Source organism: Xenopus laevis, chromosome 9_10L (assembly GCF_017654675.1).
Source record: "Xenopus laevis strain J_2021 chromosome 9_10L, Xenopus_laevis_v10.1, whole genome shotgun sequence".
Taxonomy (NCBI): Eukaryota; Metazoa; Chordata; class Amphibia; order Anura; family Pipidae; genus Xenopus; species Xenopus laevis.
The window spans coordinates 26,456-87,403 of NC_054387.1; the positions used below are offsets into that span (position 1 = coordinate 26,456).

General features: G+C 41.5%; 2 protein-coding genes across 3 annotated transcripts; one reads left to right on the forward strand and one right to left on the reverse strand.

The window, feature by feature from the left end:
- Positions 1-25,735: 25,735 nt before the first annotated feature.
- Positions 25,736-52,364, reverse strand: mapre1.L (microtubule associated protein RP/EB family member 1 L homeolog; the record flags this gene model as incomplete). The annotated part of the gene is given in 8 exon segments (NM_001087427.1): positions 25,736-26,700; positions 27,378-27,530; positions 29,454-29,575; positions 29,733-29,813; positions 31,613-31,820; positions 35,679-35,824; positions 36,124-36,247; positions 52,271-52,364. Coding segments are annotated over 7 exon segments (888 nt in total). The 3' UTR covers positions 25,736-26,643.
- Positions 51,165-60,725, forward strand: nol4l.L (nucleolar protein 4-like L homeolog). Of its 2 annotated transcripts, none has more exons than XM_018234504.2 (8): positions 51,165-51,308; positions 52,574-52,681; positions 54,310-54,575; positions 55,118-55,297; positions 55,443-55,634; positions 56,108-56,230; positions 57,835-58,000; positions 58,401-60,725. In XM_018234504.2, the coding sequence occupies exons 2-8, from the start codon at positions 52,591-52,593 to the stop codon at positions 58,598-58,600; spliced, it is 1,218 nt and encodes a 405-aa protein (XP_018089993.1). In that variant the 5' UTR covers positions 51,165-51,308; positions 52,574-52,590; the 3' UTR covers positions 58,601-60,725.
- Positions 60,726-60,948: the final 223 nt, after the last annotated feature.

Here is a 60,948-nt window from a genome sequence, read left to right on the forward strand (position 1 = left end):
ACGTTCGCCATTTTGGGTTCGCCATTGTTGGCGCTTTTTTTTGCCCTCTCACCCCAGACCAGCAGGTACATGGCAGCCAATCAGGAAGCTCTCCCCTGGACCACTCCCCTTCCCTATAAAAACCGAAGCCCTGCAGCGTTTTTTCACTCTGCCTGTGTGTGCTGAAGAGATAGTGTAGGGAGAGAGCTGCTGCCTGTTAGTGATTTCAGGGACAGTTGAAAGTTTGCTGGCTAGTAATCGTTTTGATACTGCTCTGTTATTGGAGGGACAGAAGTCTGCAGGGGTTTGAGGGACATTTTAGCTTAGGTAGCTTTGCTGGCTAGTAATCTACCTTCTACTGCAGTGCTCTGTATGTAGCTGCAGTGGGCAGCTGTCCTGCTTCTGATCTCATCTGCTGACTGCTGCAATAACAGTAGTCCTTGTAAGGACTGCTTTTATTTATTTTTTTGTTGTTTTACTACTACTACTACTACTACTATAAGAGCCCAGTGCTATTAGTCTAGCAGTGTTGGGGAGTGGGACTGGTGTGCTAATCTGCTGCTCCTAGTAGTTCAGCAGCACCAACTTTAATTTTTTTTTTTTAATATTCATTTTTTTTTATTTTACTTTTTTTTATTTTACTACCGCTGTAGTAGTGTATAAGTTGACCTTTTAGGCATTATTTGCCCTGTAGGCATTATTTGCACAGTGTTTTCTTCAACCCGCCATCTAGCTGTGTGACCTTGTTCACATTCTGTCTAAATATCCATAATATTACCGTCTCCAGAAAAAACACCGGAGTGACTTTTTTCAAGCAGCCATAATATATTTTACGTAATCCGTATCCACCGCTGTAGTAGTGTATACGTTGACCTTGTAGGCATTATTTGCACAGTGTTTTCTTCAACCCGCCATCTAGCTGTGTGACCTTGTTCACATTCTGTCTAAATATCCATAATATTACCGTCTCCAGAAAAAACACCGGAGTGACTTTTTTCAAGCAGCCATAATATATTTTACGTAATCCGTATCCACCGCTGTAGTAGTGTATACGTTGACCTTGTAGGCATTGTTTGCCCAGTTTTTTTGGCCGCAGCCACTGAAGCACAGAGGCCAGAAAAAATATGCCATATAAATGCTGAAAATAGTCATTTTTTGCCATACGTTGACTCAACGTATATGGCAAAAAATGACTATTTTCAGCATTTATATGGCATATTTTTTCTGGCAACTGTGCTTCAGTGGCTGCGACCAAAAAAACTGGGCAAACAATGCCTACAAGGTCAACGTATGGCAAAAAATGACTATTTTCAGCATTTATATGGCATATTTTTTCTGGCAACTGTGCTTCAGTGGCTGCAACCAAAAAAACTGGGCAAACAATGTCTACAAGGTCAACGTATGGCGAAAAATGACTATTTTCAGCATTTATATGGCATATTTTTTCTGGCAACTGTGCTTCAGTGGCTGCGTCCAAAAAAACTGGGCAAACAATGCCTACAAGGTCAACGTATGGCAGTTGTTTAAAGAGAACAGTAGATTACTAGCCAGCAAAGCTACCTAAGCTAAAATGTCCCTCAAATCCCTGCAGACTTCTGTCCCTCCAATACAGAGCAGTATCAAGCAGATTACTAGCCAGCAAACTTACTATCATCTGTCCCTGAAATCACTAACAGCTCTCCCCCTACACTATCTCTTCCAAGCACACACAGGCAGATTTTTCAGATACATTTTTGCCCTTGATCCCCCTCTGGCATGCCACTGTCCAGGTCGTTGCACCCTTTAAACAACTTTAAAATCATTTTTCTGGCCAGAAATTTTTTTTTTAGATGTTAAAGTTCGCCTTCCCATTGAAGTCTATGGGGTTCGCGAACCGTTCGCGAACCGCTCGCGTTTTTGCGCAAGTTCGCGAATATGTTCGCAAACTTTTTTTCCGACGTTCGCTACATCCCTAATACTAAGGCTACTGTCACATGATGTGTAAAATGATGCTGGAGGAAATTAGGGTTGGTTCCTGATCCGTGTGTGTCCACTCAGATGTAGGTTTCCTATTTGAACAGTAGGTGGTTGGTTTTCATCTACCTTCCTGTGTGTTCTTTTTTCCGGTTTAGGTGCATGAGCAAGAGGTGTAGAGGGATTGCATTGTGCAAGTGAGTGCTCTTTCCATATATATTATAGACGAGTGTAGATTATAAACATATCCTTCCGAAAGTGTCTATAACCACATAGCATTTAATATACATATTTAGACTTATTTGTTATATTCCTTGCCCCCCTGAGGGTAATTACCTATACTGTACAGCACTGTGTACTCTAGTAGCACTATATACAGTTACATATATTTGTTCTATTGATTGTTCCCCCGTGGGTTTTTCTGTAGCATACACTTTGGTGTTTTGATTGCTTTTCTTTGTGTAAACTTCAAAGGGTATCAGAATTGAGATTAAATGGCCCCTGCATTGTTCACACCTCAGATTAAAGATGTAAAAACCCTGGATTGTTCACACTTGTAATCCAATGTATTGCTCAAACCTGTAAGGACCTGCATTGTTCACACCCGTAATACCCCTGTTGTTGTGCTATCCACTGGGGGGGAGGCTTATGAACTTAACATTTTAACTGGCAGCAAATTTGGCCAAGTTGGAACTTCTATTGCCAGACTGTTTTTGAACATTTTTTGCTCTTTCACTTTAGGGGACTTTTCCTGGGGGGGGGGGGGTCTTTTATTTTACCAATGAAAACAAGATATAGTTTTTTTCAGGACAACCTAAGATTTCAAAATATGCTAGAATTTAGTTGTCATTCCAGTCCTGTAAAAAGATATGGGCTTCTAAGTGTAAAAAAAAAAAAAAAAACAGTTTCACATGATACAAACGCATACCGTATATACTCATGTATAAGCCGAGTTTTTCAGCCTCCAAAATCTGCTGAAAAAGTGTACCTCGGCTTATACACGAGTCAATGTGCACAATCACCTGTAGCGCGCTCATGCAATGTCCTTCATGCGGCAGTGGCATACATCTTCCCATGCGCGCTCCTCCCATTGGCGTCTATACTACTCGCCTAGCTCATCGCAGGGCCTGCTGCCTGCTAAGCTGCACGGCGCCTGCCGAGGGGACCCGATCCGGTGACACAGTGGGGCCCATCAGACAGGACCCCACAGGGCAACTGCTCCCGCCCCTGCCCCCATCTCCCCGCCACCACCGGAACCCGCCAGGGAAACAACACAGACGACAGCAGCACGGAGAATGAGCAGCCGCATCGCAAAACACTGGTGAGACAGTGACTCATCCACGGCCCCAAACCCGGACCCGCGACAGCCGCCAACACGCCGACAGAGAATGTGGATGCCCCCAGCAAGCAGCCAACCAAGCCACTGGAGCCCATGTGAGTAGCTGCTCACCAGGCTGAGTTCTGTTCCTGCAGATCGGTGGCATTCTGTACCGTAATTACGGTACCTTTATTTGTTGTTCTGCTTTTTATTAGCACTGGTGCCTGCATAAAGAGGCATTGTATAGGATCCAATCACAGGCAGGATCCAACCTGTAGCTCAGCATATTATCCCAAGTGGGGAAACCACTGCTCTAGGGATGAGAAGGTATAGAAACTATAAACTGCATTTCCCAGCAGCCTTTGCCAGTCTGAGTCACTAAAGGATTCTGGGAGTTGTAGTTGCAATAGCTGCTGAGTTTCAGGTTTACATTGTCCTCTTAGTGACTTATAACCCTGTCTGGTCATTGTTCAACAGCATATACTCCCAATAAGAGTATGGAATGTCAAGTGCTTTTGTCTCTCTCTCTCTCTCTCTCGCATTGCATCTCATGTGTGTATGTACAGATATCACAACACAGTGTGTACTGGAATGCACCCTAGGCTTATACTCGAGTCAATAAGGTTTCCCAGTTTTTGTAGGTAAAATTAGGTACCTCGGCTTATACTCGGGTCGGCTTATATACGAGTATATACGGTATATCAGAAGCATAATTTATTTTATGCATCAGAACACGGGCGATTTGGAAAGTTCTGTTTCTCCTGAATGAGTCAATACCAAATATATATGGTTTTATGGAGATTTCTCACTTCTATAGATCAAAAACTCCGAAGCAGTAAACTACCAAATTTCCAAAGCACCACTCCACAAAACTGCATACATCTGATTTCAAGGCCAAACATTCCACTAACAGTAGGTTTACCCTAAAAAAACTACCCCTTATTGGAAAGAACAGATTCTAACGAGTTCAAAATGGGTAAATATATATTTGGTTTCCAAACTACCAAGTTGCAATTCTTTCCTAAAGGTTAGTAGTTTTTTATAAAAATGTGTTACATTTTAGAAAAATGACCTCAGTGTCCAGTCTATAGCATTGTATCTCCCACATATCATTATATACCAAGATAAAACATCTTCTGAACAGTTTGATGCCCAATATGCATAGGTGCACCTAACTATGTGGCGTATAGAGGCCCCAGAACAAAGACATGCATGTCTTTCTACTCAAAAGTACCAAGCTGCAAAGCTTTCCTACATTTCGCAATTTTTATGACATTACCGAAAATCACCTCAATATTGCAACTCGGAAGCATCGTATCTCCCACATATCATTATATGCCAAGATAAAACACCCCATATATGAAAGCCCAGGGTCCCCTGAACAGTTTGAGGCCCAATATGCATAGGTACACCCAAGTATGTGGTGTATAGGGGCCCCAGAACGAAGACACCCCATACGAGTTATCAGTTCTGGAATTCCAAATACTGCAAAAATCAGCATATTTCAAGGGGCAAAAGTAAAAAAATGTATGTTCACCCCAGAAAACCATATACTTTTGGAAAGTACACATTCTAGCAAATCTAATATGGGTATGCACGTCTTTCTACTCCAAAGTACCAAGCCACAAAGCTTTTCTACATTTGGCAATTTCTGACATTTCCCGAAATCAACTACATTTTGCAACTCTGAAGCATCGTATCTCCTACATATCATTATATACCAAGATAAAACACCCTAAACATGAAAGTCTGTGGTCCGCTGAACAGTTTGATACCTAATATGCATAGGTAAACCTAAGTATGTGGCGTATAGGGGCCCCAGAAAGCAGACACCCCATACGAGTTCTGTAATTCCAGATACTGCATAATCAGCACATATACAGCATTTTGCGACAGGCAAAGGTACAAAAAAAACTACGTTCACCCCAGGAAACCATATATTTTTGGAAAGTACATTCTGCCGAATAAAATATTGCTAAAGCAGTCTTTCTACTCCAAACTTATATACTGCAAAGCAATGCTAAAGGCAGCGGTTTTTATGATATTTCTGAAAATCTCCTAAAAATATTGCAGTTGGTCGCATTTATCCCACCCAATTTCTTACATACAAATGGAAAACACCCTAAATATTGACATCAAGTGTCTACTGAACAGTTTGATGCCCGATATGCATAGATATATCAAAGCAGGTGGGAATGTGCGGACCCCAAATGAAAATAGTGTTTAATAATTTTCTCAGCTGTCAATACGCCTTCTGTGAACATAGTGCCTTGACTGCATATAATGTGCTGTAAGACCCCCTAACAGTACAAAGACCCCCCCCAAAACTATATATTTTTGGAAAGTACACATTCAGCCAAATAAAAATATGCTACAACTGTCTTTCTACTCCAGACTTACATACTGCAAAGCTACGCTAAAGGCAGCGGTTTTTATGACATTTCGAAGAATCGCCTACAAATATTGCATACAATTAGAAAACACCATAAATATTGACGCCAAGGGTCTACTGAACAGTTTGATGCCCAATATGCATAGATATACCAAAGCAGGTGGGCACGTGCGGACCCCAAATGAAAATAGTGCATAAGAATTTTTTGGCTGTCAATTCGCCTGACTGCATAAAATGTGCCGTACAGTACAAAGACCCCCCCAAAACCATATATTTTTGGAAAAGTACACATTCTGACGAATTGCTAAAAATGTGTTTCTACCCCAAATGATCAAGTGTAAATCATGCTAAAAAATGACAAAACAAGAAAAACAATGCAAGCATAAAACTGCAATAAAAATAACAAAAAAAACAAATACAATTACGAAAATCAACAAAATAACTTATCTGAAAGCGTGGTTAGTGGTCATAATGCTTGATCCAGTAGTCACGCTGTGAAATCTAAAGTTTTTAGGGAAATAACATAAGGGAAACTATAGAACTAAAAAAAAAGTAAAACAAACCCTATAAGTGTGTTTGTGTATGCATGGATGTACAGCTCTAAAAAGTGTATAAATATGTGCATATGTGTGTGTAAATATGTGCAAAAGTGTGAAAAATAAAAAAAATCTGAAAAAAAAACCCTACTTTTACTAGTATGTGTACTGTGTATATGTAAATGCCTGTAAATGTATGTAAATAAGTAAAATAAAAAAAAGGGGCACTTACTGGCTCTAGATGAAGCGGGGTCCTTTTCAGTGCTGTAGGGTCCAGGATCGCTGAGTCACTGCAGCAGGAAGTGCATGGGCAGCGCTGGAACACGTGAGCTGCTGGTCCTGCGACAAGGAAGCTGTTGCTGCGTCTCTGTGCGACCGTGGAGTGGAGGATCGCCGATCTGCTGCAGGTATGCTCGTTGCCTAGGGGGTTCTGCTGCTGAACCACTCCTCTCTGCACGCTGATTTTGCTGTGCGTGCAGAGAGAGCGCTGTTTTAGTACAGAACGTAGCTCCTACGTTCTTTCACTTAAAGCCTTTTTTGTAAAATAACGTAGGAGCTACGTTCTTGGCAGGAAAAAAGTTAAGGGTATGTCTTAATATGACTTTTTCAGATGAGTGATGAGTGCTATCCCTGCAGTGAGCACCAACTATTTCGTTTTTTTGTGTGCTATCAGCATTAATGTGGGTATGGTCTTAACATTTTTGTGATAACATGGATGTGGTTTAAAGTGGGTGCAATTTAAAAAGGGGGAGCAGTAAACACTGTATTCCATTATCGGCCCTCCACCATGTAGACCAGAAATATTTCATCCCTCGGTACCACAGAAGTTGATAGCACTGCCCTAGACTAATAAGGTTATAGTTATTTAAACAAGATCCCTTTTATTAGTTAAATAGGGTATATGACAGAGATCTGAATGTAACCAACAATATAAGGTAAATGATAAGAAAGTAATATAAACCAGTAACATTAAGTCACTATTGATGCTGCCCCTAGTATTTTTCTGGGATATGTGTTGCAGTGTCAATAATAGAAGCCAGTTTTGACCATTCTCTGTTTTTAACCCTCTTCCAATTTAAACAGTGGTAGCAGACCGGAAACAAATTGTGTTCACTGCAGGGATATCACCCATCACTCATATGCAAAAATGTTTATTAAAGGGGTTGTCCACCATTTAGTATAATGTAGAGAGAGATATGAGACAATTGGTTTTCATTTTTTATTATTTGTTTTTGAGTTGGGATTTTTATTCAGCAGCTTTCCACTTAGCACTTTCTGCAATCTAGTTGCTAGGGTCCACATTTTCCTAGCAACCATACATTGATTTGGGTAAATGACTGGAATATGAAGTGGATATGAGTAATAAAAACTTGCAATAACAATACATTTTTTAGCCTTACAGAGCATATGTTTTTAGTGACAGACGTATTTGAAAGCTGGAAAGAGTAAGAAGAAGAAGGCAAATAATATAAAAACTGTAAAAAATAAATAATGACAATCAATTGAAAAGTTAATTAGAATTGGCCATACTATAACATATTAAAAGGTAACGTAACGCTCAGACAACCCTTGGGGGGCGTGGCCAGTGCGTGAACGTAAGCACGCGCGTTTTTGTACTGCTCCGTATCCGGTGCCACTCTACCCTGGAAAAACAGCAGTTCCAGGGCGCTTTAAAGCGCAAAACCCAGCCGATGTCAACTGCAGGCATGTCCCGACGCAGAACCGAACAAGTCCCTTTACAACTCACTGCGTTCTATGGGTCTCCGCCAAGGGCACCGCTCCGTGGAGAGAGTCAAGATGGCGCCTGATCCACCTCAGGCGCGTCTTCACCAGCGCGTATTGATGCTGAAACAACACAGCATACAGTTAAGTACACGGAGGTAACGCAGGGCATTACGGAGACAAACCTGAAAGCCATATTAATGCATGACACAGACACTAAGCGAGCAGTGCAGGAGTTAAAGACTGAGCTCCAAGTCAGAACTGAGCACACTGACCACCTTGAATCTAAGATGGCGGATTTGGTGGAAGTGCATAATACTATGGCAGACATGGTGAAAAATCACGACTCAGAGATTGACAAGCTGCAAGCTAAAATTGCAGATATGGAGGACCATTCTAGGAGGAACAATGTCAGGCTTAGGGGAATACCTGAGGAGCTTTTACAACCCCAGCTGTCCCAATAAGCTCAAGACCTTATATTAAAGGCTCTCCCAGAAACCCCTGCGGATCACCTCATTATAGACCGTATTCACAGAATTCTTAAGCCTAAAAATGCACCAACCGCTGCGCCCAGAGACGTTATCCTAAGAATCCACTTCTACCATATAAAAGAAGACCTGATGCGCTTCACCAGGCAGCATAACTTCATTCCACAGCTTTACGAAAAAGTACAGGTTTTTGCTGACCTATCGGCGGCAACTTTGGCTAAGAGACACAAGCTTGCAGTCATTACACAAGCGCTACGCCAAAAAGAAATACCGTACAAGTGGGGATATCCAACCAAATTAATCCACAACAATTATCACAAGTGCAACGGAGGGAAGTATTAACGCAGTGGAATATTCCAGTTGAAATAGAGCACAAACCTCACCTAGCGCAAAGTAATCTGCACATGGAAGGGGAGTAGAGCAAAGTCAAGACTTGAGTGTGCATTCCACAGTACTACAACAACCTTTAGCCCTGGGTCACATACACCCAGAATGACCTCCCAAGCACCGGAGTAAGGTTAACTGTGATCTTAACAACAGATCCCAATCACTCCCCCCCCCCCTTTCCTTTTCTCATATTGCTAGACTGTCTGCGGAGCTAGGCATGAACGCAAGGAGAGACCGGCCCACAAAGGTGGCCAAATTGTACATATGTTATGTTTTTGATACTTTGTTTCTTTTCACTCTAACCTTTCCTACCTTTCTTTCTATTTAAGAGACTGGCATGTTCTATGATGTTTTACTGATTATTGCTACTACAGGATCAGCCAAATGTTCGCATCATAGCAGAGCATAAAATCCAAAATGGGGTTAAAATGTTTTAGTGTTAATGCGATGGGCCTAAACAACCCCCGCAAGCGTTTATTAGCATTAGCAGAATGTAGAAAGAAAAATGCAGATCTCGTCTGGATCCAAGAAACGCATTTTCAGACAAAGGACCAAAGTTCAATTGAAAATTAAGCATTACAAAATGATAGCAGCAGCAACTTTAGCTAAAATGGCTACTCTTTTTTTTGTAGTTGGACAAGCTCTAGCCATAACGAGCGTAAAACATTTGGCTGACCCTAAAGGTAGATGTTTAATTGTTATTTGTATTATTAATCAACAACAATATACCCTGGTGAACCTGTATTCCCAGAATACGGATCAAAATGCTTTCTTAAAACAAGTACTGGTACAAGTGAGCAGCCTTGAGCAAGATACGGTCATTATAGGGGGAGACTTTAATAATATACTAGACTCAGAAATGGACAGAACCCCACAGGCAGAACTACTCCCCCCCCCCGCACTACCGTAGTATAGTCCTCAAGAAATCCCTGGGTTTCACTAAACTCTTGGCACAATACAATCTCTATTATATATGGAGAGTGCACAACCCTACAATGAAGGACTATACCCATTACTCAGCCCACCACAACTCTTACACTAGAATAGATCTATTTCTAACCCATCCTCACACGCTCCAGCGCACCTCTAAATGTGCCATACATAAAACAACATGGACAGATCACTCAATAGTTGCATTCACAATGCAGGAACAATATTAATTCACCACGAGACCACCATGGAGACTGAATGACTCTCTTCTCTCTGATAAGAATGTGGTCCATCAACTAGAGTCAAACATTACTGATTTTTTCACTATTAATGATAGCCCTGAGATCGCAGACCTTAATCTCTGGTGTGCCCACAAGGCAGTGATACAAGGTCAACGGATTAATATAGCCACACATAGAGCCAAATTAGCTAGATTGAAGCAAGAACAACTCCTAATAAAAATAAATGATCTGGAGAAATTAAAACGCATTACACCCTCTCCCGATATAATTGTCTAATTAAACAGACTTAAGGAGGAAGTAAACCTTCATATTTTGAGTAAATGTCAGAAACAACTTACAAAACAATTGCCCCCCTTGCACTTGTTGTTTTATAAGTGGTTAAACGCCCAATTTATGTTATAGTAATTGTCTCTAGTATATCATTAGTAAATGGCGCTACCATTTAGATAATATATATTTTTCACATTTGCGGAGGAGCCCAAACCCTATTTTAAACCTTCAGACAGGCAAAATTCACTTATGCCCCTGAAGAAGCCGGTTCTCCGGTGAAACGCGTTGGGTGGCATAGGTAGACGGTGGGTGACCAGCTCCCACACGCTCCCTATGTAGCTAGGCAGAAAAACTGGGAAATAAACGGAAGGGAAATCTGGGCGGCTGGTTGCAGCTAGACAAAGAGTATGGCAACAAACTTTGTAGTGTAGACTCTGAGCCGAATTAGCTTTTTGGTGGTCAAATGGAAAAATATACATTATCTAAATGGTAGCGCCATTTACTAATGACTAGAGACAATTACTTAAACATAAGTTGGGCATTTAACCACTTATAACGATAAGTGTAAGGGGGGCAATTGACCTATACCCTATTTAGATCACACTTGTGTGGATAGTGGCTGATTGGTTATCAGTTCACTGTTTCCCTACCTGTCCATCCTATGTGTTTTTAACTTTTTTGTATTTTTATGGACATGGTCCAGCATCATTGAGGTGTACCCCCAATGGTGTGTCTTGTGTATACGGCAGCGTGGTCTTTTTATGTGAGATAAATAAAAGCTAAGTTTTAATTGCCAAATTACTTCAGCACCTGAACTAGTTATCATCATCATCATTTATTTATATAGCGCTGTCAAGATACGCAGTGCTTTACTGCAGTTATAGCAAACAGGGAATAAATGGTGGATAACAGACAAGGATTACAGAGTTCAATAGTGTTTACAAACTAAAAGGTTAGGGTACAATTGAGACATTAGGATTGTATAAACACTTTGTCATTTTTGATACAGCAATGATTAATTAAGGTACATCGAATAGGCCTCTTTAAACAGATGGGTCTTTAAGGAGCGCTTGAAAGTTTGGAAAGAAGGAGAAAGTCTGACAGCTTGTGGCAGAGAGTTCCAGAGAAAAGCAGAAGCCCGAGAGAAGTCTTGTAGACGAGAATGGGCAGAAGTGACCAGAGGAAAAGTGAGGCGAAGATCAGAAGCAGAGCGTAGGTTTCGTGAAGGAGTGTATTTGGAGATTAGAGATGAAATATAGGGAGGGGTTTCATTATTAAGGGCCTTGAATGTGAGTGTAAGTAATTTGAATTTGATTCTAGAAGAGATTGGGAGCCAGTGAAGGGACATACATATGGGAGCAGCTGATGTTGAGCGGCGAGCTAGATGAATGAGTCTAACGGCCGCGTTTAAAAATAGATTGGAGTTGTGAAAGGTGACTTGTTGGAATACCTGTGAGGAGTAAGTTGCAGTAATCAAGGCGGGAGATGATGAGAGACTGAATCAGTGTTTTAGTTGATTCTGAACTGAGATATGGTCGTATTCGAGCAATGTTGCGCAGTTGAATACGGCAAGATTTTGCAAGTGTTTGAATGTGTGGTGAAAAAGACAGATGAGAGTCTAAGATGACTCCTAGGCAGCGTGCCTGTGTGGTGGAATGAAAGGTGGTGTTGTTTACGGTGAGTGATATCTGAGGGACAGGGGAAGATCTTGGAGGAAATATGATGAGTTCTGTTTTAGAAAGGTTCAGTTTCAGGTGGCGCTGTGACATCCAGGAGGAGACAGCAGAGAGACAGTCTGTGACTTGGGAAAGGACAGAATTAGAAAGATCAGGAGTAGACAAGTAGAGTTGGGTGTCATCAGCATAAAGGTGATACTGAAGTCCAAATGACTGAATGAGTTTTCCTAGTGAAGTTGTATAGAGCGAGAACAGCAGGGGGCCAAGAACAGAGCCTTTAGGAACTCCAACAGAGAGTGGGAAAGTAGTAGAAGTAGAGTTAGAGAAGGAAACTTTAAAGGAACGGTCAGACAGATAAGATGTAAACCATGAAAGAGCAGTGTCCCGAATGCCAGATGAGTGTATAATGTCAGGGAGGAGTGTGTGGTCAACTGTGTCAAAGGCTGCAGAGAGATCTAGAAGGATTAGAATGGAATAATGACCTTTAGACTTTGCCAATAGAAGATCATTGGTTATTTTGGTGAGTGTATTAGGGTTAGGGTTAGTGATCTGACTGACTTGTTATACATCAAATCACTCCAGCCTTTATACATCACATTTTTGGCTAACTAACTATATTAGAAACATTTTTTATTTTGCACAGCCTATTTATTTACCCAGTTTTTATTTTTACACTGAACAATTCCTTTAAACCCCAGACACGTGTATTTACCAAGCGTTTTGGGGGTGGTCGTGCTGTGGTGTTGACCGCCGCGTATACGCTAGCGATGTTGTGCCATAACCTAAGCTTAAAGGGAAACTAAAGTCTAAAATAGAATAATGTTAGTAATGCTGTATTATGTATACTAAATATAAACATGAACTTACAGCACCAGCAGCCTAATAAGACAAATGATTTATGCTTTCAAAGTTGGCGCAGGGGGCTGTCATCTTGTAACTTTGTTAGACATTTCTGCAATATCAAGACTCGCACATGCTCAGTGTGGTCTGGGCTTCAGTTGGGAGGTTAAGCTTAGGGATCGTCATAAATTATCAAAACAGCACAAGTCAAATAATATCTGCCATAGAAGCCAATACAGCAAGACTGATTAATAGTCATAATATAGAGACTGCACTGCGTCTCTGGATACAAATCTCTACAGGGAATCCAACAATGCTGCTCGAGTTCTGGGAAGTAAGGTGGGGGGGCTCCCCCTGCCAATTGAAAGTATGATCGTTTACCTGCACAGCAGTTGGGGACCATCTGACAATTCCTATCAACAGCAGTAAAAGAAGGGGGAATTGCACTGCATACAGTCAGGTTTATGATAAAAACTGTAGACATCTTTTAATTAAAGTATATTGGAGATAGATTTATTTTTCATTAAAGAAAGTAAAAATGGGATTTTATATTTTTGCCTTTACATGCCCTTTAAACTACTAGCCTATCTACTAGGCTTTTTTTTTTTAAAAAAAAAAAAAACTGCAGTGCGAACCATGTCAAAAATGCTCTGTAAATCCGCATGTGTGTCCGGGGCCTTGCAGTCTGAGTCTGAGGTGTTAACAATGCCAGGACCAATCTCTTTACTGATCCATTTACAGTGCACACAAGATAAGCAGTCATAGCAGTCAGAAATTACAGGGGGCTTTGGGTCGGATGCAGCTCACAGACAGTCAGTTGGACAGCACTGCTTTAAAGGGGTACTTCACCTTTAACTTAACTTTTAGTATGTTATAGAATTTCAAATTCTTAGTAACTTTTAAATTGGCCTTAATTTTTTCTGTTTATAATAATTATTTGCCTTCTTCTTCTGACTCTTTTCAGCTTTCAAATGGGGGTCACTGACCCCATCTAAAAAGAAAATGCTCGATAAGACTATAAATGTATATGTTTCTGTCACAACAACCCACGTGACCCTCTGGTCCACACACTCCACCAGTGTAGGGATAGTCACTGCAGCAGGTATAAGGACTTGAACACAGGCAGACATCCCAGAACTTTATAAGGTTTTATTGGGGTGCAGCTGTCTGGGAAGCTGTAAAGCAGTAAGGAGAACTCTGCCAGCACTTTCAGGTACATCACAGGCCTGCAGGCCACCTCTTGTGTGGAGCTAAAGCACTCAGTAACAGAACAGTGATGGTACAGTGGCTTTTACATAACAGAGAGCAGTTTATAACAGTAATCAGGTGACAGTGAGAGGATTACAGCAGGCAGACATTTTAGATGCCATGTGCTCGGCCTGTCTCCATTACACACTTTTTGGAATATGTTACACACTACTAAACTGTTAAAAGCATGAAGTTGCTATAGCTGGAGGTAAAACAAGTTGCTTCAGCAAAGAAATAACCCATAAAATCAACTGTAAAACGTTTGAGGTGATTAGAGCAGTAACAGACATCTTACCTCTTCTGTGGAGCTGAAGCACTGAGGAGGGGCCAGACCAAATGATGGGAAATACATGGGGGGTAAGGGAAAGTCCATTAATGATTATAGTCTGGTAAAGATTCTGCTCAGTGTGTGGCTATGATTTCTTTCCACAGAAGTTAGCTGCTCTATTAGAAACTATTCATTTCCTCATTAGAACCTAATAAACAGTGAAAAATTCAAACTTATATTCTGTTGTACTCCTGGTCAGTATTTTGGTGCAGTCCAAGTGATTGCACACTGTCAGGAATTTAACCTCTTGCAGATCTGAGATATTTGGTGAATATTAATAAATTTAAGTTAATTGTGTTACATTTAGTTATTGCTACTTTTTATTACTCATCTTTCAATTCAAGCCATCTCCTATTCACATTCTAGTCTCTTATTCATTTCTGTGCATGGTTGCTATGGAAAGTTGGAACCTAGCAACCGGATTTCTGTAATGACAAAGTAGAGAGCTACTGAATAAAAACACAATAAAACATGAAATTAATTACAAATTGTCTCAGAATATTAATTTCTACATCATACTAAAATTGAACTTAAAGGTTACATAGCTACATAGACAAAGTCCATCAAGTTCAACCCCTCCAAATGAAAACCCAGTAGTGAAAACCCAGTCGAGAATTTCTCAACCCGCACCCGACCCTACCCCGCCCCCCAGCCTGCTCCTGCCCTCTTTTTAGAGACCCGTGCCCGCTGTGCCCCACAGTGATGTCACAAAAGGGGTGGGCGGAGGCAGGCGGAAGTCTATAAATTCCTGCGCCGGAAGCCTGCAATACTAGGTCACGGGTGGGGAGAGCAGGAGAAGAACTCAACCCACACCCACCCCGAAGATTTTGTGCAGGAATCAGGGTTGGTCTGCACATCACTATAACCCAGCATCCATACACACACCCCTCCCTACTGTCACATAAATGATATATACCCATATCTATACTAACTATAGAGTTTAGTATCACAATAGCCTTTGTATTATGTCTGTCCAAGAAATCATCCAAGTCCCTCTTATAATCATTAACGGAATCATCACCCGGCAGTGCATTCCCCAACCTCACTGTCCTCACTGTGATGAACCCCCTACTCTGTTCCTTTAAATGAAACTTCTTTTCTTCTAGTCTGAAGGGGTGGCCTCTGGTACGTGATTCTCTTTATGGGTAAAAAGGTCCCCTGCTATTTGTCTATAATGTCCTCTAATGTACTTGTAAAGTCTAATCATGTCCCCTCACAAGCGCCTTTTTTCCAGAGAAAACAACCCCAACCTTGTCAGTCTCCCCTCATAATTTAACTCTTCCCTCCCTCTAACCAGTTTAGTTGCACTTAAGTCTCTGCACTCTCTCCAGCTCATTTATATCCCTCTTAAGGACTGGAGTCCAAAACTGCCCCCATACTCCAGATGAGGCCTCACCAGGGACCTATAAAGAGACACAATTATGTTTCATCCCTTGAGTTAATGCCCTTTTTTATGCAAGAACTTTATTTGCTTTAGTAGCCACAGAATGACACTGCCCAGAATTAGACAACTTGTTATCTACAAAGACCCCAAGATCTTTCTCATTTAAGGAAACTCCCAACACACTGCCATTTAATGTATAACTTGCATTTATATTATTTTTGCCAAAGTGCATAACCTGCATTTATCAACATTGAACCTCATTTTCCAGTTTGCTGCCCAGTTTCCCAACTTAGACAAATCACTGTGCAAAGTGGCAGCATCCTGCATGGAGCCTATAGTTCTGCACTATTTAGTATCATCTGCAAAAATAGAGGACTTTCAAAGCCCACCTCCAGGTCATTAATAAACAAAGCAAGGGACCTAGTACAGAGCCCTGTGGTACTCAACCAACAACACTGGTCCAATGAGAAAATGTTCTATTTACCACCACTCTTTGTAGTCTATCTTTTAGCCAGTTCTCTCTCCAGGTACAAATACTATGTTCCAGGTCAACATTCCTTCATTTAACCAGTAACCTTCTGTGTGACACTGTATCAAATGCTTTAGCAAAGTCTAAGTAAATCACATCCACTGCCATCCCAGAATCGAGGTCCCTACTCAACTTCTCATAAAAAGAAATTAAGTTAGTCTGGCAAGATCTATTACGCATAAAACCATGCTGGCAGAAACTAATAGTATTATGATTTGCTATGAAGTCCAGTATCTTATCCTTTATTAACCCTTCAAAATGCTTTGATGTCAGACTAACTGGCCTATAGTTTTAAAGCTGAGAACTGAATCCCTTTTTGAATAGCGGCACCACATTAGCAATTCGCTAGTCTCTCGGCACTATGCCAGACCTCAATGAATCCTGAAAAATTAAGTAAAGAGGTTTGGCAATCACAGAGCTAAGCTCGCTAAGTACCCTAGGATGAATACCATCTGGCCCCGGACCTTTGTTTATCTTAACATGTTCTAGTCTCTTTTGAATTTCCTCATGTGTGTGAACCATGCATCATTAGTTGTATTACTAGAATTGGGACTATTAAGAAGGAAACCTTCAATAACTGGTTCCTCGACAGAGGAAAAATATGAATTCAGAATCTGTGCTTTTATTTTGTTTTCATCAACCAACTGACCCCCCTCTGATATTAAAGGTCCCACCCCTTCCTGCTTCATTTTTTTTACTATTAACAATAAACCTCTATAATTCACCAATTAGCAATGGAGGCTAAGTAAGTTGTACTTCCTATGCAAAACACTATCCTTCCAGGTGAAGAATTACTTGAGGGCATATTTCAGCAACAATCAGATTAACTCCCTTGGGTTAATAAGTACACAGTTCCCCAATAGTGTAATATGTTGGCAAGATACTCACAGTCTGTGCTCCTGAGTCACTGGATCACTTTGAGTAGCAGATATGAGGTAAGATGATGCCGGGAGCTCTGTTCTAAGGCAGCTGTAATCACCTGGGCCTCTGCGTAGCCTTCCAATCTGGGACTTTCCTACTAAACAATCAGACTCCTGCTCCCTTTCAGGCTAGCACTGAGAACAGATCTTTTACAGGTGTCAGTCCAAAACTGGGATAGCAGGGTGAGCTTCTCTCCAGGCTCTCTCTCTCTGTAGCAGCTTCCCTTGGATCAGGATCTGTGCTGGTGGCTCCCTCTCTCACTGTTGCAGCTCTTTCTCCCAAAGCATGCACAGCAGGTACACAGTAGCCAGAATCTCCCTTGCGCCCCATAGCTCTCCTCTTTTATACAGTAGCCAGAGTGCAGTCCCTCCACAAACATTAGGTGCCCTTTTTATGAATGTAGTAAAAGGGTTCTGAGCTCTGCTGCATGATGGGAATTGTAGTCCTGTTAACTGTCCATAGAAAAGTTAGAAAAAATTCAAGTTCCTTGCTGTGGTGAATTTTTTGTATTTCTTCCTTAAATAAGGGGTGTTAGGGTTAGACTTCCCTATACTGTATCACTGTACAGCACTTTGTATCCCAGTAACACTATATATAGTTACACATGTATTTTTTTATATTGCTTGTCCCCATGTGGTTACTCACCTACCTTGTATCACTGTACAGCACTGTATATCCTTGTATCAGTAGTTCTTTTGTGGGTCGCTGCTCTCCCCAGCTGTGAACTTATACTGCTGGCTTCCTTATATTTTTATAGGTGCACACTTGTCACACCTGCCTCTTTTGTGACATCATCGGCAGGGCTACACAGCCCTATAAATACAGGAGAGGTGGTAGGTGCGGATGGGTTCAGGTTGTGTTGGATCCGGGTCAAGAAAAACCCGACCTGCGCATCACTAGTATCCTAGTAGCCAGGGGTGTATTTATATTAAGGCACTCAAGGGCCTGTGCCTAGGGAGGCAGGTGTTGGGGCAGCCCTCGGGTGCCTATAAATTTATTTTTTAAATAAAAAAAAATTATATAATCGCCCAGCCTCTTCCGTAGGAAATCTGGTGAAAGAGCTGGGGGGGGGGATGAGGGTATGGGGCTGGGCTGGTTGGCAGAAGTGACATCATGCGCTTCATGTAGGGGCATGTTTAAGTCTGGTGCCTAGGGCAGCATTGGACCTAAATACAGTCCTGCTAGTAGACCATATAAAGTTATACAGATTTGTTTTATTATTTGTCCCCCTTACGTACTCTGTATTTACATAGTGCTGCTAGGATACACAGTACTGTACAGTGATATAGTCTCTTTCTCCTCACACACTCTCCCCACCCTCTCTACTCCTCTCTTATGTTGATAGCACACCAGGAGATTGATGGCCTGCAATAAATCTGCTCTCTTTAGGTGTCATCTCCTGTAAAGTGAATTGTGAGAAAACTTTGGGTAAATAAAAAAATGAAGTATGCCATGGCCCTTAAATCAAATGAAATGAGCTTTATTGTCAGGAGCAAATACATTTAGCACTGTTAAAGTATAGAATGAGTGTAATTGGTGGGGTTGGGAGTGGCATTATATGGGTACAGGCAGGGCTGGACTGGGAGTAAAAAGCACACATATAAACATGCAACATTGGCAGTTAGGGCCTGAACCTACAATTTTAAAAAAGCATTGGTAGTCAGGCCCCCTACAAGTTAAAAAAAATAAATAAAAAATATCATATATATATGGTCCACATTAGGCCCTTTTTCAAGGATGATCCTTGAAAAAGGTCCTAATGTGGACCGAAACGTCGGTTTGATACCATGACAATAATAAAAAATATTACATTTTAAAAGGGAGTGCTGGTCTACTGATAATTGATATACATACAATTACCGTGCACCCCACCATCAGCCTTGGAGTGCGGATACTCATTGGAAAGTGTGTGTGTGTGTGTGTGTGTGTGTGTGTGTGTGTGTGTGTGCGTAAAATATGTTAAAAACAAAAAACATTGGTGACCAGGGCCCCCCTACCACACAAGTAAAAAAAAAAAAAAAAAAAATTTTTTTTTTTTTATAAAAGGCCAGTGGAACTTCAGCAGCTTGCAGAGCAGCCCCACTTAGCATTAAATAGAGTGGCCCCTTGGGCATCTGCCTGAACAGCCCGCTCACCAGTCCAGCCCTGGGTACAGGGGAGTGTTCAGGGCAATATTTGGGGATAGGAGAAAGTCCTATCTATACCAGTCTTTTAAATATTGTGCAGCCACTGTTACTGTGCCTCTTCTCAAAGTAGGATGTGGCGTTTCGTCTCTTCTTCTATGGATGTGAAGTCTGATGGGAGAATCTCTGAGAGTGAGTGTCCCTCAGTGTAAGTTTTTGGGGCACTGTAGTAAGAAGTGAGCCTCATCCTCCACTGCCTCCTGGTCACGTCACTGGTACAGTTTGCTCTCCCTGTGCCCGCAGGTCTGTCTGTACTTGGCCTGGAAACAGAACTGGATATGCACACTGTACTACACTGCTCAAGATCTGTCTCTTTCTTGGCAGCTTGGGTGGACACAGTTTGCCCTGGGACTCATGGTTCAGCCAGGCTTTATGATCGTAGGTCATGCGGCTGCTGTTGTGTGCCCAGTATGAGATCACCCTCTTCTATATGGCAAATAGGTAAAACTCTGCCTAGCTGGACCCAACAAGCACTGTCTGGGGTGCTGTGGTGAACCTGGAGGAGGTGCATGCAAAATTTTATTTTTCATGGCAATCAACATGTTTTTTACCCACAATGCATACTTTTAGATAATATATATAGCTTTATATAACATACAAAAAAGACCAGAAACACCATTATTTTTCCTAAAAAGTCAAACAAGTGTATTAAAAAGCAGCAAGTACAGCCAGCATGACATTTCAGTCCCAACTGGGACCTATCTCAAGGTAACCATGCCTACAGGGCCACCATCAGAAATCATGGGGCCCTGTACGACAACATTTTCTAGGCCCCCCGATTCCCACCACCCTCCAAACCCCACCCCACAGTAAAAAAAGGGCATACAGACAGAACCAACAGTTAAAACACACCCACAAATTGTAAATAAATATTGTTGGTCATGACCCCCCTACAAGTTGTAAAATGCCATTGGTAGCTAGGGCCCCCCTAAAAGTTATAAAAAAAAAAAACATTGGTGTCCACGGTCCCCCATAAGTTTAAAAAAAAAATAAAAAATTTGTCACGGTCACCCATAAAAAGTTTAAAAAAAAAAACAAAACACTGGTTGCCAGGTGCCCCTATAACTTTAAAAATAACACATTGGTGGCAAGGGTCTCACATAAAAGTTATTAAAAAATATTGGTGGCCAGGGACAACGATAAGTTTTTTTTTTTTTTTTTTTTTTTTTTTTAATTGGTTTACATTTATTAAATTGGTGACCATGGGTTTAAATAAAAAAAAACCCTAACCTTTAAAGGTCTTCATCATTCTGCTCCATTTGACAGCATCTTCTTTTATTTGGCAGCTATCGACTTCAGTCTCCACTTGGCGGTGGTTTTTGGCTCAATTTGGTGGCGGCTTTTGACTCCATTTGAAGCTGCTTCACAAATCAATTGCTGAACAATCACCGGGCCCGGTACGACTGTACCCCGTGTGCCCCTCTGATGGCAGACCTGCATCCCAATCACAAATATACACAAATTAGCCAATCAATAGGAAGTGACATCAGAACCATAAGGTGACTACCACAGTAAAGCAAGTAAGAGATGCTGCAAAGTAACCAACATCTTAAAATAACAAATATATTCAAATTAATATTTGTTTTTTAAATACACGTAATAAAAAGGATTTAAATTATTTTTTGCGCTCTACATCTTCTGACAGCATGAAATAATACTGATTACTTCATCCTTATTAATCTGTTGAATGAATTTAAAGTCTTAAACATTTGTAAGTACACACCCAAGCCATCACACTGCCTACGCCGTATTACAGATGATGTGGTATGCTTTGGATCATGAGCTGTTCCACGCCCTCTGCATACTTTTTTCTTGCCATCATTCTGGTATTAGGGTTAGGGATGTTTTTAAGAGATAAACCTAATGGTCGGGACAATAAAGTTTTTAGATTTGGAACTTTTGTAGGAAAAAGGAGCAACTATCCGGAAACAAGATACATCGCTCTTTGGAAGAAGCCAGACGGCGAAACGCGTCAGAGGTGAAATAGGAGTGTGGAAGCAGCAGCCGGAGACCCAAGACACGCGTGCTGGAACAAGAGAGATGCTAAAGGACTCGGATCACCAGACGGATGTGCTGCATTGTTCTTAAATCGATTTTAAAGAATTAGTGTTTGTGAGTATAATTTTTACTATTAAAACTGTTTAAACGTTTCCACACATGTTGCTTCATTTTACCCACTAACGATACAAGAAGATTATAAGCGAACCGGGACATCAACCAATCTTAAAGCCTTTCTTTAATTTATTTCTTGTAAGTATGATCACCTGCTAAACTCACTAGGAAATCAGATTATGGGCTCTTGCGGAACTAAAACTAGACACCACGGGTGTAATATCTACTTTTCAATACCATTTGTTTATAGGTGATTGTATTCCACAGAATGCATATGTATTAAGGTGGCATGCAACAAAAAATGTGGATGTGAACTTATAACAACTTTTTGAGTATATGTGGACATTTTACTCATAGTACTACACTATATTATTTGTCTTTTTTTCCCCCCTCAATGGTTTTTACCTTTGAGGTATACAGCAATCCTATCTTGAAAAGTGTCTTTTAAGGGTGGAGGAGGGCCCTCTTTGAACTAAAAACTTCTTAAACATAAGAGAATTCACATAGGAGAAAAACCATTTTACACACCAGAAAATCCACATAGGAAAGAAGCTTTGTATGTTCTGATTGTTGGAAATATTTTAGTGGAAATTTCTCAGGCACCAAAGAATTCACACAAGGAACAAGCTCTAAGTATGTTTTGAATGTGGGAAATGTTTCAGTCAAAATTCAAGTCTCCTTGCACATCAAAAGATTCATACAGGAGCAAAACCATTCAAATGTTCCGGCTGTGGGAAACCATTCATTAATTCAACTCTTCTAGCTCATCAGGTCGTTCAAACTTTGAATGTGGAAAAAGGTTTACTAACAACTCAAGTCTTGTCCATCAGAGAAGTCACACAGGGGAAAAGCCATTCCTTTGTTCAGGGCGTGGCAAATGCTTTACACGCAAGTCCAATCTTATCAAGCATTAAGCCAATCACACAGAAGAAAAACTATTTGAATGCCCTGAATGTGGGAAATGCTTTGCTAAAGATACTAACCTTTTTATCCACCAGAGAAGTCACACAGGAGAAGAAACATTTCTTTGTTCCGAGTCCGGGAAATATTTCACAAGACATTCAAATCTCCTTAAACATCAGAGAATGCACATGGAATAGAAAAAAAAAATAAATAAAAAGAGGCAAATGTACCATGCATGAATTTACTTGAAATTAAAGGTACAGTCATTACAGACCTACATACACTATCTAAAAGACCCAGGATCTTATAACTATTGATCCATTTAGTGGAATGTATCCATATGTATGGCTTTGCTTGTGCCTTTATCAGGCTTACTTTGCCTTTCCATTTACCAAGCTTGCCAGGCAAGGCCTGAAGCATTGCTGTATGTGTAAGTGTGCAAAAAAGACATTATGATCAAAAAATTGGTGGTCAGGGGTAAAAATAAATAAAAAAAGGTTTTCAGTGGACCGTACCTTAAGGTTTGGCAGGTGGTCTTTGTCCTCCTCAGCAAGGACAGCTTCTTCATTCTTCTTGTGGCTGCCTGGGCCACCCTTCAAAATTTAAATTTCTTAAATTTAATTTTATCCCTCCATGTGGCAACACTGCTTGCCATGATGAGGGACACTGGATGAAAGGGCAGTACGTGTAACTGTAAGAAATTAACCTAGTTCTATTTTAATGGGGTTAGCGGAGTATTAAGTCTCAAAACTATTTGTTAGGGGTGTGCATTAGTAGGCATTACACTCACTGTTAGAGACATAGCTAGTCAGTATTTTCCATTACTCTTTCCTATAGATGAACTTAACTCAGTGAATGCAATCTGAATGCTAAATTAGCATGGCATCAATTTATATTACTAAAGGTATATTTATCTTTGTTTACTTGAAGCCACTTAAAAACAATGAGTTAGGGTGCGATATATAGGGCTAGGCAGCACACTTTGCTTCTACTGGTACATTCCTTCGATGGGGGTTCCACATCATGCACTGCTCCTGTTGATGTTTTGGGCAACACATTGTGCACTATTTCTTGTAGCATATCCCTAGTAGTTACACTGTTAAAGGATTCACTATACTTTATAGTATATATTTATAAGGTTATTTAGCTATTATGAATGGTTAGGATAGGGGATTCTCTCACAACAACCCTACACGCCACACTGTCTGTTGCTTGCCTGGTGCAAGGATTAAGCATTTTGGGAAATTAGATTATTGGAAGGGTCTGAGGAAGACACGTTAGTACCAATGAGGAGCGAAGGGATGTTTTAAAATGATTTTAAAAACCTAGGTGAAAAGCGGAGGTCAGGGACTACCACAATATGTATTCCCTGTGCCACATTAGACAGGCAGCAGGAACTTAGGTAGATTTGGGGTTTTGGAGAACTGAGCTGATTTTTTCAGTCAGATCCAGGGTCTTTAACAAGGATGGGGTGGTACCTCAAGGATAATGCCGTTGTTTTGGGGACATAGAATGGCTAGTATGTTTAAAGGAGTAGTATACACCTAAATATACCTATATGAATCAGTGCATAAAATAGGTCTTGTATGTTGAAATTACCTTTTGCCTATTATATTAAGTTAAAAAAAAAAAATATTTCCTAATTTTTTTTTGCCAGTGCACTAATTTGAAAGTTGGATTATGCTCGCTAAACTCATCTGCCCCTTACTTTATAAGCACAGTCATTTGTTCAGAGCTCCCTATCTACCTTTACACACAAACTAATGTATCTCTTCTCTAAGCAGCAGCCTTTCAGCAGCTCATTGTCAGAGGCTTCTCAGTTGACTGGTGGTTAGTTTTATCAGCTTCTTTAGAAATTCTTGTCGCTTCTGGTCCCAAAAGAACTTCAAAGTGAAACTGCCTTCATATTCTTGTTTAGTGCCAGAAATAACAAAAATGATAGCTATTACATAATTAAAATAGTCAAAAAGTATGTTTAGCACAAGCCCCATACACATGATTCATGTTGGGAAGGGGTGTACACCGTCCCTTTAATAGCGAGGTTCCAAGCTGTTCTGATATGGTGGAAAACAACCCTATATGACCTATTGGGGAGTTATCAGAAGCCTTTTGCAACTGGCATGTTGGTCTATGGTGCCTGTTCATTGTTTTAGAGACAATCTTCCACTTGCCGCCCCTCTGCAAAAAAAATTAGTTTATTCCAGAAGTAAAGAAGCTCTTCTGGAATACTGTGCAAACTCTGGCTCCACCCTATTAGCCAATTACTAACTCAGCTTCCTGGGTATCCTCAGTCTCACATACCCCAACCAAGGTTTGCTTTCTTAGTGCTGAGCTTCTAATCTCTCACACTGATACTCCAGATGCTTTTGGTGAGAATCCAAGAACATGAGCAGGATTCAGCTAATTTCCTATTATAGGCAACAAATTGGGAGCATAATTTAAAGGGGATGTAAAGCCACAATAAGATTTTGCCTAACTATACAGTTTTCCAATAAACATTAAGGGGTTTATTTATCAAAGGTTGAGTTTGTGATTTTTTTTTGTACCTTGAATAAACTCACAACTCGAATGTTTGCTTATTTATGACAAAAAGAAAATGTAAAATACTCAAATCAATGCAATCGAGGGGGACTCAAACTGAACGCGTTATTGGTGAAAAAAAAACTGGAATAGCTCGAATTTATCGAGTTTTCAAGTGCAAACCACCAAAAAATAAATAAATAAATAATCATGAAGGCTAAAAACATCTACAAATGGTTCAAGGGACCTCTGCCATTGACTTCTATATGACCACAAAAGGCTATAGTACTTTCGGATTTGATTGTTTCAGGGCATAATAAATCTAAACAAATTTTGAGTTATTTGAGTTTTTACTGAAACTAACTCCAGGAAAAAGACAACTCGATAAATAACCCCCTAAATGGTAGCCATAGTTTTAACATTGTGTGTAACCAGTACTTGGCAGTCCTTTTCTATACTGCTTCTTCCAACTCTTAAAATAAAACAGCAGTACTCCGTTCTCTTCTAACCAAGACTCCATTTCCAACCATGCCCTCCTTGCATGCTAACCCTAATTAACTGGTTCAGTTTAATGAAACATTGCTGCAGAAGCCAACCAGAGATCAGCAAGTGACAGACAGCAGTTTTGAGTGGGTTTACCCAAATACTATTTTTGCTGACAAAACTACCTCCAGGGTCTTATGCAAAGATTCTAGCAGTGACCTCTCCCTCCTGGTGATATCACTGTTCATATCCCACCAATCCAATGATTTATATGACAATGCCCCTTCCGATGATGTATACACTAATACCCTACCCATGCGATGAAAACAGAGGGGTCAAGTCAGGCAGGGGCACAGAGATTGAGATAGCAATCTAACACTCCAGTAAACTCTTGAAATGCAGAAGTTTTATTTAGAAAATATTTAAAGTAGAAAAACTCAGTGAAACCAAATAAAAAGAGAAGAAGAAGAGTAAAATGGCAGAAGAGAACTAGAAAGTACTGTAAGTGACCGACTATTGAAGCACAGGAAGTGAAGGTGTAATAAAGCAATTCCCACTTTGTTATGGCATCACCAAATCCCAATTTATTGTAAAAACAGCAGGGTTCCTGTTCCAGAGGTGAAGCCTGAAGACATGGAGTGGGGGTACAGCAGATACATAAAGAGAAGGAGAAAGGAACATAAATACAAGGTCTCAAAATGTTAAAACAAAGGAAGAGGTTGTCCGACAACAATTCATGTGAAGAGGGGAATGCTGAAAACTCAGAGGTTTGCCACTCAAAATTTCATCTCATTTTTGTACAGGTACATATTAAATGTGAACCCCCCAGGCTGCCAGGGAGGGTGCAATCTTAATTCCATCTGCAGACAGAGCAGAGGTAGTGCAGAGGGATACAGCACAAGAAGCAGCCCCTCCAACGCTAAAGTACTCACATGCACTATACACTGGAAGGAAGCTGCTCAGTCAGGAATAAGCATTACTGCCCAGACACACATTTACTGTAGGACTTAGAAAAACCCCTTAAGGCATTGGTATGTATACTGTACAACAAACAGTTTCACCAATAACTGAACCTTCATCAGCCCATTACACACACTTTCCTGCCGCAAACCCATAATATGTTCCATACCTAAGCCCTGCAAAATGAGTGAAACTTTGGCAAAGTGCACTTTCAAAAGGAGAGGTGTTGCCCCCCCCCCTCCCCCGGTGCAGAGAAACAGCCCTCTGAGAATAAAAGGGGGTATTTAACATTAAGCATATGATTTGGGCATTAAACAACTGCGATCCTTGCATGTTTATTTAATATTCTTCTTGGTCTTCAGGGGGTGCTCCTTCATCAGGTATAACAAAACCCTCCTGTATGGGAAAAGGAAAAGATATGAACTAGAAGCTGCAATAAGTGCCAGACCTAAACATGTACTGGTTTGAGGATCCAAATAGGCTGGGGGAGGATTAGGCCATTTTGGGCAGAATGTTAGGGTTAATATGTTAAATGTTAATATGAAGGTTCGGATTTGATTTGTTTCACATATAGCATGATTGCTCTTGTAAGGTTCAGTACAGCCCAAAAATTCTGCATTCAATGCATCACTATTATATACACATTTAAATACTGGCCAGTAAGGAATGTGGGCTTTTACCAACTCCTAAACATAAAACAAAAAAGGTTGCTTTAATTTATGGAGGACCAGTATTAAAGTGGGTGTAATAGCAGGACACTACCAATGAATATTCCTCACAAGTGAACTCTACAGACTGATCAAAGGGTAGAAGTCTCTGCCTTTCAGGGCACTCCACTGCTGACAGCCAAACGAGCATAATACAAGCCCTGCACACTCGCCATCCAAGCAGCCTGGCAGCATACAAGCCTAAACTTAATTTACTACCCCATTAAAGCCAAATGGAGAGTAGTTCTCAGAAGCCCAGATAAATGCCACTCACCCTACCATCTCAGTACTGCATCCCTAGCAATAAGAGGAGGAGGAAAAAAAAAGCTCACAGGCCAGTGTTCTGCATGCAGCTAAGGCACTTACATCTGTTGCGTATAGAATCTCTATAATCCTCTGTAAAACTGGGTCACTTTCACCTTCATTCTCCTGACAAATTAGCTCAATATTTCTCAGTTTGCCGAAGTAAAAGTCTCTTTCCTTTTCAAGATCCTCAACAGTAATCTTCAGTACATTTATCTGCAACAGGGAAGAAAGGCATACAGTCAAATGAAAAAGTCTGGGAACCCCACTTAAACAAAACTCCAAAGAATTATCATTGGTTGAGCTTTCAAAGTAGCTTCCTTTTAATATATAATTGCCTTATGGAAACAATAGTATTTCAGCAGTGACAAAGTTTATTGTATTAACAGAAAATATGCAATATGCATAATAACAAAATTAGATATTTGGGCAGCCCAACAGAGATATTACATCAATACTTAGATGAGCTCCTTTTGCAAATGTAATTGCATCTAGACGCCTCATATAGACTTTGATGAGTGTTGGGATTCTGGACAGCGGTATTTTTGACCATACGACCACAGAAAGGTCTCTCCAGTTCAGTGAAATTTGATGGCTGCCGAGCATGGACAACCTGCTTCAAATCATCCCATAGATTTTCGATTTTTCAATGATCCATTTCCTGATTCCATTACTTACAGTTGAAAGTCAAGTCGGGGGATTGTGACAGCCATTCCTGAATATTGTACTTGTCCCTCTGCATAAATGCCTTTGTAGAGTTTCAAGTGTGTTTAGGGTCATTGTCTTGGAATATTCAACCCCTGCATAACTTAAACTTTGTGACTGTTGTTTGAACATTATCCTGAAGAACTTGTTGATATTGGGTTGAATTCATCCGTCCCTCGACTTTAACAAGGGCCCTAGTAATCCCTGAACTAGCCACACAGCCCCACAGCATGATGGAACCATCACCAAATTTGACAGTAGGTAGCATGTGTTTTTCTTATATCACGCAAAGTGCTTTTTGCTATGACCAAATAATGCGCTTTGGACTGATGAGACAAATTTACAAAATGACGGTGGCTTGTCTAAATGAGCTTTTGCATAGAGTGCAGAAAGGGCTTTTCCTCATCACCCAGCAATACAGATATTATTTGTGCAAATTGCGCTGAATTGTAAAATGATGTACAGATACACCTGCATCTGCAGCAAGATGTTCTTGCAGGTCTTTGGAGGTGATCTTTGGGTTGTCTATAACCACTCACAATCCTCCACATATGCCGATTCTGTATTTTTCTTGGCCTGCCAGAACTGAGTTTTAAAGCAACTGTGCCTGCAGCCTTTCATTTCCTGATTCCATTACTTACAGTTGAAACTGACAGTTTAAACCTCTGAGATAGATTGTTCAGTATCATGGTTAAGGGGAAGGTTACAAAAAGCTTTGTTTTCAGATCTTGTGAGAATTGCTTTCAGGATCCCATGCGTCACTCTTTAGAGGAGAGTAAAACAGAAGCACAACTTGCAATTGGCCATTTTAAATACCTTTTCTCATCACTGGACACACCTGCCTATGAAATTCAAGGCTTCACAAGCTAATCGAACCAATTTGGTGTTGCCAGTAATCAGTATTGAGCAGTTATATGCATTCAAATTAGCAAAATTACAAGGGTACCCAAATATTTGCACAGCCAGTGCTTCACTAAAAATCTTTGTTCAAAAAACACCCCAGTACTCAGATGTTCCTGGGCAATGAAAGACATAACACTGTTTTCTTTTTTGTTAAAAGTGGAGTGCATTATGCAGGCTGAGAGGGGTTGCCAAACTTTTTCATATGACTGTATTAGTGGCTATTTGGACTACTTGGTCACATATAGACAGGCTGCCTGTATCCATAGGATAAGAACAATCATTATTTGATTAATAAATCATTTCAAGACCAAGGGAAATTGTAACATTAAAGAGTTGCAAGTTGAAGCTACGGAACCTGAACCCGCACACAGCCCTCAGCATCATTCCCAGAACACACTAGACATCAGCAGCAAATAAAGTAAACCCCCCCCCCCCGCGTGCAATTATTGTTCACATGCTGTAATTTACCGCTGGACATTTACCACTGGACATTTACCACTGATATACAGATTGATTTCCCAGACTTTTTACCTGCTGAATGAGCTCTGCAGATTCATCTTCTCCATTCCCTACAGTTGCTGGCTTCTTGCTGATCCCTTGGGCTGGCTTGTTACTTACTGTAGTTCTCTGAACAGGCACTGTCCTTTGGGGAGCTAAGAGAGACACACAAATACTTAGTAACAATCCCAAATAACTGTGCCTGCGCGCAAGTGTTGAAAAGCAAAACAGTGCAAAACACAGAAACCCGGATCCCTTTGTGCTCCAGTTCATAACAGTGCAGACATCCCACTCCCTGACAAGAACATGTACCAATTTTTGCCATTTTCTTTAAACCTGGTGTTGGGTCTGTTCTTGAAGCTTTTCCTTCAGATCCTCCAGCAAAACTATCATCTGGAAGAGGCACATCATTTCCAGGTGTTACAGTGCATTGAGAAGCAGCAGAGGATGAAAGCTCCTACTACAGTTAAGCACAAGGAACAGCTGGCAAACAATACATTCACCTACATGCCATTAGGCAGGAATGGATCCTGCAAATAAATTGCTGCCTTTGGGTATGACTTAGGGAATGAAGGTATATGTAACAAAGGGTCAGTGCTACTTGCCCTGCTGAAAATCTTGCTCATGAATTCACATAACATTATATTTATATAGCCTGGGTTTGGGCTAGACCGCAAGTTCTTTATACTGGTGTCTGGATTTTATGTATTTAATGAGGACATATTTTGCAGGACTATACAGAGATTGTTCATCATTCACATCAGTAGGGGGTAGGGCTACCACCTTTTGGAAATGATTTTACTGGCCAGGCTATGGTGAGCATGAGCAGGTGGTGACCAAGGGGGTGGAATGGTGACAAAGGGTGGGGTGATAGGGGGGTGGGCAATGACATAATGGTTGGAACACCTGCAGATTCTGGACAGAGCCAGTGTATTAGGGTGACAACCCTAGTAGGGAGCAGAGCAAGGTGTCACGCTCTTTATACAAGACAGAATTCCCTGGGTGCTTTGGTTTCCTTCCATACCCCAAAAACATACAGACAGGTTAAATGGCTCCGAACAAAACTACTATACAAAGTGTATGAACATAATAGAGACCTTGGATTGTAAGCTCCACTAGGGAAATGACTTATGGGAATGATGTAAAAACACTTTAATGAATAAGTTAGTGTACTCGCTCGTCTAGAGTTGTTTGTCTATTATACGTTGTATAGCTCTAAGGGGCAAATTCACTAACCTGCGGCGTTCGCTAGCGCAAGCTTCGCAGCACTTCGCCAGGGTGCCGCTAATGCAACAAAATCCGAAGTTGCGCTCAGGGAGGCGACCGGTAGCGAAGTTGCGCTAGTGTTAATTCGTCAAGAAAAGCGAAGTTACGCTAGGGATGCCTAATTTGCATACGGCGCCAAGTTAAAGTTGAATGGACGTATATGTAGCAGCAAAAACATTAAACTACACAAGCCTGGGAAAGCTTCATTAAATAAAATAGAGTTGATATTTTGACCTATACATGTGCCCACTGTATAGTTTAGGTGTCATATGTTAGGAAATGTAGGGGGGAAGGAGGGTGCCCCCAAAAAAATTTACAATCTTTTTCAGCCTATCACCCTTAAAAAAAGGAAAAGACACCAGTGTTTTTTGAGACTTAGAAAAAATGTAAACTTTTTTTGAAGCAATCCCTATCTACTATATTGCACTTTGCCTGGTCTGAGGTGGCGCAAGAGGTAACGTTCAGTAAAATGCGCAAGTTAGTGAATTAGAGTAGTTACGTCGTCCCTTCACCATAGAGCAACTTCGCCTGGCGTAAGGGTGCGAAGTAGCGCTAGAGTAGGTCCACTTCGCTAGCGAATTTATGCCAGCGCACCTTAACGCTAGCGTTAGGAGCTTCGCACTTTAGTGAATTTGCCCCTAAGGATCTTGTAGGGGTACAGAACCTTAAATCCAATGACAGTTTAAATCTATGTGCATCAGAAATATCGGACATATCTAGGGTCTACAATATCATGTTAAAAAAAGATAGTTTCTTGCAGATGTTGAGGGGTGTGGAACAACATGCTCTTTATACACGCTCTCACAGGTACTGGGGGGGGGTTGAAAAGGCCACATACCCATTTTAGTTCCTACAGCTATGACATGGCTACTTGATAACTAAATGCATGCATGGGTCCACAGACCTACAGGTATTTTGACTTATACCTGTGTTTCCAGAGCCTAAAGGTTTCTTAGGCTTGTTCAGGACTGGAGCAGACAGCACTGGAGCTGGGGCCGTCTCCTGTCCCTGGCGAGCTGCAACGGGGTCATAGTCTTTTCCATCATAATTTGCATCAAAGAATTTTTTGAACCATTGCACAAATTCAAAATTGTCCTGGAACTTTCCTTTTACCAGTTTGTCTACAGGAATTATCTAGGAAGCAGAATGGGGGGGGGGGGGGAGAGTGAAAGAGATTTTGATGTAACGGTAAATGTGTAATGAGAATTCAGAAAAACTAAAAAAAAGTCATTAAAATAGATGCTATAGCAGCATTGGTATTTCCCTGTAGTAAGCAAAATGTAACAGTCCATAAAACTATGCCAACATAGGTATTACGCTGTATCAAACAATTCAGAGAGATAACATTTGGATATGGTAGGTTTTTAAAGGACAATATAATGTGCAGTAAATAGGGCTTTAAAAAAAATCAGTTTACAGGGTAAGGAAGTGGCAAGTAGTACGGGTAAAAATAATCTTCTAGTCTTCTATAATAAATGGATATTTAAAATTATACGCAATATACATTAACATAAATTGTTTGTTATGCAGTACATATATTAATCCAGTCATCAATGCTCTGATTATACTGAAATTCACTCCTACACACTTTACCCCACAAGGCTTGAAGCTGATGTTGATGAAAGTACATAACACCTTTCCTCATGGTATCTATGGGGCACATTTACTAAGCTCGAGTGAAGGATTCAAAGTAAAAAAAAACTTCAATGGTCGAAGTACTTCGAAGTTTTTTTTTAGGGTACTTCAACCATCGAATAGGCTACTACGACTTCCATTCAAACGATTCAAACTAAAAATCATTCGACTATTCAACCATTCAATAGTCGAAGTACTGTCTCTTTAAAAAAAACTGACTACATACTTCAGCGGTATTTGCGGTAAATCCTTTGAATTCGATATTCAAATTCGTAGGATTTTACTTCGAGGGTTTATTAACCCTCGATATTCGACCCTTAGTAAATGTGCCCCTATGTGTCATTTGGACCCATTCTTCCAGGCAGAATTGCAGCAGTCTTTATTTTTAGAGAAGGCCACAGATTTTAAATTGGATGGGAAGCAGGGCAGTAACTGGGCCATTGCAGAACACCCACCTTCTTGTACACATGCCTTTGAACTTGTGTTTGGGATCACTGTGCTGCTAAGCTATTCAGCATTTAAGCACCCTGATTGGGTTGTACAGGATTTCTTCTACTTTGTTCTCTCTTTTTACAAGCTGCTCAATACCCACTGAAGAAAGCAGCCACACAGCACCATATATAACTGTTGCTATGGCGTTTGAGGTGTGGGTAATGTATGCTTTGAAATAAATATATATAGTGAATAAAGTACCCCCTTTTGTAAAATATAAGGATATTATAAGTTACCGAGGAGTTTCATGACCATATAAAAACACGAGGCCGAAGGCCGAGTGTTTTTATACAGGTCAGGAAACTCCGAGGTAACTTCTAATATCCTCATATTTTGCAACTGGGGGTACTTTATTTATTATAATACACAAGTTTCGGTGAGTCATGTGACAGAAATTACATTAGAACTCACCGTTTATAACTGATGACATCAGAACTCACCGAATATACAGAATATACACACACATAAATAAATGTGTAGTAATGGATAGCACTCACTTGTATTGCTCAAGAAGTTTGTATTAAATAGTAATAAAAAATTACATCCCATAAAAGGCCAGTGTATTATGCAGAGTTGTTGATATGGCCATCAATTCATATCTATAGTGCAATCTGGTGTGCCAATGGGACTGATATTATTCAATGATCTTAAAACCTGTGAAGGCAACAATGAATTGTTTGTTGCTCCCAAGACATCAATGTTTAAAGGACATCTATCATTGCCCGCAACTGAAGCTGTGGGGCCTGTTCTTTTGGTGAGCAAATTTGAATGAAGCACACTGGAAAGACAAACTTTTGCCTTATATCACAGTCAAAGTGTCCTTCTGTTCACAGGAGCACATTGGCATGCACAAATTTAAGCTAAGGAAGAAAAGGGGTAGAGTGAAATTCTGAGACAATATTGGTTTTCACATTGTATTATTTGTGGTTTTTTTGCCATTTGCTTTTTATTCAGCAGCTCTCTAGTTTACAATATCAGCATTAACTTAAATGTGAACCACCTCTTTCATAGGCATTATATAACACTATCTGATTGGGATACTGCTACTGCTGAAGGGGTTGTTCACCTTTAAGTTAACCTTTTGCATGATGTAGAGACAATTTGCAATTGGTCTACATCTTTCTTTTTTTTTAACAAAAGTTTCTTTATTTAGTTCAATACAGTACATTAACATGGATGAGATACAAGTTTACTCAGTGTATTCATGCAACACAAACATTATTACAGCGTTGTAATCAGTTTACCATAGCCATGACATCCTTATACCACGTTTGTAGCTTCTATACCTTGTATGTACTACCTTAATTACTCTGTTACTAGATATCCAATAAACCTAACTAAACTTAACTTTGCACTGCTTCATTATGTTTGTACTGCACTCCACCTATGTTGGGGAAGGGTCTGAGTAGGCATGTATATTTTCCTTGTCTGTTTAGGTTATCCTTGGAAACATTAGGGTAGTTGCCTTGGTTCTAATCGTGACTATCGTGTGCGTCAATCCAAGGGGACCATATTTTCTCAAACTTTGCCGGGCAACCTCGTCTTATATAGAGAAGTTTGTACAGTGGTACTGCATGTGCAATCTGCGTCTCCCAGAATTGTATATTTGGGGCCTGAGGCGCCTTCCATAGCAAGGTGATGGATTTACGGGCATAAGCAAACAGTATGGAAATCAATGCTTTCTCCGCTACCGTGGGAGCTAGATCCGCAACTTGATTCAGAAGCATACCCCGGGGTTCCACCATAATTGGTGTATCCATCATGTCAGACATATACTGTGCTATCTCCCTCCAGAACTTTTGTATCTTATTACACGACCAAACCATGTGCATGAAGTCTGCTGGAGAGAGATGGCACCTGGGGCATTCATCCACCTGGGTTGGGGACATTTTGGCTAGCACACTAGGGGTAAGATAAGCTCTGTGTAAAAACTTATATTGTATCATTTTATCCCGGGAAGCAACAATATGGTCAAAAATAGAACCGAGGACCTCTTTCCAGGCGTCAGTGTCTAACTCAGGGATATCATTACGCCACTTCTCAAGTAGTTTACCCAGTGGAGACTTCCCCGCAATAATCAAGATGGCATAGAAACTGGACAGGTGTTTGGTGTGTACGTTAGCTAGTGCCCTTTTTTCTATCTGCGTAGGCTCGGTGTTCATTATCACCCCTTTGAACTGGGCTTGTACGGCATGTCTTAGTTGGATATACCTAAAAAACATTTTATTGGGGAGATCGTACCTCTCTTTCAGGGTTTGAAAGTCCATTAGTTTACCATCTGACATTATATCCTGAATATACTTTATTCTGTAGTTTGCCCAGGCTTGAGGGTCCGGTACAGTCTGCATATGTGGCAATTTGGGGTTGCACCAAATAGGGATGAGCCCTGAGCAGTGACCCTCCGGTTTGGGGAGAAGGTCTACATCTTTCTATTCCCTAACCTGGTTGCTAGGGTGAAAAATACCCTAGCAGCCATGAACTGATTGGATAAGGGAATAGAAAGACTGGTTATAAAAATTAGCACTAATAAATGAATAGCCTTCCAAAGCATTTATTATTTTAGATGGGGTTAGGGACCCCAATTAAAAAGCCAGAAAAAGTCAGAAGATGACAAATAATTTTTTTTTTTCTTTATACTTTTTAAATTAAGATCAGTTGAAAAGTTGCTTAGAATTGGCCATTCTATAACATATTAAAAGTTCATTTTAAGGTGAGCCACAACTTTAAGACTTACTGCAGGATTTCACAATGCTGCACCAAATATACGTGGTAAGGGTCAGTACATAGAGAGACAAGGTGCACACCATCTCTACTATATATACTGTAAAACAATGTTATTCTGTATACTAGAAAATCTGAATTTACCTTATCCACGCCCATTTTTTTGAAGCTCGCTTGCAAGAGCTTAAAGTTGTGTATGTATTCATGTTCCAGTTTAGCTTGAAATTTTACTTTTTTGAGCACAACTGCTCCAGGGAAAAGCATGTCCATGAACTGACAGTACACACTACCTGCAAAGAGAGTACAATGACATTAGCAGCACAAAACTGGGTACCCAAGACTACGAAAATCCATCATAAAGGTCTCAACTCAAGTTCAGTCAGGAAACACACTAAAGAAGGTTAAAGAAAGATGGGTTTGAGCGGCATAGACATTGGGAACTGTGAGTATGTGATATAAGGGCTGGATGTATGGAGATTAAACCATAATTAAACATATTCCAAAAAAAGTCTGTTGAGAAGAGTGACCCCCACATGAATTTAGCAAAGTAAAGATGCCTAACGTCCTCTCCATATAAGCCAAAGAATACCTGAACACAATTGTTCGATTTTAGTCAAGTTTAGCTGCAACGACTCGTTGATCCATGCCAGCATATCATGGCGGCTCAGGTTGTCACTGGTCACAGATGTTGAATAAACATTAACAGCCATTTTCTGCAAAAAGAAAAGCAGAAGCCATTAACCATTTAACGAGAAAGCATTCATGTACGGGGTGTGTGACATCAGCAAAAAAAGCAAAGTAAATGGGAAAAAGCAAGGTAGTAGAATTATTGTATGGGAGTGAGACAAGAGAAATGAACTGGTTACATGGGTGGGGGGGACAAGATATAAGGGACACTGGCAGAACACACAGTACAGCTCAGAAGTGGTTACAACAGAGCAAGGCTTATTAAAAGAATAAAGGAGAACTTACAAGTGAGGTGACGACACAGGAAGGAAAGGGGTTACCGGGATACACACATGTTTGGGGGCAGGGTACAGAGAAGACTTCATCAAAGTTGAGTGGGGGTTACAGGAAATGGTTCCAGAGGAGGGAAAAAGGGAATTACACAAAGGAAGAGAGAGTTGTCAGAGAGAAGGAAAGGCTACAGGGGAAGCATTGACGCCGGTTGTGTGGCAGATAGAGAGGCGGTCACGCGACCAAGTAAGATAAACCCAAACAAGGGCGCTTCCTTGGGCAGAGAACTTGCCTCGCTACCACCGAACACACGCCGCTCCGATCGATTACCTACTTCTCGGGTTCGTTCAAACCGGCCTCACCCCGTGCTGATGTCACGCGCAGGGGATTGTACGTGCAATGCGGACAGACGTCATCTCAAGAGCAAAGCACATCCGGCGCGGTTGCTAAGTGACGCCAATAGCGCTTCCGATAATGTGATCATGGTACCGGATGTGGTATTAAAATCTTGGTCCTGGCAATCTGTCATAGAGACTAGAGCAATGGGTGTAAAGCTAAGGGGAGGGGGGCAACAAACACATTTCAGAGGGGAAAGGCAACTAAAGTCCAGTGACCACAAACCCAAAGTACAGATTGGAAAAACAACTAAAATACAGGGACAACAAATAAAATGCAAAGGGGAATGAATTTAAACTGCAGCAAGTACATTATTGGCAACGATTTGGCTTCTTCTCAGGAAAATGCAAAAACAGCCATTTGTGAATAATCACTTGCGCTGATTACAATGCTAGCAAACAGCAAGACATTATCTGGGACATTTGTCACTTCTACTAACACATTTTGTAACGAGGGTGACAAATTTCCCTGTGGCATTGCCCTACAAGTGATCTAGAGTGTATCAAGGATTTCCTACAAGTGATCTAGAGTGTATCAAGGATTTCCTACAGGTGATCTAGAGTGTATCAAGGATTTCCTACAAGTGATCTAGAATGTATCAAGGATTTCCTACAAGTGATCTAGAGTGTATCAAGGATTTCCTACAAGTGATCTAGAGTGTATCAAGGATTTCCTACAAGTGATCTAGGGTGTATAAAGGATTTCCTACAAGTGATCTAGAGTGTATCAAGGATTTCCTACAAGTGATCTAGAGTGTATCAAGGATTTCCTACAAGTGATCTAGAATGTATCAAGGATTTCCTACAAGTGACTAGAGTGTATCAAGGATTTCCTACAAGTGATCTAGAGTGTATCAAGGATTTCCTACAAGTGATCTAGAGTGTATCAAGGATTTCCTACAAGTGATCTAGAGTGTATCAAGGATTTCCTACGAGTGATCTAGAGTGTACCAAGGATTTCAAGTAGGAGAGGACCTTGGTATCTATCTGCTAATGGACTGTGTAGGGCAGAACTCCAAAAAGCGATGCGGTGGGTCGTGCTGCGAGGAAATGCAGGCACCAATATAGAAACATTGCAGCTACAAACTACATGCATCTGACTGTGGATGAAGACGCGGCATTTGCATCAGACAGTCGGATGCATGTCATTTGTAGCTGCGGTGTTTCTATAACTTACGTTATATTTGGTGCCTCCGACTGGTCGCCTGTGTTTTCTCGCAGCGTGACCCATCGCACCGCATCGCTTTGTAGAGTTCTGCCCTTAAAATCGTATAAGATATGTTGATGTCATTTTGCTGATCCTAGCCACCTGCTCCAGCAATACTACTTTGAATGTATATCACTACCGTTTATCTGCTACAAAACAGCAATGGCAGAGCTACTTAGATTTGTTCTGCTTATATACACAGTGCTCCTTAAAGGGGAAGGAAACCTCGTCGGCGCTAACCCCCCTCCCCCCCTCCCGTGTATTGCCCCCCCTCCCTCCTCCCCCCTGGCCTACCCCTCCCACTGGGCAAATGCCCCTAACTTGTTACTTACCCTTCTGCGCAGGTCCAGTCCAGGGAGTTCACAGGCGACATCTTCTTCCACGCGATCTTCTTCCTCCTTTGACCGGCGTTTTGGCGCATGCGCAGTAGGAGCATTTCGCCGGTACGGATCTACTGCGCATGCGCCAAAGGTCACGCGCATGCGCAGTAGATCGTACCGGCGAACCGATCCTACTGCGCATGCGCCGGTCAAAGCAGGAAGAAGATCGCGTGGAAGAAGATGTCGCCTGTGAACTCCCTGGACTGGACCTGCGCAGAAGGGTAAGTAACAAGTTAGGGGCATTTGCCCAGCGGGAGGGGTAGGCCAGGGGGGAGGAGGGAGGGGGGCAATACACGGGAGGGGGGGAGGGGGGTTAGCGCCGACGAGGTTTCCTTCCCATTTAAGGCAATGTCTTCCTTTAACCCTCCCATTGTCTGTCATTATTTTTCTTTATCCCTGCTCCCATCTACTTAATCCAGCTCTTATACACCTTACAACTACCTCCAACCCGTTTTCTTTCCAGTTACTGCCCATACAAGGATGCACATTCACTTCAAATCCTTTCCCCACATCTTCTCACTCTTTTTATTACTTTTAATGGCTGCAGGTGATGTCTAAAACCGAGACCTTGCTCCATACCAACTTATATTCTTGCTCCTTATTCTTTCCCTGTGCTCAGTCTTTGGTTCCTCTAATATTGCTAAACTTCCTTCCTGTAAAGATACTTTTCCTTGGCCAGTGATGTTCAGGTCAGCGCCTGAGAAGTGCAGTGTTGCTTGTGGCACAATGTAGTGTGGACAAGCTGTGATGATGCTGCGCTCATTGTGACATTGTGTGTGTTGTGGTTCCGCACAACTTTTTTCAATATTTAGAGAGGTAAATTGCTTCACTCTTTGCTTAGTTACTTTAGTTACCTGGCCTTTTCCTGTTAAAGATTTGATCCAGTTTTAACCCTAGCCCAACTTGACTATTCCTGGTTGCTGCCTGGCCCAACTCCTGACCTTCAATCCAGTTTTGCCAGCCTTGACCTCAGCCTGTCTGACCATTGCTTTGTCTAAATCAGTGATCCAAAACCAGTGACTCACAAGCAACATGTAGCTCACCAACCCCTTGGCTGATGTTCCCAGTGGCCTCAAAGCAGGTGCTCATTGTTCAATTCCTGGCTTGAAGAAAAGTTGTGGTTGCATAAAAAACAAGTTAACAGGCAAACAGAACCGCACGTAGACTGCCAGTCCACATAGGGGCTACCAGTAGTCAACAACAACCCATAATTGGAACTCCCAGGAACTTTCTGCATGCTTGTATTGCTTTCCAATTTTTTTTTTTTAATGTTTGAATGTGGCTCACAAAAGGTAAGTAAGAAGGATTCAGCGGTAAATATGTTGACTTATTCTTGCACACATCCCAAGGAATTTGTTTTTAAGAAGAATACCTAAGTACCCCAGACTGCATTAAATTTCTGCGGCAACCCCTGGCATAGTATGTCAGTTTTTGGTTGGGCAGTGAGTTGTTAATCAGGCTGTGCCAGGTTGGTATCGGCAGGTGGACTGTTGCTTTCCAATTTAAAAGAATGGCTTTTTTTTGCATAATAAAGGCGTTAAAGTTAACATATTCTGGTGTGGTTATTGATGTCCATATCTTCTACCCCTAGAAGGCAAATCAGAGGTGACAATAGTCTTGGTAATTTTAAAACATCAGAAATGTAATACACAATATCTTTTCAGAAGCATTGGATTAGTGTACAGTGCCAAAATACATGCATGTAAGAACCAATGTCCCCTACACATTTTACACAAGTATCAGATGCCAGTTCACAGACGACATCTTCTTCCACGCGATCTTCTTCCTGCTTTGAACGGCGTTTTGGCGCATGCGCCAAAAGTCACAAAGTACTTTTGGCTCATGCGCAGTAGATCGTACCGGCGAAATGCTCCTACTGCGCATGCGCCGGTCAAAGCAGGAAGAAGATCGCGTGGAAGAAGATGTCGTCTGTGAACTCCCTGGACTGGACCTGCGCAGAAGGGTAAGTAACAATTTAGGGGCATTTGCCCAGCGGGACGGGTAGGCCAGGGGGGAGGGTGGGCAACACACGGGAGGGGGGGAGGGTTTTTGCACCAACTAGGTTTCCTTCCCCTTTAAGTGCCTTTTGGAACACATCGGTCACTGTTAGCAATTGAGTGGTAATGATGTTGAGGGTCCCCGGTACAGGAGGTTGGCCAGGGCTTCCAACGAGCCCTTAATATTAGCTTCCAGTATAATGGAGGTGTTGTCCAAATGAGGGGTTAGCCACAAGTGGCCATAAGTAAGCTGGCTGGCCAGAAAATACATTTTCAGATTTGGGAGGGCCAAGCCACCTAGGGTAACTGGGGCTTGTAGGATTTTCATGTTTAGGCATGGGCGGTCACCTGCCGAGAGATATCTTCTGGTTAATCTATCTATATGTTTGAACCACTGGGATCTGGGGGTTATTGGGGAGTTGTGTAGGGCATACAGAAATTTAGCGTGGAACATCATTTTGAATGTTTATTCTACCTGGTAGGGTAAGGAGGACATCAATTTTTGAGGATAAGGCTCTGGTTATTGGGGTAAAGTTGGTCTTCTCATATTCTTTGCATTTCCTTGTAATAATGACCCCTATTTAAAAGACTGTACCACTATGAGATGGCCTGTGTTTAGTGCCTGGCAATTGGGAAGCGGGTCAAGAGGAAAAATTACAGACTTGGAGGAACCTGGCAATTACTCAGGACTGAGAGTAAATCAAACCACCATGGCCAGTGCAGAGTCTAATGCCCCCTTAGAGTTGGCCAGATATAGCAGCATACTGTCTGCGTATAACGACCTTTTTTGCATTATTTTACCTGTAGACCTAATATGTTCGGGGAATCTCTGATTAGTATTGCCAAGGGTTCTATAGCTAATGACAGGGAGCATCCCTGTTTATAGCTAATGACAGGGAGCATCCCTGTCTGGTGCCATGTTCCAGATTAATGGATCCTGACAGCATGCCATTCACTAATACTCTGGCCTTGGGGTGTCAGTGCAGAGCTTTCACCCAGGTCACAAAAGGGATTCAATAACAAACAATCTAAGAGCCTCCCAAAGGTAAGACCAGGAGACAGTATCAAATGCTTTAGCGGTATCCGATGACACCAGTATTCTATTGCCTTTATTATCATAATTTGCCTCTAGATTATTTAACAGCCTTCTGATATTAATATCAGTGGTATTATTGGGCATAAAGCCCATCTGGTCTGGATGAACAACTGCCCTCACAGCCCTCTTGAGTCTGTTAGCCAGTGTTTTAGAAAATATTTTTACATCGCAATTTAGGAGGGAAATGGGGCAATAGGAGTCACAATTGTGGGGGGCTTTACCCTCCTTATGAATAAGTGTAATGTGGGCCATGAAACATGTGTCAGGGAGTGTGTAATTTTCGATCCTTTGTTAAAAATAGGTTTAAGTTTAGAGGATAATACTTGGAAGGCCATCAGGACCTGGGGTGTGACCAGCAAGCATTGCAGCTATAGCATCCCTTAGTTCCTCTTCAGTGATATCACTGTCTAGGTACTCTCTAATTTCTTGGGGAATGATAGGGAAAACTATGTTCCCCAGGTATTCCAGAAGCTAGTAGTGCGGGGCAATGGGGGCAGGGCTGCATAGATGTTTTGGAAATATTTTCTGAAGTGCTCTACTATATAGTTTTTTTGCGAATATGACTAGCAATTGCACTCTCCATACTAGCAATGTGCCCCCTTGGTTTTCCTGGAGAGTTTATATTAGAGCCCAAGAGGCCTAAAATGAATCTGTACAATTTGTGCAAATAATTATAAAATGACAAAGTGTTCAGTTATAAAAATACTTGCATAGATTAGGTCTATATGCAAACTTTATAAATATTGTGGTGTGAATTGCTTGTGATCCAATTAAGTTATTTTCTTTTGAGGACCCAAAGTATTGCATACCTCCCAACTGTCCCATTTTCTGTGGGACAGTCCCAATATTCACATAGTTACATAGACAAAGTCCATCAAGAAAACCCAGTATCCATACACACACCCCTCATACTTTCAGATAAATTACATATACACATATCTATACTAAGTATAGAATTTAGTAATACAATAGCCTTTGATATTATGTCTATCCAAGAAATCATCCAAGCCACTCTTAAAGGCATTAACAGAATCAGCATCACAAAATCACCCGGCAGTGCATTCCACAACCACACTGTAAATAACCACCTATGTTGCTTCAAATGAAAGTTCTTTTCTTCTGGTCTGAAGGGATGGCCTCTGGCAGGCCCGGACTGGCAATCTGTGGGTTCTGGCAAATGCCAGAGTGGCTGCTATAAGGTCCCATAGAAAGTCGGTATTTAGTGGGCTGGTGGGGGATGTTTGGGCCTCTGTGTGGGCTGATTGGGTCTCTGTGTACCTTAAATGCCAGGGCCTATTTTAATTCTCAGTCCGGACCTGGCCTCTGGTATGGTGATCCTCTTTATGGGTAAAAAGGTCCCCTGAGATTTGTCTATAATGTCCTCTAATGTACTTTAAAGTCTAATCATGTCCCCTCGCAAGAGTCTTTTTTCCAGAGAAAACAACCCCAACTTTGACAGTTTACCCTCATAATTTAAGTCTTCCATCCCTCTAATCAGCTTAGTTGCACTTAGTCTCTGCACTCTCTCCAGCTCATTTATATCTCTCTTAAAGGAGAAGGAAACCCTTTCGGCACAAAACACCTCCCCCGTAGGCCCCCCCGGGCAAATGCCCCTAAATTGCTACGTAATCCTCGGCACAGGTCCTCTCCTGTGGAGTTCGCAGGCGCCATCTTCTCCCGTGCAGTCTTCTTCCTGGATTCCCCAGTGTTTGGCGGCGCATGCGCAGTAGGAGCATTTGCCGAAAGTCACGAAGTTGCTGAAAAAAGAAATCGGAAAACTTTGTGACTTTCAGCGCATGCGCAGTAGAGCTGAACCAGCAAATGCTCCTACTGCGCATGCGCCACCAAACCCCCGGGGAATCCAGGAAGAAGACCGCACGGGAGAAGAGGGCGTCTGCCAACTCCCCGGGAGAGGACCTGCGCCGAGGGGTAAGTAGCAACTTAGGGGCATTTGCCCAGGGGGAGGGGTTTTGCGCCAAAAGGGTTTCCTTCTCCTTTAAGGACTGGAGTCCAAAACTGCACTGCATACTCCAGATGAGGCCTCACCAGGGACCTATAAAGAGGCATAATTATGTTTTCATCCCTTGAGTCAATGCCCTTTTTTATGCAAGACAGAACTTGTGCATTTATCAACATTGAACCTCATTTTCCAGTTTTCTGCCCAGTTTCCCAACCTAGACTAGTTACTCTGCAAAGTGGCAGCATCGTGCATGGGACCTTTAGTTCTGTACAATGCTTTAGCAAAGTCTAAGTAAATCACATCCACTGCCATCCCAGAAACGAGGTCCCTGCTTACCTCCTCATAAAAAGAAATCAAGATAGTCTGGCAAGATCTATTACGCATAAAACCAAGCTGGCACACACTCATAGTATTATGATTTGCTATTATTTACAAATAAAATAAACTTTCAAAAATATTTGATACTTAGGAAATACACAGCGCATTTGAAAAGTATAATCTTCCCTTTGGTAGGAGTTTTGAAACTGCGATGTGGCAGTACCATAAGGAATAATACTGATCCAATGGGTCCGTTATTATACATCCAGAATAGACACGATTGGGGGGCGTGTCTTAATGAATATCGTCATCCGAGTAGTAGGATCCACATGAAGGATGGAGAGGTGATGACGCTGACTAAGCTTGGCGCACCTTTCGTGACTAAGATCTCGCGAGAAGTGAAGACAATGACGCACATTGTGGAAGTCTACTTCTATATGCGCACAAAACGGATTCATCATTTTCTTCTTGACAAAGCTTCTAAGCGAAACGCGCGTCGGCGTTCCTTGTTTTTTAATCAAAATTCTGTATTTGGTTCAGATAGAAATCTCTCTCCTCTTTTAGAAAAAAAAGTTTCTTTCAACAGAGTAACGGTTCATCCTAGAATTTAACGGATGTGGGTGTTGATTGTCTTTGGGTCAAATCCAATCTTTTCTACAACCTTCATTCTTTCTTCCATTCTAAGGGGCCGTGGGTTTGAGGCTTTTTAGGGTTACCCTAATAATTGAGAGAGGCTATGTAAGAGTAATATCAAGGCCACAGGCCCGGTTACCCTGTCCTGCCTTAACTTTGTGGTGTCCCAGGCTTTAGAAAATAACAGGTAGTTAGTTTGCGGGACAACTCCACCATCTATTCTTTCCAATTTCTCCTAACTTTTTTATGGATTATGACTGCATGATCTTTTAACCCTCTAGCAACCTGGGCCAATTATTTATTCTTATACTCCTTTTTAATTAGTTAACAAATTACCTAGTTTTAATCACTCTAATTTATTGCACTGTACCTTATGGCATATTAACTGTATAATAAGTGTTGAAATATCAATTATTTTTTTTTAGCTTTTTCAGTCGGGATATATAAATGAACTCACATATGTAATTAATTGAATTATCCTGAATTGGTGGATTCATTTATAGAACTCAGTATTAATGAATTAAAATAATAGTTGCATTAGCACATATTGAATCTGCACAGCACTTTAATTTAGCGCTTTATTAGGTATTGAACGAGACCTTTAGGTATTGAATGAGACCTTTAGTCTTTGTAAACTGGTAATTTATTAGCAACAGGGTTTCTTTTTCTTAATCTTTTAAATTTTGTTATAGTATCTGACTTGGTCAGACCCTAGCCAACAGCTGCTTAAAAGGGTCCTTAAAGGAGAAGGAAACCTCCTCGGTGCTAACCCCCCACCCCCCCTCCTCCCCCTGGCCTACCCCTCCCGCTGGGCAAATGCCCCTAACTTGTTACTTACCCTTCTGCGCAGGTCCAGTCCAGGGAGTTCACAGGCGACATCTTCTTCCACGCGATCTTCTTCCTGCTGTGAACGGCATTTTGGCGCATGCGCAGTAGGATCATTTCGCCGGTACGGATCTACTGCGCATGCGCCAAAAGTCACGCGCATGCGCAGTAGATCGTACCGGCGAAATGATCCTACTGCGCATGCGCCGGTCAAAGGAGGAAGAAGATCGCGTGGAAGAAGATGTCGCCTGTGAACTCCCTGGACTGGACCTGCGCAGAAGGGTAAGTAACAAGTTAGGGGCATTTGCCCAGCGGGAGGGGTAGGCCAGGGGGGAGGAGGGAGGGGGGGCAATACACGGGAGGGGGGAGGGGGGTTAGCGCCGACGAGGTTTCTAAATTTCAATTTTGCTTATGAACTATAGTAGTGTTTCTAAAGCAAACAGATCAGTTTATTGTTCTTTAAGAGGGGATGTAGGGGCAGAAAGGTAGGGGGCTGGTCCACAGCTAGTCCAAAGCAACAGATTTGCCATTTAGTGGGAAGATGCTGGGAAGTACAGCTCTGAACTGGCGTGTATGGAGCAGGCTGACTCTCAGAGCACCATGGGAGGCAGAATCGTTAATGGTGGGGGGAGTGCAAGGAAGGAAAGGCAAGTTTTAGTTATAGGGGATTTAATTATTAGAAAGGTAGATAGAGAAATCCATTGCAAGGATCCTTCATACAGTCTGCTGCTTGCCTAGTGCTAGGGTTAGGCATGTGGTGGGACAAGTGGACAGATTATTGGGAGGGGCTGGGGAAGACGGTCTTGGCACATAGGTACCAATGACAAAGTTAGAGGGGGGGGGGGAGTACTCAAGAATGCTTTAAAAAAAAAAAAAAAATAGGTGAAAAGTTAAGGGCGGGACTTCCAAGGTAATTTTCTCAGAGATATTACCTGTGCCACAAGCAACATTAAGAAGACAGCAGAAGTTTAGGAAGGTGAATGCATGGCTGCGAGACTAGTGTAGGGAGGAGGGTTTTGGGAGAACTGGGCTGATTTCGGCTACAGGCTCTTTGCCAGGGATGTGCTGCACCTCAATGATGATGGTGCAGCTGCTTTGGGGGAGAAGATGGCTAGAGGGTTGGAGGAGATTAGGGTTGGCGTGGGGGGGGGGTTCAGTAACGGATTCAGTGCAAGACAAGTTAGATGAGGTAGTGGGCATAGGAAGGGAAAAAGGGGGAAGGACTTTTGGTTGGGGGTACTGTTAAGGACAGGGAGGACGTATTGTATTTACAAAAGTTTCTGAAGCAAGGCCACTGGGAGCAACATGTTGCTCATGAGCCACTGGTTAGGGATCACTGGACCGCAGAAAAGCTGTTGTAATTCCCATATTTAAAACAGGATTAAGATCTCCGCCTGGCAATTAAAGGGCAGTAAGTTTGACATCCGTGGCAGGCAAATTATTTTAAGGCTTGTTAAGGGATCCGATTCAACATTTGGTACTGGTGAATGGCATTATGAGCAACAATCAGCATGGCTTTATGAAGGATAGGTCATGTCAGACAAATTTGATTGCTTTTTATGATGAGGTAAGTAAGTTGCTGGACAGTGGGGGGGCAGTAGATGAGATCTATTTGGATTTTGCCTTTGATACCGTGCCCCACAAACAACTGCTTTCTAAACAATGAGCGGTTGGGCTTAATGAAGATGTTTGTACATGGATAGGATACTGGCTAAGGGATCGGGTACAGAGGGTGGTTGTTAATGGTACGTTCTCTAGTTGGAGTAAGGTTCTTAGTGGGGTCCCTCAGGGCTTTGTATTGGGGCCCACTTTTATTTAATTTGTTCATTAATGACTATGGGGAGGAGATTGTAAGTCATGTAGCAGTGTTTGCAGATGACACAAAACTATGCAATCCAAATAATTCCATCCAGGGTTTGGAAACCTTGCAGCAAGATCTTGACAAACTGGCAATCTGGGCAGCTAAGTGGTAGATGAGATTCAATGTAAAGTAATGAACTTGGGATGTAAAAATATCCACCTATACCATTAAAGGAGAAGGAAAGGTTAAAACTAAGTAAGCCTTATCAGAAAGGCCCATCTAAATATACCAGTAAACCCCAAAAGTAGTGCTGCTCTGAGTCCCCTGTCAAAAGAAACACTGCATTTCTTTCCTTCAATTGTGTACACATGGGCTTCTGAATCAGACTTCCTGCCTACAGTTTAAACCTCATTGCCCTGGGCAAGAGCATGCTCAGTTTGCTCCTCTTCCCCCGCCCCCTCCCTTCTCTACTGTAATCTGAGCCCAGAGCAGGGAGAGACTCAGGCAGGAAGTGATGTCACACCATGTTAATACTGTAGCTCCTTTCCTAAACAAACAGAGAGTTTCTAGAGCTATTTACTCAGGTATGGTAAAACATTCTACAGAATAAATATAGCATTCTAGCTTGCACTATTGCAGCTAATCTATTGGAAATAAAATGCTTCCGTAGCTTTCCTTCTCCTTTAATGGGACTGTACTAGGCAAAGCCATATAATGGAAAAGGACCTTGGAGTCCTTGTAGATAATAAACTTGGCTGTAGCAAGCAATGCCAATCAGCAGCATCAAGGGCAAATAAGGTCTTGAGCTGTATTAAATGGGGCATAGAGTCACAGGAGGGGGGGGTCATTCTTCCACTTTATAGAGCACTGGTAAGGCCCCATCTAGAATATGTCGTACAGTTTTGGTCTCCATCACTCAAACAGAACATTATTGTATAAGAGAGGGTAAAGAAAAGGACAACTAAGCTGGTAAAAGGTATAGAATATCTCAGCTATGAGAAAAGACTGGAGAAGAACCGCTTAAGGGGTGATCTAACTATGTATAAATATATAAGGGGATTCTACAATAATCTCTCTATTGCTTTATTTACCAGTAGGTCTTTCCAGCTGACATGGGGGCACCCATTCCGATTCGAAGAAAGAAGGTTCCGGCAAAAAATTGGGAAGGGGTTTGTTACAGTGAGAGCTGTGAAGATGTGGAATTGTCTCCCTGAATCAGGGGTACAGTGTTTTTATTTACTTCATCTGGATAAACTAGCACAGGAGTGCCCGTACTTTACTAATGTGAGGTCTACTATTAGTCAGGTTGTCCCATTATGATCTACATCCATAAAAGCATTGTTAGTATTCTGTTCCATGGAAAATATTACTTATATATGGATTTATGGGGAAATGTATATTGCTATATTTAATAGACAACTGTTTCTAATGTAACCTTAGCAACAGCAATTCCACAATTATGGATCCGCACACACCAGTTTTTCTGCAGTGGGGAAGCCCCCTTTCTTTTATTTAGATTCACCACCAATATCAACGTTTCGGGGGGTACAACCTCCCCTCGTCAGGATATAATTCCAAATGTGAAAAAAACACCTTTATAGGCTTAGCTCCGCCTCCAACATTACATGTGATCTAATTAACATTTTACCTTTATATCCCCTTCAGGTTTCAATCTTTATACAATATTCATAGTGTATAGCCAATAAATAGTGAATTCAATTATCTAAAAAAAAATTTAAAAAAAGTTTTCATATATTGCTATTTGAAATATAGTGACTATACCATCAATTAATATACTCCTGTGTTAAAACCAATACCATTTGTTTTCATACAATAGAATCAATTTTTAGAATAACATCTTTTTCTACCTTTGTTGTTAATAATACTTTTTCTCTATCACCTGACATTTCTTATCTGTGAAAAAATAGAAAATGTAAAAAACGAGTTAGGGGAAAAAACAAGTTAGGGGAAAATATTTGCAGTTCATCATAAAAAACAAGCTAAACTGTAATTTTCATTGAGACCCTTTGGAGTTAGCGTTTTGAGTTGCCATATCCAAAAGGCCTCACGCCTCAAAAGACTCCTTTTAAAATTTTTGAAACTTCTAAAAAATACAACTTTAAAGACATATACATTAATACTCTGCACCATAGATGTAAAAGATCTCTATACATCAATCAGACATGATGAAGGTATAGAGTGTTTCAGAGAATACCTGCTGAATGAGAAACTGCAGATGCAGGAGGTTAATTTTGTGTGTGACTGCCTAGACCTTATATTAAAACGTAATTACTTTCGGTTTGACAATAATTTTTATTTACAGATACAGGGTACAAGTATGGGTGCCAACATGGCACCAGCATATGCTAACATATACATGCCCAAATTTGAACATGAATATATCTTAGCACATCCCATGTATAGTGAATACATAGCCATGTGGTATAGATATGTGGACGACATGTTCATGGTATGGACAGGAACTGTAGAACTATTGTCTAAATTCTATAATTATTTGAATTCCGTGCATGAAACAATTAAATTTACCATGAACATGTGCCCTCATTCAGTAAATTATTTGGATGTAAGGGTGACCTTAAATGGGGGAACCTTTGTAACCGATAGAAAACAGACGGATAGAAATAACCTTCTGCACAGAGATAGTTATCATCCAGTAGGAGTAATGAAAGCACTACCAAAAAGTCAGTTCATCAGAGCGAGAAGAATCACCTCGTCTGATGAACTATATAAGGACCAAGCAGATGTATTGGTGAAAATTTTTTGCCAACGAGGGTATAGTAGAAGGGAGCTAGAAAAGATCAAAGAAGAGGTGTTGGATATAGATAGACAGGAATGTTTAAAAGTGAAAGAAAAAAGAAATAGAGTTAAAAAACAAAATTCGGTATGTGTAACAACATATGGTCCCCATTCAACTTTTCTAAAGAAAGTAGTATTACAATATTGGCCCATATTACAGAAAGATAGAACATATGGCAAATTGTTTATGGAAGAACCTCTCTTTAGTTTCAAAAGGGGTAAGACAATCTCTGATGGGATCATCAGAACAGATTATAAGGAGAAATCCACTCGTAAAAGAATTTCAAATAAAAATGGAACCTTTCCCTGTTACAATTGCGGACATTGTAACGGAGTGATTAAGAGAGATATATGTAAACACCAGAGTCTGGGGTATGATATAAAACTTAAATCTTTTGCCACATGTGATACAGAGGGAGTAATTTATTTATTAAAATGTCCCTGTGGACTAGGCTACGTGGGCCAAACATCTAGATCTTTTAAACTAAAAATGAACGAACATAAAAGCGTTATAAGAAATTTTAAACCAGAAGAGAAGGAGGAAAGAACTGGAGCTAAAGGGAAAGAAAAAGAGAAATATAAGAAAGAGAGACTATTAGCAAAGCATTTCTTTGATAATAAACATAACATATCGCAGCTAAGGTGGCAAATTTTGGAAGTGGTTCGAAAAGATGAAGGTAATGATTTTAAAAGGAGTCTTTTGAGGCGAGGCCTTTTGGATATGGCAACTCAAAACGCTAACTCCAAAGGGTCTCAATGAAAATTACAGTTCAGCTTGTTTTTTTATGATGAACTGCAAATATTTTCCCCTAACTTGTTTTTTCCCCTAACTCGTTTTTTCCATTTTCTATTTTTTCACAGATAAGAAATGTCAGGTGATAGAGAAAAAGTATTATTAACAACAAAGGTAGAAAAAGATGTTATTCTAAAAATTGATTCTATTGTATGAAAACAAATGGTATTGGTTTTAACACAGGAGTATATTAATTGATGGTATAGTCACTATATTTCAAATAGCAATATATGAAAACTTTTTTTAAATTTTTTTTTAGATAATTGAATTCACTATTTATTGGCTATACACTATGAATATTGTATAAAGATTGAAACCTGAAGGGGATATAAAGGTAAAATGTTAATTAGATCACATGTAATGTTGGAGGTGGAGCCAAGCCTATAAAGGTGTTTTTTTTCACATTTGGAATTATATCCTGACGAAGGGAGGTTGTACCCCCCGAAACGTTGATATTGGTGGTGAATCTAAATAAAAGAAAGGGGGCTTCCCCACTGCAGAAAAACTGGTGTGTGCGGATCCATAATTGTGGAATTGCTGTTGCTGAGGGGCCTTGTCGTGTCAGCGGATAACCAGCACCACTAGAGCAGCGAAAGTGAGTAAAATTCTGGGTGTGCGGTGTAATCACTTCAATTCTAATGTAACCTTAACATAATAAATATCTAAATGAAAAGAATAAAACAGGAGAGTGATATAGACAAGCTGTTTGTTGTCAGAGTCTTGAGATCTACTGATAACCAACTAAACGTCTACTGGTACATCGCAATGTAACTATTGGGCACCCCTGAACTAGCAGTTAGCAGTGTATATATATATATATATATATATATATATATATATATATATATATATATATATATATATATATATATATAGTGAATAAAGTACCCCCTCTTGTAAAATATAAGGATATTATAAGTTACCGAGGAGTTTCATGACCATATAAAAGTACGAGGCCGAAGGCCGAGTGTTTTTATACAAGTCATGGAACTCCAAGGTAACTTCTAATATCCTCATATTTTACAACTGGGGGTACTTTATTTATTATAATACACAAGTTTCAGTGAGTCATGTGACAGAAATGACATCAGAACTCACCGTTTATAACTGATGACATCAGAACTCACCGTTTATAAGGATATCATTTACAGGATATTCATGGCTTTTGTGTATTATATACATATACATACATAGAGAGACTTAAAAGATTGAACTTGATGGACGTGTCTTTTTTCAATCTAATTTACTATATTATTATATTTGAGAAAGTCACTATAACCCTAAAATAAACGAAACTATAACAAGGAAATGTATTTGGCCAGAGTTTACCCAAAACCTTTTTGTTGGTCAGTTTGGGAGAAAAGACTCAGAACAGCCTGTTGGAAAGCTGAAAAAGAGTCTCTCTGAACTGTCTCAGCAGAAAATCTGATGTAAGGAAATTGGGAGCTAAGGTGGAGCAGTGCATGGCGAGAAACCAACACGAAACACAAGTTATTTTTTGTTTCTAATAGAAGTAGAAGACAAAAGCAGAGGGAAGGCGGATTTTAAGGGACTTACTATCAGCTTCCGACTGTGCAACGCTGTTACACCAGCTCGACACGCCCACAAGGCGGCAACGTTGTGCGTCACTGCGCTTCCGCGTAGTCTTGATGTCAGTCTCGCGTGACGAGACTTGAGGCGTAGGGATTTCTGTAAGACAGGAGACTGGGAGGCTGTCACTGTGTTAGTAACGTTTTAACCCTACGGAGGGAGGGGTGCAGTACGTTAGTAACGTTAACCCCGCGTTTCTTTGCGCGACTTTCTATGGGTTGGACGCTGCCGTGTCTTTTGAGCAATAATGTCCAACCTGGTCTTTTGTAGGATGAAAGGGCGCGGATATGAATGAGAAGACATGGCTAGAGAAGTGTGCGAGTCCGAGTGAGGAGGACAAGATGCCGAGTCCGCACAAGCTGACAGGCCCAGAGGAGGGTAAGAAACACTTGGGGGGGGCGGGCTCAGGGCAGAATGTGTACGAGGGACAGCGATTCACTCGGGCGGTTTCCTGACTGGGAAAAGATAAATGGATTTTCGGTCAAAGGTCGTTTGTGTGGAGTTTGTTTTTGTCCTGTCATCCCGGATCAGAAGTGACAGCAGCAGCAGAGGGAGTGGCAGTAACAGCAGCAACATCATCATGTTGGACTACAGGCTGCACTTCCCTCCCCGGTGCACATGGGGGCAGTGTGGTCTCTTCTAGTCACTTAGTCTTATTATCAGCTTTTACACTGATGGCCTTGCCTGGACACCCATTGTCTTTATGGCAGGCTTCATACACAGGCTTCATACACTGCACAGGCTTCATACACACACAGTCTTATCAGCTTACACTGATGGCCTTGCCTGGGCAGTCATTGTCTTTATGGCAGGCTTCATACACTGCACAGGCTTCATACACTGCACAGGCTTCATACACTACACTGGCTTCATACTCTGGCTTCATACACTGCACAGGCTTCATACACTGCACAGGCTTCATACACTACACTGGCTTCATACTCTGGCTTCATTCACAGGCTTCATACACTGCGCAGGCTTCATACACTGCACAGGCTTCATACACTACACTGGCTTCATACACACACAGTCTTATCAGCTTACACTGATGGCCTTGTCTGGGCAGTCATTGTCTTTATGGCAGGCTTCATACACGGGCTTCATACACTACACGGGCTTCATACACTACATGGGCTTCATTCACAGGCTTCATACACTGCACTGGCTTCATACACTGCACTGGCTTCATTCACAGGCTTCATACACTACACTGGCTTCATACACACACAGTCTTATCAGCTTACACTGATGGCCTTGTCTGGGCAGTCATTGTCTTTATGGCAGGCTTCATACACTACACAGGCTTCATACACTACACGGGCTTCATACACTACACGGGCTTCATACACTACACGGGCTTCATACACTACACGGGCTTCATACACTACACGGGCTTCATACACGGGCTTCATAGACTGGCTTCATTCGCTACACGGGCTTCATTCGCTACACGGGCTTCATACACTACACTGGCTTCATACATACAATGTCTCCCGCTCTGTTGACATTCCTAAAAGTTAGGTATCTTCACAAAGGGGTTTTTATTGTGTCCTGATTCCTCAGTAAGATAGGTATCTTCACAAAGGGGTTTTTCATTGTGTCCTGACTCCTTCATAAGTAATGTATGTATCCTCACCAAGCGGTTTTTCAATGAGCCCAGGTTCCTAAGTAAGGTAGGTAGCCTCATCAAGTGGCCTTCCATTGTGTCCTAATGCCTCAGGAAATAAGGTAGGTAGCACCAACTAGCAACCTTTCATTGTGTTCTGACTCCTCTATAAGTAAGGTAGGTAGAATCATCAAACGGCCTTTCATTGTGTCCCATGCATTTATGTAACCAGCATATTTGACACCTGACTCGGGGGTTTCATGAATGAAATTTGAATAATGGCAGAAAGCATTTGTAGGTTCTAGGGTCTTTGCCACTAATATGCTCAGTGGATGAATTGATTATAAGGAAGGTTGGATGATAATCCCCCTGGGTATGAAGCTAATTGTTCCATTTTCAGATGATTCCTCATCAGAGAGCTGTAATGGAAATGTATTTTCCTTACTGAATTCGTCCACCACTTTGGCCAGTGTTGCCCATGATGGATCCCTGCCTGACATTAATGGGAATTCCACTAATTCGCTTCTGAAACTCAGTGCAACTTCTGAAGATCAGCCCATCAATCTGAGCGATAAGATCCATTCATCTCTAGGTGTCCCACCTTATACATCTGACAGTGATGCACTACGAAACCGTGCAAAATACACTCTGAAAGCCACCTCAGAGGTTAGTGGCACGGCTGCAGGAAATGGGAAGGGGTATGGTGTTACAGATGTTAATGGAACAGCAAGGGAGTACAAAGGGGTATGGTGCTAGGGAGGTTAGTAGCCAGTGTTGCAGGAAATAGGAATGCAATACAGAGGTTAAGGGCAGTGCCACAGGGAAAAGGAAGGGATATGACGCTACAGAGGTTAGTGGCACAGCTGTAGGGGGAATATGAAGGGGTATGACGCCACAGAAGTTAGTGGCACAGCTGTTGGGAATAGGAAGCGGTATGGCGCCACAGAGGTTAATGAAGCAGCTGTAGGGGATACAAAGGGGTATGATGCTACAGAGGTTAGTGACACAAGTGAAGGGAATATGAAGGGGTAGGATGCTACAGTGGTTAGTGGCATAGTTCCAGGGGATAGGAAGGGGCGAGGCGCTACAGAGGTTAGTACCATAACTGCAGGCAATAGGAAGGCGTATGGTGCTACAGAGGCTAGTGGCAGCTTTAGCATAAGGTTGGGGTATTTGGAGCCAGAAGCTCACACTTTTCCTGGTTGTAGTCCCCACCTTACAGCTCTGGAAGTTATGACTCCATTAAGACAGAAGTGAGTGGCTGTGCAGAAGATCTGAGTGTTAGTAGGACTCCTGCAGGAGATGACGATGATGATGATGACCATGAAGATAACGATCGTATCACAGACTCAGAAGGGCTGGACCCAGAGCGTCTAAAAGCTTTTAATGTGAGGCCATTTTCTGATGTTGTGCTGAAATAGGGGGTTTTATCTCAGTGGGAGCAAGAGAGTTGTTAGAGCTATTATATTGTGATTGTCAGCTGCTACTTCTACTATACAAAATTTTCTGTACTTTTTTTGTGTCTCAATTCAGATGTTTGTGCGTCTCTTTGTGGATGAAAATCTTGACCGAATGGTTCCAATTTCCAAGCAACCAAAGGAGAAGATTCAGGCGATTATTGAGTCCTGCAGTCGCCAGTTTCCAGAATTACAGGAGCGTGCCAGGAAACGTATCAGAACGTACCTGAAATCCTGCCGGCGTATGAAGAAGAATGGCATGGAGATGGTGAGGCTGCATACAGTAGATGGACAGGATTCCTGTTGGTAACATGTTATGAAACCTTTTTTCAGGGTGCCTATAGTAAGAGCCTGTGGCCCTCTATTCTGGGATGGAGCCAGCCTAAAGGATTTCAGTGCTAAGAGAGAACGTTGCTCTGTCTGCTGGGTAGGAACCAGCCTATAGGATGCAGTGCTAATACATAACATTGCTCTGTCTGCTGGGTTGGTGCAAATATTTCACTCTACATGGAGGGCAAGAGATAGATAAATCATATGCACGGTGCTGAACATCAGCAGCTACCCTCCTATTTATAGAAAACAGACACTCTTGGACATCTTACTACTAACAGAACTGCTTGTCACAGGGCATTAGGGTAATTAGATGAGATGAGCTTGCTATATCGTATATATCCAGTTTCCCAGGATTCTCATAAGCCTTGGGCTATTGGCGATATCTCCTGCAATTTTTTATCATTACAGGCCAGACCTACACCCCCTCATCTGACTTCCGCTATGGCTGAGAATATTCTGGCGGCTGCCTGTGAGAGTGAATCCCGAAAAGCAGCTAAAAGAATGAGACTGGAGATTTACCAGGCTCCTCAGGTAACCCGCTGCATCTCACAGATTACAGGGGGAAAATGCATTCTAGTCTACCCAAATTAATGTTCTAAATCAGAATTGTCCAGTTGGAGTCCCACAGGCCAAAGGTAGCCTTCTTAAAAAGATCATGGCCCCCATACCATAATGAATGAAGTGGAAAGCATTTAAAAATTACAGATCAGATGGGATATACTTTCTTGTAGGACCTACACATACCAGAACAACTGTTGTAAAGCAACAGTCAAGAAAGCAAAAATAGAAATTGAGAAATAGACCGTTTATTTTCAGTAGACTGAAGTATATCAATCATAAAAAGGTGTGGGTTGAGAGTGTGGCTCTATTGCTGTAAATAATGTGGTTATGAAGGATATGGAAAAGGCAAAATCAGTTCTTTTCTTCATTGTATACAATAGAAGGATCAGCTTTGTCATACTGAAATAATAAACGTTTAAATATAATAAATTTAAAATTCTATACGGTTTTGAAATAAGCAAGTTATTCTTCATTCTCCCTCTCTCAGCACCTGTTTGCTTCATTCTTTCTTCAAGCTCTGTACAGAGACGTAGGGATGCACCAAACGCACCTGTTTGGTATTCAGATGAACTTCAAAATCCTCCTTAATGGATTTGGCTGAAATCTGAATCCTTGATGCCGCTGGGGCACAAAACTGATGCAAGTTGAAGTGCATGCATAGCAAATTGCTTTATGTATGGTTAGGATTCGGCTCTTGGATTTATCCGAATCTTTTTAAAAAAGGTTGGGGTTCGGCCAAATCCCAAACTGAATCTAGGATTCGGTGCATCCCTGCAGAGAAGAGCAACTAAGGTCATAAAGGAAATTAAAGAGTTCAGTTTAGAGGAAAGGCTGGCCAAGTTGGGATTGGTTATACTGGAGAAGAGGCAGTTAAGGGGAATATGATCACCATTCATAAATAAATAAAGGGGACCATACAATAAACTCTCTTATTCACCGGTAGATCCTCCCTGTGGACACCTCTTTCTGATTAGAAGAAAGGAGGTTCCAGGTTAAAGAGTGAAAGGGTTGTCACAAGGAGAGCTGGCAAAATGTGGAATTCTCTAAATAAAGCTGGCCATAGATGCACAGATTTTATTTTTTGTGCGATGAGTGACCGTTCGTTTCAGTCCAACGATTTACCTGAAACCATTCAGATTAGCAGTAAAAAGAAGAAATCAGACGATGTTCTGGCCATGAATTGACAGACTGCAATTTTACAAAAGTTATGTCCAACTCTCCAATTGATATCAGATCGGCAATACATTGAGTTTTCAGGTTTCATTTAAAGAGAAAGGTTGAACTTGAGGTACATATCTTCTTTCAGTATAATCTACTTTATTAATATATTTCAATGGTATATGTCAAGTATATGGTCTCTGGGTCCATTGTAGGTTGAAGCCTACATGTTATTCATAGGCAGAGCTACCATAGTTCCTGCTTCCCCTGCATTTGATAGTCAGGGTCTTCTGTTAGGGTTGGGCAGGGGATGGGAGGGGGCACAGAAAGCAAGGAGGCTGGTGATAGGACAAATCTGTGCTGCCACTTCTGCAAATAGAAATAAGGCAATAATGGTCTCCTTCCAACATCCACAGGATGATATTTCTATGGAGAAACCCACTGGACTGACACAATCCTCATATTCGCTACCTTCAGGCACTTACAGTCAGGACCCTGTGTACATGAATGGGAGTCTACACTATTCTTATCGTGGATATGGAGTTGCCCCCACCTCACTGCCCAGTGGAAATCACTGCAACGGTAACTTTGAAACTGGTGGATAGTGGGTGGGACACAGTGTGGGGGAATGGAAGAAGGAAGCACTACAGTACTTTCTAGAAATGTGCTTGTCGTTGTCTTCATTAGGCCATGTATAGAATAATTTGCCTTGGTGGACAAGGGCAGCACTGTGGTTATTTCAGACAATTGAGACAATAGTTCTCTGGATGCTGCACAACTAATAGTGTCTTATGACTTGTGAATTCCCATGGAGAAGGTAATTTGGGTTTCGTCTGGTCTTCTGCCCTGTGCACCAGAGTGCCTGGGGTACTGAGAGTCTGGCTTTGTTCTGACCCATTGAGATGCCGATTTACTGTAAAGGAAGCATCAGCCTGTTTATGGAGCTACTTATGTTTGTTTTAATCGTCCTTTCCTTAAACAGGTCCCACTGATCTCAGTATGAAAGGCCTGGCTTCGGGTAGCACCCACCCTTCTGCTACTAACAGGGCGATGCCATGTGCCCAACTCAGTCCGACTGAGATTGGTGCTGTGAGGCAGCTGATTGCCGGATACCGAGAATCTGCAGCTTTCCTCTTGCGCTCTGCAGATGAACTGGAGAACTTGATATTGCAGCAGAATTGACTAGCGCTCCTTCCTGACCTCAACCTCCATTTGTCGTTGTAAGGCTGGTGAGCGGCCAAGATGTCTCTTCACCTTTGTGTGCCAGCCACTGACCCTTACAGCAGTCTCAGAGCAGGAGCTGTGCTGTCTAATTTACAGGGAAGTCTCGGGCCCCTGTCTGCACTAATAGATTTCCCTTTGCACCCTAATGTTAGATTCTGCCCTGCCGATGGCAGAACTCACCTATTTATTGAGAAGAAAATTTCTCCTTTTAGTAATTTATTTTTCTGACAATGTTTTATGTGTGTACAGAATAGCGGTTTGTATTTGTTCTCTGATTTGTAGCATTGACCCGTCATTCCGTCCCACTCCAGCACTGGATCAGTTTGCCATGTCCCGGGTGCCATTTCTTCCTGTGCTCAGGTTCTGCTGGGGATGAGTAGGTACTCGGGGACCCGTGGGGGCTGAGTCACATTCCGTACACTAATGTTGGCTAACTGCTGCTATAATTCACCTTTCAGGTAATCTCAGCTCTCCCCAGACACGTTGAACTACAACCTCTCCTGCTTGGTACCCTTTCACCAATTTTGCACACAGATTTGCAAATGGAATTTTTTGCTTTCCTCAACTCAGGCAGATCCCATCTTCATTCATTGGGCTTGTGCTTGCTCCGCTTACAGGTGTGAAAGCAACCAGGTCTCTACCACTGAATCTTCCTGTGTGCGTCCATCCCATTTCATTGTGTCTGTAGACCATTCCATGGGACTTGTTCATGTTCATACACTAGGCACTTATGATGCATTTTCTACAATATGTTTTGTAAGCTTTAACCACTCCATTGTGTCCTGTTCTGCATGTTCCCCACCTGAAGAAGGGGCCCAAAGAGCCACAGGCAGACCTTCAATGCATCAGCCAAAACTACCTTCTTTGCATAGACTGCTTTTCTGATAATATGAATATGTCCTGCTCTCTGTGGGACATGATATAGGGGTATTTCCTGGTGTTATCCATGTAGCTGTGGTTTCTCCCAGTCAGTCAGGCCAAGTACTGGATTGAACTGGTTACGGGTATAGTCTCATTGCCTTAGGCTGAGCTTTGTCTGTATTACACAATAATATTACTGAGCACTTTTCTTCCATTCATTTCCATGGTGGTGAATAGAGGGGCAAAAATACACATAGCAGATAAGTGTAAATATAATGGGGGCAGTGATATTTCATGCATATTGATTCAATGAAAGCTAAAAATGGGCCATATACCTTTAGAAGATGGTTGTCCTTCTTGGGTTTCCTTCCATCCCTTCCCTTCCTCAACAAAAAAGTGAAATACATTGCTTTGTGTGGGAATAGATATTGACTGCTCTGTAAACTGGGCTGCAAATAGAAACAACCCAAATGCCCCAGTTGGTATTGGGTCACTGGACAATGAGCCTTGTGTCATTTGTTTCCTGTTTGTGGTTCAGCTTCCTGTTTACATGTACAGAACAGGGGGGGGGGGATTCTCTGCTTATTAAAGCCACAGCGCCTGCAATTGTTTCCATCAGCTCAGGTAAAACACATGCACAGCAACTAGCAGGGACAACCCATGTCCATATAATCAAATTCCACCCAGACATTCCAGAGCTTTTCCACTGCAGGCCCCACTGTGAGACAGACTCTACTGGTCAGAACAAGAGACACAGGCTACCTCCTCTGCATATTTTGTGCCGGTCTATTATTCAACCCCATGTACCCCCCCCCCCGTGTCTGCGTCCTAACCGGTCGCACTGCACTTGAAAGCCACTTCTTTGGAGGCCCCCTGCTCCAGACTTCCTAAGGCAAAACTAGCCACACTTGGCTCATGTGAGCAGTTAAGACATCGATATATAAATATATATATATATAATATATAAAATCTATTTATTGTTTTGTGCTTTCTTTTCTATTAACTGTGCTTTAATTATTTTCATTTGTTGGATGTTTTTGTCAGCTGATGTGATGTGTAAAGTGACAGTCTTATCCCATACGCTGAGACCTACGAGCTGTCTCGTATACAGTAACCCAAGGTATTAATTGCTTAATGCACTGATTGGCCACAAAGTGGAACCCACCCTTTTTAAAATGTGTCATATGTAAGGCTAAGGAATAAATAAAAACTGCTTCAAGAACTGTGTCTGGTTGCTCTTTCATGGCAAGTTGACAAGGAGATTAATCACTGATTAATTCATTATAAGTTTCTGCAAAAAGCCTACTAATCACAGTACACTGCACTGTGGGATAGGAATAGAAGTGCTATAGCAAATGTTGTTAAACAGCATTACAAAAGGCAAAGCTCTACTCAACTAAGCTTTTTCAGTACCTAAGAGTGGAGTCCATCTAGCCTTGGTGTAA

Bases quoted from the DNA above. Each gene is read 5' to 3' on its own strand.
- nol4l.L (XM_018234504.2), top strand. From the start codon at position 52,591: ATGAATGAGAAGACATGGCTAGAGAAGTGTGCGAGTCCGAGTGAGGAG. The intron at 54,576-55,117 runs GTTAGTGGCACG...TCCTGGTTGTAG, and splicing joins CTCTGAAAGCCACCTCAGAG to TCCCCACCTTACAGCTCTGG. The intron at 58,001-58,400 runs GTAACTTTGAAA...TTCCTTAAACAG, and splicing joins CAGTGGAAATCACTGCAACG to GTCCCACTGATCTCAGTATG.